Source organism: Trichosurus vulpecula, unplaced genomic scaffold, assembly GCF_011100635.1.
Source record: "Trichosurus vulpecula isolate mTriVul1 unplaced genomic scaffold, mTriVul1.pri scaffold_44_arrow_ctg1, whole genome shotgun sequence".
Lineage (NCBI taxonomy): Eukaryota > Metazoa > Chordata > Mammalia > Diprotodontia > Phalangeridae > Trichosurus > Trichosurus vulpecula.
The window spans coordinates 22197-94285 of NW_023494527.1; the positions used below are offsets into that span (position 1 = coordinate 22197).

Genomic DNA, 72089 nt, shown 5'->3' on the forward strand with positions numbered 1-72089 from the left:
ATATTTTTGAAATGTAAGGATTAAATGTGATAGAATGTTGTAGTTGATTAAAAATATGGAATAAATGACCTTGCTAAATCCACTGTATCCCTTTTAATAGAAATGGAAAATGAAGTTTAAAGAAAAAATAAACTACCAAAGGTACCATTCATGTTTAAAGCCAATGATATATACTTTAAGAAAGACAAACACTTGAAGTGATTCCTTAAAATATTATTTGAAAAAGGTAAGTCATTTAAAGTTTGGAAATATTTTAGAAATCAAAGGTTGGTGTATTTGGAGACTATGGAACTACTGTGATGTCATTTAACCATTCAAGAAGAATATTTGCCAAGGTTGTCAGTGCAATGTATTTGAAAAATGGAAAAATCTGAAATTTAGAGGTGCAAATGAAAAACTACCTTTCCATTCAAGTCTCTTGCAGCATCTTTTGCATCAGCGGGATTCTCAAAAGTAACAAAAGCAAAGCCTCTGGATTTGTTGGTCTCCCGATCTTTCATCAGCAGAACTGAAACAAAAACAGTTTTAAAAAGAAATTTTGTAGTAACATATTAAAGAAATTTAAAACATTAAGTGCAAGGTTTTTAATGAAACTTTGTCTTAACTTCATAGATTTCAGTAGTATGGCATATCACGGATTTTAACTCTACAGGACCTCAAATAATTGTCTTTGCAGAGGAAGATTATGGATAGTACATTGTGGTTCACAGTTACCTTCTACTATGCGGCCATATTTTCCAAAAACTGATTCCAGATCGTTTTCATTTGTTGCTCTAGTGAGGCCTCCTATAAATAACTTCCCTGGACGATCTGCTTCCACCATTTTTCAAGAAAATCTCTAAGGAAACTAAAAGAAATAAATAAATAGGGTTAGTTCACAGAAATACCCTCAAACCTAAAAATTTTATGTGTCACCACTTGGGATATCCGACTTTTAAAAAATCACTCAGGGTACAATAAAATATCATGTGATATCTGCTAATGCTTTTGAACACATTTTCCTCAGAACAATTTTTAAACAAACATTTCTCAAAATAAATTTGTACCTCAGCAGCTTTAGACGCAGGGCAGGAAGCTGAGTGAGGCCGGAAGCAGAGTGAGGCCGGAAGCAGAGTGAGGCCGGAAGTTGACTGAAGCGCTCCCAAGGCCGGGTGAGGATCTCGCCAGGCGTGGTGAGGCGGAAGCTGAGTGAGGTGCTCCCGAGGCGGGGTGAGGCCCTCGCGAGGCGCGAAGGTGCGCAGCTAGGGGCGAGGCCTGGGGCAGGGCTGCCGAGGGGTGAAGGGGCTGGGCGAGGAGCCAAGGGGCGGGGCAAGGCGCCAAGAGGCGGAGCCAGGCTCGAGAGGGATGGGGCGCTGAGGAGTTGCGAAGCTACCTTGCAAAGTGCGAGGTGGGGTTGGTGGTCACTAGGAGAAGCCGTGAGACCCTGGGCAAGACACTCAGGTCTGGATCACTTTCCTCATCTGTTAGGATTCGGCAAGCCATTCCAGTATCTTTGCCAAGAAAAACTGAAATGGGGTCCTGAAGAGTTGCACCAAACTGAAATGCCTGAATAACAAGAAACGGATGATAACAGATGGGTCAAACTGTTGCTGAAAATAGTATGCAATGAGACCAAGACTTTAGTGTAGGAGGTTTTGCCTTGCCAAAGAGGTGAGTCACTTTTGTCAGGTGACATGGGGATGAAAGAGGAGATAGTGAGGGAAAACATCAAAAACGTGGGAAGAAGACGAAGGAAGAGGGGGTTTTGAGCTGCTTCTGATTTTTCGATGGAACATGAGGTTCTCAGTTAAGAGAGGTGTAGGAAGCAATACAAAGCTTGAGTAGGGATGAAAGGGTGGGGAATAGTTCCTGTGCTGAGCATTTGGGATAAATTATTTAGGGACATGTGAAGGACTTCCCTTCTGCAGTGAGAACCTGGTTAAAATTATGTGACACTGATTTGTGGACCCAGTTGGTATGGTTTTTGGATAGTTCGGCTTAATAGTAGAGGAAAAGGAGTAAAAGCAACAGAGGGTCCGAGTAATCCAAGGTTAGAGCTTGTCAAGGTATGATCAGGATAAAGGAGCAAGGAATTTGGCTGTAGAGGGTAGTTCCGAGTTCAACTGGCTCATGAAGGGGTTGTCATAGAGTAGAGAGGAAAGGATTGCTAGTGCAGGGGTGAAAGCTTGCAAAAGAATTGAGCAGACATTGTCATAATAAGGGTAATAATGATTGATAACATGATGTCAGGCAGAAGAAGAAGGAATGACAAATAATTATGATCAGATTAACAAATTGTGGAGTTTACCAATAGAACATTCAGGGGTGATAGAGAGATCAAGGTTATGTAAACACCATGGTAGTTGAGATCAAGTAGAAAATTAGGTCATGAGAATTGAGTATACTGAGGAATTGGAAAACTAGGGTCCTTGAGGAAAAAACAACAACCGTACAGACATATAGTATAAGGACAGTTTTTAAAACTGTTTCAGCACTTTTACTTTAGGTTATGAGCTCAAATTTCTATCCCTCTCTCCTCTGTCCCTTTCCTGAGATGGAGAGCAATCAGATATAGGTTATATGTGTGTTATTATGTAAAACATTTCCATAAAATCATTTTTCTTTCACAGGAAGACTGGAATAAAAGAAAACAATGAAAGTGAAAAATACGTGCTTCGGGTTGTATTCAAACAATATCAGATCTTTCTCTGGAGGTGGATCTGCTTCATCATTATTACCCCTTTGGCATTGTCTTGGATGATAATATCAAGCAATATTACCGTTACTGTGTACAACATTCTCCTGGTTCTGTTCATTTCACTCTACATCAGTTCATGTAGGTTTTTCTGAAATCATCCTGGTCATTTCTTACAGAACAATAATATTCCAATGCAATTGTATACCACAGCTGGTTTACTCCTTCCCCAGATGACCCTCCCTTCATTTCCAAATTTTAACCACCACAAAAAAGCTGCTGTAAATATTTTTGTATGAATAGCACGTTTTCCCTTTTTTAGATGGAAGACAAGAATTTTAAATGAAAAGAAGGACTATGAACTGAACTGAACACAACTGCACATTCTACTACTGAAAGTCTTCATATGCCTGGTATAGACATCTGCTTAACCATGATGCCCATGTTATCCTCAACATGATCTAGCACATCTACTCAGATGATTTCACAAAGATTGGCCTCTGTGCATGGTATATAGCTCTTTAGCAAGGTACAATAGTGCTCTGTACTAACAAATACTAATAAACTATGTTACTCCATGCATTTGTAAAAAGAACATGCAAATATTAAAGTCATAGTTCATTTATTGAATTAAGAATACTACTTATTGCGAGGAAAAAAATACTCGCAATAATATCTAGAAATAAAGACAATGGAAACAAAAATATACATACCTGTGATTTTTCTAATCCAGATTGTGTTCCTTGTTTTAATGTTTTAAGTAAATGTGAAGAGAAAATATGGTCTTTTACTCAGTTGAATCACATTTCAAAAACCATGAACATATTGTCCAGTATTTCACTTTTAACATGTGTAACTCTGTCATTCATTCAGTAACACATTTTGAGTTTTGCTAACTTGCCTATATGGATAAGCAAACTGCTGGGGCAGAAATGTGTAATATTCTTAAGCAATTAGAGAATTTAGGCATACATAAATTTCAGATGGCAACTTATTTTTAAACTTCCTATGTGTGCACATACATTTTAAAGGAATAACATGAAGTGGAAGTATTTTCCTAATATTTTTTTAAATGATAGTATTTCAATGTAATTTTCTTTTGTTATTCAAAGTTACAGGATCAAAAACGTTCACCTTAAAAATTAAAAATTGCAAGGAATATGCCTATGTGAAAATATTAATAAAAACTAAAATAAATATTACTTGACTTCAAATAATTTTTATATTCACTGAAACTACCACTCAGGACAGAGAGTAAGCATAAACTTATACAACATTTAATTAATTACATATTATAATTAGTACTCAACAAGTAATATTTGGGCACAAAGGTATAATTTTTGTAATGTAAGGCACTTTTAACTAAGAATGTCTGAGAAAATATGAATACAGTAAATTATATTTTTAAAATTTATTATTAAAACAATTTCTCATAAGAATTTATCTTTTGTTTTTAAATATTTTTATTGTCAAAAAAGACAACAGTTAGACTACGAAATTATATATTTAATACAATATTCAGCAACTCATAACAAAATGTACTTTTAGAAAAATTTGTTTCTATACAGTTAAATTACAGGATAACACCCTGAAGCATCTTTTACATTTTATCTATTTAAAAGAAAACTGACTGAATTAAAAATAAATAAATAAAGGAATTACTGATAATCAGTTTCTGAAAACCAAAACAAAAACAAACTATATGGAGTAATGGAAAAATTTGAATGAGCCTTTCTAAAGGAGGATCTTGATAAGAAATGCTTTAGGGACTAATTTCTAGTTTTACTAACTCATCATTTATAACAAACTTAGCATTCAAAGTAATGGATAGATTATTAAATTTCAAAACTACCTATAATAAATGAAAATCATACTTAGAGAAAAGGAGTCATATTATTTATTTTTAAAAGGCATTATCTTCTTATCATCACACAAAGAACACATTCACAGGGCAACACAACATTGTGGACAGAAGGCAGTACTTGAAGGCAGTTAGATTGCTGGCTCTTGAATGCTTAAAATTCATGAATTTGATGGTAGTCAAGTTATTCAGTTCTTCTGAGCCCCACTCTACAGATCTGTATTATGGGAAAAATAAAATTAACGTTACGTGTTTCCCAGACTTTGTAAACTTGGAGCACAAATAAATACGAGTGACTCAATATATTAAAATAATTGATTCTTACAATAAAGTGAAAATGAATGTATAGAAAAACATTTAGGAGTGCAAGAAAAGCAATAGGGTCTTCAGACTGTTATTGTTTCCTGTAAAATTTAGAACTGGATTGTTTTTACAAGAATAATAGTATCAGAATAGCTCTGTTCTCCATAGCCTCCCAACTCCAACACCCCAACATAAATACACCAATTCTAGGACTACGGTGAGGGAAAAATATTTTCATTATATCATTACTTGGAATTGAGAATTTATTTTCTCTAAGGAACAACTGTACAAGGTATCTGTAATGTTACTGCTTATTTAGGTTTTAATGATAATAGTCTCCTTTTATTAAAAAAAAAAACAATTTTTATGGGTGCTTGACCTTGAATGATAACCAACTGCATTACATCTTACTTCTCTTGAAAACACATCATACATTTTATGAATTCCCAAAAAACCTTATTGTAAAATATTATTATTTTTCACCAATTACACTCACCAACACAATAAATGCTGGGAATAAAAAAAATTATAAAATATCTTTGTAACTAAGGCCACCAGGATTAACTTTCATACCTAGTTTCCATCAAGTTGCTGTTGAGAAGTGTCACAATAGTGTTTCAACAATCTGGCTAGCAGCTGTTGTGGGGATGTAAGATTCACCAACAGCCAGCTCCCGGAAAGCTGCCAAAGCACAGGTTCTTTTGAACTGCTTAACTAAGGAAAGCAAGGTTAAGGGGTTGGCAAGGTTACTTTAATTTAGTACATAAATATCATTCACTTAGTTCAGGGGAAAAAGCCAGCACACTGAACTTCAGAGCAAAATACAAACAAATTACAAACATCAACAGACAGACCAAATGCAGATTCATAGTTACCAACATCTAGGTTCAGCCCGAGAGCTCAGAACAAGGGCTGGCCCAGAGTCACGTGCCACCACTGCTGTAGGGAGGAACTCCAAAGAAGAGACAGCCAACCCCTGGTTTTATATCTTTTTCATGGTCTGGGGTGAGTCACACATGCAACTCACCCAGGTGACCTGGAATTGTCACAAAGAGGCAGACTTAAACCCACATGGTCTAAAGGCCTCTGCTGTCCCCGACATGTAAACTAGGCCCTCCCTGCAGTTAGCCCCACCTTGGGCCCCACCTTAGTTGCCAATCCACACCCACATAGATTTTACACCTAATAGGGATTTGGGCCTGGGGCTTAGCACTTAGTAAGACTCAATGAAACATGTTGAATTACTCAAAGCAAACAAAAGTCAAACTCTTCAAGGGCACTTGCTGAAGTAAGTGCTAAGGAGCCCATTTTCCTTACCAAATTAAATAGTCAGGCCCTTCTTTTCTTTGACTCTTGCTTTCTCTTTCTTCATCTTCTACATCCCCCTGGCAGTGCCACTATGGTTTTTACAGTATAATCTAAAACTACCAAATAAAGAAATAAAACTGAGATGTGAGCAAAAACCTAGCCCATAATGAGGTAAGCTGGCTCTCGAATCAGGACATGCTAGTGAATATATCTATCTAGAGGATCTCACTTAGAAATTCATAGAATTTCTCTGTCAATTCTTATTTTATTTTTCTTATTTTTAAGTTTAAGTTTCCATCCTACAGCTTTCAGTTTCCCCGATTTCTACCAAGTACTGAATTCTTATCCCAAAATCTTAAGTGCTTATACTTGCAAAACTCAAAGTTATTAGATTTCATGGCTGCTTTAAATTGTATGTCAATTCACTTACCTCTCTACTTTTTAAATTTTTAAAATTTATTTATTAAATTTATTTAATATATTTAGTTTTCAGCATTGATTTTCTCAAGAGCTTGAATTATGAATTTTCTCCCCATTTCTAACCTCCTCCCCACTCCAAGATGGCGTATATTCTGATTGCCCCATTCCCCAGTCAGCCCTCCTTTCTCTCACCCCACTCCCCTCCCATCCCCTTTTCCCTTCCTTTCTTGTAGGGAAAGATCAATTTCTACGCCCCATTGCCTGTGTATCTTATTTCCTAGTTGTAAACAAAAACTTTTTTTTGTTGTTTTTGAACAAATGTTTTTGTTTTGTCTCTAAAACTTTGAGTTCCGAATTCTCTCCCCTCTTCCCTCTCTGCCCACCCTCCCTAAGGAGGCAAGCAATTCAACATAGGCCACATGCATATCATTATATAAAACCCTCCCACAACATTCATGTTGTGAAAGACTACCTATATTTTGCTTCATCCTAACCTGTCACCCTTTGTTGATTTTTCTCCCTTGACCCTGTCCATTTTCGAAAATGTTTGTTTTTGATTACCTACACCCCCCATCTGCCCTCCCTTCAATCATCCCCCCCCCTTTTTATCTTCTTCCTCCTTCTTTCCTGTGGGGTAAGATACCCTACTGAGTGTATATGATATTCCCTCCTCAGGTGAGATCCGATGAGCACAAGATTCACTCATTCCCCCTCACCTACCCCCTCTTTCCTTCCCACAGAACTGCTTTTTCTTGCCACTTTTATGCAAGATAATTTACCCCATTCTCTCTCTTCCTTTCTCCCTCTCTCAACATATTCCTCACTCATCCCTTAATTTCATTTAATTTTTTTAGATATCATTCCTTCATATTCAACTCACCCTGTCACCTCTGTATATACACATATATATACATATATATAAATACATACATACACACACTTGTATCCACACATACGTGCGTGCGTGCACACACACACACTCACACACACACACGTGTACATATATATTCCCTTTAGCTACCCTAATAGTAAGATCTCATGAATCATACACATCATCATTCCATTTAGGAATGTAAACAAAACAGTTCAACTTTAGTAAGTCCCTTGCAATTTCTTTTTCTTCTTCATCTTCTCATGCTTCTCGTGATTCTTGTGTTTGAAAGTCAAATTTTCTATTCAGCTATGGTCTTTTCACTGAGAAATCTTGAAAGTCCTTTATTTTATTGAAAGTCAATATTTTGCTTTGGAGCATGATACTCAGTTTTGCTAGGTAGGTGATTCTTGGTTTTAATCCTAGCTCCATTGAGCTCTGGAATATCATATTGCAAGCCCTTGGATCCCTTAACGTACAATATGCTAGATCTTGGGAAATTCTGATTGTGTTTCCACAATACTCAAATTGTTTCTTTCTGGCTGCTTGCAGTATTTTCTCCTTGACTTGGGAGCTCTGGAATTTGGCGACAATATTCCTAGGAGTTTTCTTTTTGGGATCTTTTGAGAAGGCAATCTGTGGATTCTTTCAATTTCTATTTTGCCCTAGAATTTCTATTTTGGCTCTAGAATATCAGGGAAGTTCTCCTTGATAATTTCTTGAAAGATCGTGTCTAGGCTCTTTTTTCGATCATGGCTTTCAGGTAGTTCAATAATTTTAAAATTATCTCTCCTGGATCTATTTTCCAGGTCAGTGGTTTTTCCAATGAGATATTTCACATTGCCTTCCACTTTTTCATTCCTTTGGTTCTGTTTTATAATATCTTGATTTCTCATAATGCCACTAGCTTCCACTTGCTCCAATCTAATTTTTAAGGTAGTATTTTCTTCAGGTCTTTTTGTTGGGGTGCGCCACGCCCCCCAACACCCAGGCCTTTGTCCAACAAAGACCTGATCTCTCAGACAATTAATGAGGCAGGAGCTGAGTTGGTTAGTAACTCCAATTTATTCAGGTTAGAAGCAAACTTTTATATCTTTAGTTACGTAGGCATTAGGGCCGCCCTGGTTCCGCCTACTCTCCTCCCCTTCTCTTCCCGAGCTAACCCGAAGTTCCCTGCAGTCAGGCAGTCCAGACAAAGACCTGGAATTGCTACATAGGTAACAAAGGCGAGACCCTCCCTCCTGGCCCCATCCTGTTCCTCCCATATCGCAGAGCCCCGAGTTTACCTCAGCAGGCCCTGGACGCAGAGGTCCGAGGAGGGCAGGGGTTGGCTCTAAATCACCCGGTTACAACTCCCCCTTTTTGTTTTTGCGCCAAGAGTCAACGCATACTGAATCAATGGCTGTATACAGGGCCCCAAGTCACATCCTCAGCACTAAAGGAATGCAACAATATAGCAAAAAGGGCAAGGACTCCCCCAATGGCCACAGTCTCTAAAACATGAGTATGCCAATTGGGGGTTAAAAACATCTTAATATGACTCAGAAAGTCATCTATAACACTGTCAGGTGTTAAGTTCTCAGGTGCTGCTTGTTCTTCCTCAGTGCCCAATTGCAACAACTGGGTAATTTCTGCAGTAATGTTCTGATTATGAACTAAGGCTTAAACATAGAATTCTTTATCCTAAGGAGACAAGGTAAACAAAAACTTATTATGACCAAACAAAGAACATAAAGTACTGTATGGAAAATAGTCAAGAATACATTACGAAATGTAAATATTTTGAAAATATCAATAATTTTTTGAAACTATCAATAATCAATAATTGCTTTGCCAAAGTATCAATGATCAATAATTGTTCTGCTACTTCAATATTCCACTCAATCACTATTCCACTCAGTTCCCCACTTTTGTTTTTTGCAGACACCTCACCAATATAGGTACATCTGAATTTTTTTCTTCTTTAACTATTCCCTTGTAAGTAAACATGGGAAGGTTTGATCGACGCATTGACAAATCAAAGAGGGCAGTTCCCTTTGTGAATATAGATACATAGACTCAAAAAAGAAATGAAAATGTTATTGTCTCTTTAAGATTCAAAAAGTTCTTTTCATAGGCAGCTGTCTCGCAGAGGGCATCGTTAAGGAAATCTTCCGGTTCTTGGTATCTGTTCCAGTCATCTCCAGCACAGAGGCTTCATCTTCTTCTCTTCTTGCAGGAACCAGCTTTCTGTCCATTCTCCTACAAGGGTAATCTTAACACAATTTTAAGTTACCATTTCTAATCCTTACAACCCTGATCATTTTACAAATTGAAAATTGGAACCTTGACCAATTGTTCTGTTTAAGGAATTCACATCGTATCTCAGTTTCTTATATTCTACATTCACTCATTATTAATTTCCTCACCAGGAGGATGATATCTCACTTAAGGAATTAACAGGCTTCAGCACATACATAAAAACATTAAATTATCACAGTACATACAATGTAATAAACTTTGGTCATGCCATATATTTTGATGGTATTTACAAGATAATACACAAACCTGTCTTATTTTAACATTACTAATTGTAACAAACCTTTAGACAAGCTTGATATTAACTAAATAGAAAAATAATATTCTCACAAGCCCTTGACCTAATCATCTCCATACCATTACCAAGAAAAAATCTAACTTACGCCTATACAAAAATACTGCTCCCAGTCCGATGTTATCTAAGATGTTCCATAATTAATATAAATAGATTTTCACTGTACTTACAAAACCTTCTGATTATAGAAATTTGCCACCAAGAGAGTAGGGACTTAGAATAAGGGGACCATATTTTCCGCAGCTTCCTGTCAACTCCAGGCAGAGGCTGTGTCAAACTGCAAGCTGCATTGAGTCAGGTTTAGTCTGCCAGGTTTCAATTAAGGCATCAGGTCAAAAGGGCCCCACCTCAGCACAGTCTGAACAGTTGCCCTCTCAACTCTGCCAAGAAATCATACCTTGCAGCTCACGCTTGCCCTCCGACAGGGCTGCTGGCATCTTGGGTCAGCCTTCCTTGATACTCATACCTGGAGTTAGACTCAGAAAAACAATCAGTTGACAGTCCCATTTAGTCTTTGAATGGCAAGATTGAATGACTATAATCTCACATTGCTTCAGGAACATCCTTAAAGCTAGCTCGAAATAACTTGCATGCATTTTCCTCCCTTGTTCATAAAATCTTCCCATTAAGATCATAAGTTACTGCTCTAACACATTTGCATCAGTTTCTCTTCTATTTTTCTATTCTTCTCTAATTATGCCTGATCTGAAAGAATTGAACCATTTAACTTTATCTTTATGTTTTAGATGATGGGATGAATTCAAATCCCCATTTAACCTTTCACATCAATACAAAAATATTCTACAACTTCTCTCCTAAAGAGACTTACATAGAAATTCTTTTTCCTAAACTGAAGATGTCTCTGATTTAGTTCCAGTGATTAATTACACTATTTGTATTAATACCTAATTGCTCTTATATCACTTTAAAGCATCTACGGACTCTATCTCACATGGATACAATATAACTACAAATCCCAGCCTTAGTCTATGGGATAATGATTCAACCTTACATTTGTAAACAATATTGTCTGGTAAAACTTCTTTTCCCTTTTGCCCAAATTATTCCCACTAGTACTTTAGAAGCCATATTGTCTTTCATTTGGCTATACAAGAGTACCAATGTAACCAGTCTTTTGACTAAAACCAGATTTCACATATTTGCATTTATCCAATTTTCTATTTTTCCCCATAAAACCAACTTCTTTCACAATGCTAACAGATTCCGGCAGATAGCTTCCCTTTTGTCACTACTGGCTTATTTCTGATTACAGAGATTTGCCATAAAAAAGCACCGTATCATCTCACCCCGAGAGTGGGTTCTTTTCTATCAGATGGCAAGCTTTACTAACGAAAAGTACCAAACCAATCCCATCTCAAATCTAATCTTATCTGCTGACTTTAAGAAGACAATTTTGGGGGCTTCTGACCCGTACTATTCTTTCCTTCAGTAAAAACTCTTTCTTCTTATCTAAACTAAGGTGGGGTGGAGTAAGGAATGTACCAACTTCCTCCTTACTCAAAAATGTAACCACCCTCCCCCAAGACTTCTAGAGATAAGTATTGATTCCCCAAGTATAAGGATCTCACCCAGAACTTGGAAAACTCACAGAAAACTGCAACCAATTAGCTTAAAGGTGGAAATTGAGCAGGCCTTCTGAAAATCATACAAAAAGATTTTACAAAGCATTTTTCTAAAGTATTTTCCCTTCTTTAAAACAGTTTAAAATTTTTTCCTGATGTTAAATGGAATACTCACTAAACCTTTCTGATGAGAATTACTTAGAAGGTTTTAGAATGAAAGACATCTATCTCCTTCTCTTTCCTTAAAGCAAATCAACCCTTAAACACTGGAATTCATTAACTAAGTTAGTGGAAAATGTCCTCATTCTCAAATATTGCACAGAATTCCTAGACATTACAAAGTTCCCTGGTCAAAAGGTGTTGTAATGTAGAGGACATTTAATTTCTATAATTACATACCCAATTAAATTTACTTTTATCACAGTAACAAAGTTTAGCAGGACTTAAAAATTTTTCATAGGGATTCCTTTACACAGAAAACTTTACACAAGATTGGTAAGAATTCATGACTAGACGGTTAACAACCTCAATTTCATAATTAAGTACAATTCTTAATCTAACAATATCCAGGTTATAAGAGGAATTATTTTTCTAACAGCATAGGTAATGCGATGTTAACCAATTTGCATAATATAACAAATTTAGAAATATAAGTACACCAAAAGCAATTATCATGTATTTAAAAACTTGAAACAGAATCTAATTAATTCCCAAACTAGCGACCATAACTGAGCTGTATAAGCAAATCAAATCTGATTCATAACTGTTAGTGGTAACATTTTAATTTCTAAGGCCCAATACTTAGCATTGTAAAAGAAAAGATTACTGTTTATAAAACCACATTTTAACAGTTCACAATGTATCCTGAATTGACAGAAATTACAAGAGGACCCAACAAGGCCTTTGTATAAATAGTTGGTTTATAGCAAAAGCAATTTCAACTGAACTCCCAGACAAAACTTGGAAGTTATAATTTCTTAGGTTACAGCAATTGTCCAACTTCTTAACCTAATGCAACTCTAACAAAAATTTTATATTATGGAAATGTAATGATACCCTAAACATTATTATGTATGTAAAAATTGAACTACTCATTTCAGTCTAAGTAAATACATTTCTGAACCAAATATGACAGTTTAAAATTATCAAATTGTCATCACATCCTTTAAAAGCACCCAATTCACATATATCAAACTCAGATTAAAATCACATAATGATCTTCTCAAATTACACAATCTAAGAGGAATTTTAGAAACACAATATAATTTTAGAAATACAGAAACAATAAATTTCAAATGACATCAATTGCATTTCCAGATTATCACATATAAGAATTGTTGATCCTATTACTTCTGGTATTTCTATATTAATACATTAATATATAAATACATGCATCACATATATTGATACATTAATATCTTAAATACACTTTATTTATTTAGCTGTATACTCTTCAGCACCCACTACCTCTGGTCCAAGTATTAAGAATATTTGCCTGGACATGAATGAACTTATAAAAGTATAGAAAAACTTTATTTCATATCATTATCTGCTTTTATGAACCATGCAGGTTTGAATTAAGTACCCTGCTTTCTCCAAACTTCATCTTATGCATTGCAATCCCTGACTCTAATACTTCACTTTTTGGAATTAACAAAAGGCCTAAGGAATTTGAAAAAGGTGAGCCATTTCCTTTCAAGCAAAAGGAGCAAGCTTAAACAATTTTAGTTTCCCCTCCCTGCTGTCTACCTCAGCACGAGAGGAGGGGGATCCTTTTCACTTGCTGAGGAGGACTGACAAAGGTGAGTTAAAGAGAAGCTCAAGATTATCCATAATAAAGATCTCAGCCACAGGTAAATAACTTTGGCCGAGAAGTCCCTTTGAGAACAAAAGAGCTTGCCTATGTTAATTTGCAGGCAGGGAGTTTCCTCAACCAATAGTAAGATTTCATATTTTTAATACAGTCATACCTTACATAGACAAAGCTTAATGATTATACAAATCAACATCTTTCTTATAGTAAACACCCAGAGATTCAATAAAACCTTTCCTCACTAACTACAGGTTACAAGTTCCTTTTAGCTTCAGCTGCTAATTAACACACCCAGTCTTCTAAGGTCGAGTGGGGGGGGGTGCCCCAGGGCACATAGGCCCAGAGCCACGTGGACTCAGCTGCAGTTTTCTACCGCCCCACACACCTAAATTCCTTTATACAAGTTTCTCCCTCTCTCTTTCCCAACTTTTACTTTAACTTTTAGCCTCTACATTCCAATTTTTAATCTTTCTTTCCTAATCTTGACCCAAACTACCTCAAACATTTAAAGTAAATAATAAATTATATACTCACCCAGCTTTTCCTTTCCCCAGCTGGCTTTCTTTTCACTTTAAACCTTAAATAATAAAATAACCAACAACTTAAAACTTTTTTGGAAGTGAGAACTTTGAACTTGCCAGTCAACGGTGAGTGGGACTGTGGGAAAAAAAAAATCCAGTGGTACCATGTCCCTTTTTCCTTGTACTGGGAAACTCAGAGTGCCTCTTTTTCAGATCTAAGCATTATCACAATTTGTCTTAGTGCCAAATAGGATAAGAAATTCTGACTGTATCTTAAATATCAAAACAGGAGCAACACATTTCATTTAAATTTCAGGGAAAAGTTCCCTGCCTTCTTTCTTATCTCTTTTCACACTCCCAATTGGCCAGATTTGGAAATGAATGGAGAAAGAAAGAGCATTATATCTGACAATGTTCCAAAAGTTTTTTCAACACCTCTAATCATGTTGTAAAAAGAAAAAATCATTAAACAAGAAGACATTTTTCTCTCTCTTTCTCTCTCCCCCACCCTCCCGCTCCTCTGAAGAGACTGCATTCACGGAGTGAGAGAAGGAGAAAGTGGAGATTATAGGGTGTCAGATTACACACTCACACAGAAAGGCAGATACAGAACACAGACACAGAGACAAAAAACACAGAGAGGATTTTTTGAATCCTATACACAAAGTGCTTGGCCCTCTGATGTAACAGAGGCCAGGTGCCATGCTTTACTGGGGTCGTGGAGACCCTGCTTTTAAGATGATCTGGGCCAGATCCCCAGTTGGTCTCTTCCAGTTGTATAAGAGACATCTTTCTCTTACTAGCTTCTTCAGAACTTTCACATAATGTATTGTATGTTCCCAAATGCATGGATGGGATTTATATTGAGGAGTTGGGGGAGGGGCTGTGTAGCCAGAATGGACTTTGTTTTCTTTGAATGACTCAGCTCGCCTTGTTGAGCTTCCCTGGATGCTGGGGCTTGCTCTTCCGGGGCAGGACCAGAGCTTCCTGTGTGATGAGTCGTGGCGCTGGCTGAGGGGAGGTGTGTTAACGTGGTCTACGCTGCGGGAGGGGCCAAGTCAAGAACCAACCAGCCCTGGTCATTCTAACGGCGCTTGATGATGTCAAAAACTCTATAAGAGGGGAGAGGACAGCTTGAAGATCCTCCTTTCCTTTTCCCTTTGGAGCCAGAGACACCTACAGCCGAAGCTGAGCTGCCGGTAGCAGAGCTGACTAGAGGCTAGTGGGTAATCTTCTTACCGTAGAGGGGAAGCATGTATACGATTTTGCCTTATACCATCTCGCTTCTCTGTGGCCTCCTAGTTACTCTTGTGAGGCGGACTTATTGGGCCTGGAAGCTTTTGATGAAAATATCAAAATGGGGACGCTGGTTTGTAGGCTTGTTATTGTGGAGTGTAAATACATGCTTTAGTTTTCCTGCCTTCTGCCTCGAGAATTCCTTATATCCTGCGGTTCCGGACCTTTTAGGCACATATGAGATTCTCTTTGAAATCATAAATTCTGCCTTCTTAATATATTTGGTGACGAGGTGGATGGGATCGCTAGATATAAGATCTCTGTTCAGAAGCAGAAGAACTTCAGAGGAAGAGATGAATATCCCAGGGTGGGAGGATCCTTTTTATTCCTCCTTAGCAAAGGAATTGGCTAAAAAAGCCGGACCCTGTGGAAATTGGGAACCAAGGCTACAGAGAGGAGATCCTAAGGATTTGGAAAGGTGTTTACAAGAGGTTGGGATTCAGTCAGGGGCATCACTATCTAGGCAAAGCTGGATAGTGTTATCAGCCTACCGGCTAGTATATGAAAGATTGAGATTAAGTGAAAGAGATGGGGGCACTCCTACCCCACAGCAAGAAGGGGAATCTCAGATAGCAGGAGAACAAATTGCTGCTCAAGAACCCACTGACTCAGATGAGAACTTTTCTATTAATGTGGCTAGGAGCAACAGGAGGCCAGATAAGCCAAGAGTGCATCCCAACCCAGCCCAGACCAAGCCTGACTGCCTGCTTTGTCCTTGCCATGGTGGCAGGTGAAGCGAGTGGGGGGAAAATGAGACAATGTTAGGGGCTGAGAGAGAAAATGCTACTAGGGTTCAGGACATCCCTCTCACAGAGAATAGGAGATGGTTAAATACTCAGACAAGCGTTGGTCCCGTAGAGAGGAGGAGGACAGAAACCAGAGGTGGTAATTTAGTTACGAGGGAATTTCAGGAAGATTTCTCACCACAAGAGGTCACAGATATTTTGAGTAGATTCAGCCAAAGAGTAGGAGAACCATTAATATCTTGGATGGTAAGGCTCAGTGATCAAGGGGCCGGTGGAATATTAGTAGATAAGAGGGACTGTATGAGATTCATAGGTATCAGTCACGATCCTCTAATTCAGCAAGCTTTTAGGGAACATCATCAGCAAGGAGATGATGCTAGCAGGACTACTCTGTTGGCATTAGCTGCTGCAGGATGCAATAAGAGATATACTAATGATTCTATGTGGCCCACTGAGCACAGACCCTGGTATTCACTTAAAGATTGTATCATGAGACTAAAGGAGGAGGTAATGAAGACTGCTATTATGACAGGAACTGCAGACAAATATTACAATGATCCTATAGGAATCCCTCATAGGAATTTAATAATTAGGACAGCTCCCGCTGCTTATAAACAACTAATTTTGAATCTGTTACTTGGGGAAGTAGGGAGCCATCTTACAGAGGTGATAAATAAGATTTTACACTTACACGACTTAGAAGACTGGGGAAGGGAAAGATCTCCTCGAGACAGAAGGGTGAACAGCCAGCAAACTTGGCGCCAAAATGGAGTGACAAGAAAAGAAATGTTCACTGCTCTATTGAGAGCAGGGGTAGGTTTTGAAATGATAGATGGCCTTCCAACCAATGAATTGTACAGGATGTACCGAGATAAAGGACTCGATAACAGGAGAGATAGGGAAATCAGAATTCCTCCTGCAAATGCTACAGATGTTGAACCTTCATACCCAAGTGAATCACATGCTAGGGAATACTAGGAAACAGGCCAGGCCCCAGCCCAAATTAAGGAAATACGTAAGCTGGATTGCAGACCTCACATTAACTTGACCATATATTTGAAAAATGGGTCAAGTACAGTAACTAGGGCATTGATACACACTGGGGCCGAGGCCACCCTTATCTATGGGAATCCAGACAAATTCAGCCATGGAACTCCTATTACCATCACAGGACTAGGAGGGACTGAAATATCAGCCAGACAAGTTAAATTGATGATGAAAATTGGACAGTTGCCCAAGAAAGAATATAGTGTGGTTATTGTGCCTATTCCTGCATACATCATTGGAATAGACATTTTGAAGGGTATGACCTTAAATTTACCTGAAGTGAAATACCAATTTGCTGTGAGGAAAATAGGTATTAATGCAGTCTTAGTGGGGAAAATCAAGATGGATCCGATCACTTTGCCCGAACCTTCTGAAGTAATTACTTTGAGGCAATATCGTGTGCCAGGTGGGCAAGATGAAATTGCCAACACTATAAGAGAATGTGTTGAGGCAGGAGTGTTACTCCCTACAAGTACTCAATGGAACAACCCTGTCTGGCCAGTCCGAAAGTCAGATGGGACATGGAGGATGATAGTAGATTATAGACAGCTGAACAAAGTGACTCCTCCCTTGTATGCTGCTGTTCCAGACACGTTTACTTTAATAGAGAGAATACAAAAACATGAAGGGACTTGGTATGCAGTTATTGATTTGGCCAATGCCTTCTTTACGATCCCAATAGACCCCAAGCAATGGAACCAATTTGCTTTTACTTGGCAAGGCTGACAGTATACATTTACACGCCTGCCACAAGGATATATTCATAGCTCAACTATTTGCCACAGAATTGTAGCTGAGAATTTGGATGAATTAAAGCTACCTGGTGTACAGCTTACACATTACATAGATGACATCATGATACAGGGAAAGAATATGAAAGAAGTGGAGGAGAGTTTAGCATTATTAACTGACCATATGAAAAGGAAAGGATGGGAAATCAACCCCGCAATGGTTCAGGGGCCAGCTCAAACTGTAAAATTCTTGGGGATGCATTGGAATAGAGGACTGCGAGAAATTCTCCCACAAGCTCGACAAAAAATTCAGGATTTTCCCACCCCTACTAATAAGAAAGAGGCCCAAAAGTTCATAGGGCTATTTGGTTATTGGAGACACCACATCCCACATTTGGGACAAATTTTAAAACCCTTGTATAAAGTCACCAGAAAGAAATATGAATTCGATTGGGGCCTTGAACAAAGTAGAGCTTTTGAGGAAGCAAAGGCTGCTATACAATTAGCCCTGGACTTATGGCCTATGCAAAATGGGCCAGTGGAGTAACAAGTGACTGTACAAGATGACTATGCAAACAACAGAGCCGAAGTGTACCTTTAGGCTTTTGGTCAAGGAAACTGCCCTCATCTGGAGTGCAGTATACACCTCTTGAGAAGCAGCTGTTAGCTGCATATTAGGCTTTAGTAGAAACTGAGCAACTAACCCTGGGTCATGAAGTGATATTAAGGCCTGGAATTCCAATGATGACTTGGGTAATGAGTACCCCAGCTTCTCACAGAATTGGACATGCACAAGAGGCAAGCATAATCAAATGGAAGTGGTATATTCAGAATAGGTCCAGAGCAGGCAAAAGTGGAGTTTCTGCTTTACATGAATCGGTGGCGAACATTGGCACTGAGAGAAATGAAAAACCCCTTGAATCTAAGCAACAGATGGTGCCATCCTTAGTGAAATGGAATAATGGGTATGATGGACTAAATGTAGAACAGAAGAAACACGCTTGGTTTACTGACGGGACAGCAAAATACTTAGGACAGAAGAGACATTGGAAAGCAGTAGCCTATAACCCCTGTACTAGGGGAACTCTGGAAAGTTCTGGGATAGGGGGAAGTAGCCAATATGCTGAACTGATGGCAGTGCATCAGGCCATCAGAGCAGAGAAAGGAGGGCAGTGTCATATATTCACTGACTAGTGGGCAGTAGCTAATGGATTAGCTACGTGGATGCCTATATGGAGGAATAAGAATTGGGAGATTCATGGCAAACAAGTTTGGGGTAAAGAATTATGGGAAAATATATGGGACATGTCTTTGGTTACAGATCTGTCAGTTTTTCATGTTGACGCTCATGCGACCCTGACGACACAGGAATGTGAGTACAATGCACATGCGGATCGACTAGCAAAGATTGTTACTGAATGTATTGTGCCTACTCCGACTCCAGCTGATGACCCAGCTTTAGCAAGATGGGTCCACCAGACCGTCCGCCATTTAGGGGTCTATGCCACACATCGATAGGCACAGGATCGAGGTATCAGTATCTCCCATGCGTTGTTAAAACAAATAACAAAGGAGTGTTATATATGCCAATTAGAAAAAAGAACGAACTCTTCCTGGGATTGTAACTGGAGAAATAGCAAGCGGAAAAGGTCCAGCCCAAATTTGGCAGATAGATTATATTGGCCCACTACCCCAGGATAAAGGATGTAAATATGTATGTACGTGTGTTAACACCTATTCAGGTGTACTAGTGACTTGTCCTTATAAGGACACAACTCAGAAAAACACCTGTAAAACCCTAGATATTGTAAGTTTATACTATGGAACCCCAATGCAGATTCAAAGTGACAATGGGTCACATTTCAAGGGCAAAGAAGTGAAAAGATATTGTGTGTTGAATAATATACAATGGATATATCATATTCCATATTACCCACAAGCATCTGGGCTGATTGAAAGAATGAATGGATTGTTGAAAAAACAGCTGAGAAAATTAAGCTCTAATAATTCATATTGACATTGGAAGGATAATTTGACTATTGCCTCACATAATTTGAATAATAGCCCTTGGGGGGAGTACACCTCTAGCCAGAATGATGACCTCAAATTTGCAGATTAGAGAATAGCAAACACGTGAGATCCAAAATATTGAATTTTGCACTGTGAGGGAAGATGTCCTCCTACCATGTCCAGGAACACCTGGTTAGGCAGTATATGATTCACATTGTATAGAGAATTTTAGGTTGAATAGGAAAGAGATAAGAAAAACCCCTACTGGAGTATGTATGAGAATCCCCAAGAATCATTTTGGACAGATATTACCTAAACCAGGATTAGCAGCTCAAGGACTACATGTATTGTCTGGAGTGATAGATTTGAATTATCAAAAAGAAATTGTTGTGACACTCCAGAATTTGGGTGAAAAACCTGTACAATTTGGTAGGAATGATAGGATAGTTCAAGTGATTATTATCATCTGTGAAAAAATACTCTTTGTGAAAACTGACCCTCCTCCCCAAATAACTACTAGAGGGGCAAAGAGGGCTTGCTCCATTGATAGAATAAAGTTGGGAGCTAAGGTATGGGTAAAACGGAAGCCAGATGATATTCCAAAGGCTGCAGAAGTCATAGCCCATGGGAAGAACAACACTGTAACAGTTGTCTATCCAGGGGAAGAAAATTACCAAATTGTGCCCCTGAACCATATATTTTACCGTGCATAGGGCTATAATATTAGATTCACGGACCCCACAGGTATGGCTGATGCTGGTAATTGACACAAGCCACTCAGAGGGAAGGTGACTTTGTGTGATTAATGGATGAAAGCTTGTACATCTGGGGAAAGTCTGGGAGGACAATCCTAGTCTACCTAGTATGGGATCCTCCTGGTTTCCCTTGTACATCTGGGGAAAGGCTGGGAGGACAATCCTAGTCTATCTAGGATGGGATCCTCCTGGTTTCCCTTGTACATCTGGGGAAAGGCTGGGAGGACAATCCTGGTCTCCATCTAGGGTGGGATCTTCTTGGCTTAGTTTCCTCGTTGTGTTCCATTCAAAAAGAAACATTTCCCATCTGAGTTTCGCTCTGATATTGGATCTCTGCATAACTGAAATTTCAACTAAACTGGAGATGATTTTATTTGAAGGATGATAGCCCATACTTGCCTACTCTTTTTCTCTCTGTTTTAGTTAACCTTGTCTCTAATTCTGTCTCCTGCAGGTTTAAGCACCTGCAGTTTCCGGTGACTGCCTAAGCACGTAGCATTCTTGGAATTCCTGCCAGCTCGCTAAAGAACTGAACTCTGGAATTGGACTCTTTGGGGCAGGGACACCTCTATATCCAATTTCAGCAAGAAGAAGCTGCGGAAAATGAGACCTCCACCCCTTACCCCAAGATTTTGAGCCCCAATTGTTTGAGGGGGGCATGATGATAGTGTTCTGTGTACTTATTTTGTGTTATTCTTGCTATATTGTTTTATTGTTATGATATTATGGATCCTATGTAATGCATACGAAGATCTAGGGGTAGATATTTGAATTATTTATAATTATTTTGGGATGATTGATTGAAGAGATTATGAACTCCTAGATTAATGAACTCCTAGAAGCTATACATTGCCAGTGCAATTTTTAATTTATAAAACTGGGGTCCCTAGAACTGCAGACAACAATTTCATATGATGCAAACTGAATAAGTTTAAACGATGCTGCGTGCCAGAGATAATATTTATACTCTCATTGTTCACATGCTGATGTGGATCCCATGAATGTGTACTTACTCTCAATCCATTTTCAGGGAGTTGGTGGATTGTGGTTACTATTTTTCATTATCCTCCTTGGAAACAGGGAGATAATCAAAGCGCCTACATCTTAAAGTACCTGTATTATTGAAAAAATATACTTGTAAAGCATTATGAAAACCTCAAAGCATCATACAACTCAGAGCTATTTTTTCATGATAAATATTATTATTATTATTATTATTAATTAAATGATTATCGAAACGTGCACCACTTGCAAAGAAAAAGATGCAATGCTATTTAGATGACATGGGGGCCATGAAAGTATACTCTGTATATACAGTAATCTCCATCTGATGATTTGTGTTCTTTAAATACATATACTATCCTATATTAATATTTAATCTTTTCTGGAAAAATCGCAGGTTGAACTGAAACACACACGTGCACGCACACACACACACACATGCGTGCGCGCACACACACACACACACACACACACACAAACACACACAAACTCTGCCACCAAATGCTGCGATTTCGATCAAAGGAAACAGGTCAAATCCCATATAATGCCTCAGAAAAGAGACTCAGGTAGGAAAAGCTGCTCATTATGGCATCATGGAACACTTACGCTGTCATAATTCTAAAGTGCCAGAGTAACATATGGAGGTTGGTGTGGGGGAAAGGGAAGTAGCTGGGAGAGATCATTGCAGAAGAGTAAAGCAAGGAGGTAGGATGTGGATTTTAGTTTGAACAGTGGTAGTTTTCTCCATGTGCAATGTTATGTACTTTTCTGGGGATCATTGAATCCTGCAGCACTCTGCTGTAAATTATTGTGTCTCGTTTTGTCACGGAGATATTTAAACAAGGACTGCGAATGCGCACATGATTTTATGATTCAGAATTGGAAAGCGTGACAAACTCTTCTGGGAACAGGCAGGGGAAATAGAACATTTCTTTGGGCAGGAAAGAATCAAATCCAAGATCCGGAAAATTCTCTCAGTTATAGCAGTAATTATCATGAAAAAGCAGCAATCCCTAGTCAAGGTATTCACAAGGAGATTAAAACACAATGTTAGACCACAGATGCAAGTTGTCTCCGAAGCTTCCCCACTGACCAACCCCTAGGGACCTTCCTTAAAGAAGCACTCACAAATATTTAAATACAGGATGACCTCCTTAAAATACGTGCCTTCATCTCTCACCAGTCTCCATGGGAGGCCTATTGTACAGGTGCAAACATCAAAAATGACATTAGAAGCACCGGTAGAAATGTTGGGTTTGAAATTGTTGTCTTTCAGGTTAGTGTGTGAGGGTTTACTGACATGATGGAGGTTGTAAATGCTGCTACATTGTGATGTGTTAACGTTGTCCTCCGTAGCAAATGCATTAACATTTTGTAATAAGTTTCTCATTAGGAATCTCTTTTCCTAGATATGTATATATGTATTAAATTCTGAGAACATTCATTGACCTTTCGATCCACTGGCACAGGATCACCTTATCCTCAAGAGGATCTTCCAAAAGCCACACTTTACCAACCACAGTTTTAAATAATGCACGTGAGGGTGCCAGATCTTGAGGGAATAATTGCTGATCCTATATAGCTTCAATACATTACTAAGAACTGAACAGGTTGAAAAGATGCTGTGTGCCAGGGATGTCGTTTGTTCTTTTCTTCACATGCTGATGTGGAATATATCAATGTATATTTGGTATCAATCGGTTTGCAGGGACTTGGTGGATTGTGGAATTTATTGTTCATTTTCCTCCTTGGAAATGGGCAGAGAATCAAAGCGCCTACATATTTTTATTCAAAACTATATTTGAAAAGCAGTTTCACAATCTCAAAGCATCATCCAAATGAGCCATATACTTCTCATTCTTAGCAAGATGGGTCCACCAGACCGCCGGCCATTTAGGGGTCCAGGCGACTCACCGATGGGTACAGGATCGAGGTATCAGTATCTCTCATGTGTTGTTAAAACAAATAACAGAGGGGTGTTGTATATGCCAATTAGAAAAAGAACGAACTCTTCCTAGGATAGTAATTGGAGAAATAGCAAGGGGAAAAGTTCCAGCCCAAATTTGGCAGATAGATTATATTGGCCCACTACCCCAGGATAAAGGATGTAAATATGTATGTACGTGTGTTGACACCTATTCAGGTGTCCTAGTGGCTTGTCCTTATAAGGATGCAACTCAGAAAAACACCTGTAAAACCCTAGACTATTGTAAGTTTATACTATGGAACCCCAATGCAGATTCAAAGTGACAATGGGTCACATTTCAAGGGCAAAGAAGTGAAAAGATATTGTGTGTTGAATAATATAGAATGGATATATCATATTCCATATTACCCACAAGCATCTGGGCTGATTGAAAGAATGAATGGATTGTTGAAAGAACAGCTGAGAAAATTAAGCTCTAATAATTCATATCTACATTGGAAGGATAATTTGTCTATTGCCTTATGTAATTTGAATAATAGGCCCTTGGGGGGAGTACACCTCTAGCCAGAATGATGACCCCAAATTTGCAGATTAGAGAACAGCAAACACATGAGATCCAAAATATTGAATTTTGGACTGTGAGGGAAGATGTCCCCCTACCATGTCCAGGAACACCTGGTTAGGCAGGATATGATTTACATTGTATATAGAATTTTAGGTTGAATAGGAAAGAGATAAGAAAAACCCCTACCGGAGTATGTAGGAGAATCCCCAAGAATCATTTTGGACGGATATTACCTAAACCAGGATTAGCAGCTCAAGGACTACATGTATTGGCTGGAGTGATAGATTCGAGTTATCAAAAAGAAATCTTTGTGACACTCCAGAATTTGGGTGAAAAACCTGTACAATTTGGTAGGAATGATAGGATAGTTCAAGTGATTATTATCATCTGTGAAAAAATACTCTTTGTGAAAACTGACCCTCCTCCCCAAATAACTACTAGAGGGGCAAAAGGGGCTTGCTCCATTGATAGAATAAAGTTGGGAGCTAATGTATGGGTAAAATGGAAGCCAGATGATATTCTAAAGGCTGCAGAAGTCATAGCCCATGGGAAGAACAACACTGTAACAGTTGTCTATTCAGGGGAAGATAATTACCAAATCGTACCCCTGAATCATATATTTTACCGTGAATAGGGCTATAATATTAGATTCACGGACCCCACAGGTATGGCTGATGCTGGTAATTGACACAAGCCACTCAGAGGGAAGGTGAGTTGGTGTGATTAACGGATAAAAGTTTGTACATCTGGGGAAAGTCTGGGAGGACAATCCTAGTCTATCTAGGATGGGATCCTCCTGGTTTCCCTTGTACATCTGGGGAAAGACTGGGAGGACAATCCTGGTCTCCATCTAGGGTGGGATCTTCTTGGCTTAGTTTCCTCATTGTGTTCCGTTTAAAAAGAAACATTTCCCATCTGAGTTTGGCTCTGATATTGGATATTTGCATAACTGAAATTTCAACTAAACTGGAGATGATTTTATTTAAAGGATAATAGCCCATACTTGCCTACTCTTTTTGTTTTCTGTTTTAGTTAACCTTGTCGCTAGTTCTGTCTCCTGCAGGTTTAAGCACCCTTCAGTTTCCGGTGACTGCCTAAGTACGTAGCATTCTTGGAATTCCTGCCAGCTCGCTAAAGAACTGAACTCTGGAATGGGACTCTTTGGGGCAGGGACACCTCTACATCCAATTTCAGCAAGAAGAAGCTATGGAAAATGAGACCTTCACCCATTACCCCAAGATTTTGAGCCCCAATTGTTTGAGGGGGGGGAATGATGATAGTGTTCTGTGTACTTATTTTGTGTTATCCTTGCTATATTGTTTTATTGTTATGATATTATTGATCCTATGTAATGGATACAAAGATCTAGGGGTGGGCATTTGAATTATTAATAATTATTTTGGGATGATTGATTGAAGAGATTATCTGGCTGGGATCTAGGGGTGGATGACATTTGAATCGTAAACCAATGTTAGGGGCGCTCTGGACCTGGGCCTCCTGAAAGGGTAGTGAGACGCCAGGGAGTCTGGACCTGCTGACGCAGCAGTGCCTGTGTGGCTTCTGTCACGTCAGTACCGGGGCGGCTCCAACTGGAGGGGCTCCACCTTCGGGGAGGAAGTGGGGAGGAGCTAACCCGAAACTCCCAATATAAGGAGCACCCCAGAGAGGGTCAGTGGGATTTTTGTGTAAGATTTCTGGTACGCCATTGCAATAAAACTGCTTGTCGCATTCCGGTAGCTGCCTGGTGATTCTCCTCTCGCGTCCCCCGGGAGGAGCCGGAGACGTCCGAAGACCCGTGGGCAGGGTGAGTGTGAGGCGGTAGTCGGGGAGCACGGGGTGCTATTGTGGGGCACACCCGTCCGGCCGCCGACAGCTGGCGCCCAAACGTGGGGCTTGACCAGTGAGGCCGCTCCTGCTCCCATTAGATAAGGGGAGCGGAAGACCAGGTGTATTAGGAGGGCCGAGTTTATAATCTCAAAGAGGATCATAAACATGTCTGAAACGTTCGGAATCGCCGGATATAAGAAACTCTCAAAGTAGAAGGCAGAAGAATCAAAACATTTATTTAGGCTCCACAGTAACCAACCCATGAACCAGCAGCCCCATTTTGATATGTTGATCAAAAGCTTCCAGGCCCAATAAGTACGCCTTGCAAGAGTAACCAGGAGGCTACAGAGAAGCATGATTGCGTAAAGCAAGATCATGCTTCCCCCTCGATGGTAATAAGATTACCCACTGGCCTGAAGTCTTTGTTCAGCTTCCTCCCGTAGGTCAGCTCCGCTACTGGTAGCTCCTGCTTCAGCTGTGTCTGTGGCTGTAACTGAAACTGTAACTGTCGCTGTAACTGTCGCTGTAACTGTTGCTGTAACTGTCGCTGTAACTGTCTCTGGCTCCAACCGGAAAAGGAAAGAGAACTCTTCAAGCTGTCTTCTCCCCTCTTATAGAGTTTTTGACATCATCAAGCTCCACCTGAATGACCAGGGCCGATTGGTTCCTGAGTTGGCCCCTCCCCCTAGGGTAGAGGTTAACACCTCCCCTCAGCCAGCCCCATGACTCATCACACAGGAAGTTGTCTGCTTCCCGGCATGCTCCCCGGGCCTCCTGCCCCGGAAGAGCAAGCCACAGTGTCCAGAGGCTCAATGAGGTAAGCTGAGTCATTCAAAGAAAACAAAAGCCATTCTGGTTACACTCCACCCCTTGTTATAGGATACATAATCTAATCAGCCATGTATCCTAGAACATACATTGTGATCCAATTACAAAGGAAACTAAAACATATCATTCATTATAAAGCAAAACATATCATTTGGTGACATTCCTAAATATTGGTTTACGATTCAAATGTGATCCACCCCTAGGTCCCAGCAAGATAATCTCTTCAATTAATCATCCCCAAAATAATTATTAATAATTCAAATGTCCACCCCTAAATCCTTGTATCCATTACATAGGATCAATAATATCATAACAATAAAACAACACAGCAAGGATAACACAAAATAAGTAAACAGAACACTATCATCATTTCCACCCCCCTTGAACGATTGGGGCTCAAAATCTTGGGGTGAGGGGTGAAGGTCTCATTTTCCATAGCTTCTTCATGCTGAAATTGGATGTAGAGATGGCCCTGCCCCCAAAAAGTCCCATTCCAGAGGTCATTTCTTTAACGAGCTGGCAGGAATTCCAAGAATGCTACATGCTTAGGCAGTCACCGGAAAGTGCAGGGTGCTTAAGCCTGAAGGAAACAAAACTAGCAACAAGGTTAGCCAAAACAAAGGACAAAAAGAATAGACAAGTATGGACTATAATTCTTCAAATAAAATCATCTCAAGTTTGGTTGAGATTTCAGTTATGCAAAGATCCAACATCAGAGCCAAACTTTTCAAAAGGAACATAATGAGGAAGCCAAGAGGATCCCATCCTAGACAGAGACTAGGATTGTCCTCCCAGCCTTTCCCCAAATGTACAAGTTTTCATCCGTTAATCACACAAAGTTACCTTTCCTCTGAGTGGCTTATGGCATTTACCAGCATCAGCCATACCTGTGGAGTCTGTGAATCTATTATTATAACCTATTCACGGTAAAATATATGGTTCAGGGGTACGATTTGGTAATTATTTTCCCCTGAATAGACAACTGTTACAGTGTTGTCCTTCCCATGGGCTATAACTTCTGCAGCCTTTGGAATATCATCTGGCTTCCGTTTTACCCATACCTTAGCTCCTGACTTTATTCTATCAATGGAGCAAGACCCTTTTGCCCCTCTAGTAGTTATTTTGGGAGGAGGGTCAGTTTTCACAAAGGGTATTTTTTCACAGGGGATAATAATGACTTGAACCATCCTATCATTTCTACAAAATTGTACAGGTTTTTTACCCATATTCTGGAGTGTCACAACAATTTCTTTTTGATAATTAGAATCTATCACTCCAGCCAATACATGTATTCCTTGAGCCGCTAATCCTGGTTTAGGTAATATCCGTCCAAGATGATTCTTGGGGATTCTCATACATACTCCAGTAGGGGTTTTTCTTATTTCTTTCCTATTTAACCTAAAATTCTCTATACAATGTAAATCATATCCTGCTGAACCAGGTGTTCCTGGACTTGGTAGTGGGACATCTTCCCTCACAGTCCAAAATTCAATGTTTTGGATCTCACATGTTTGCTGTTCTCTGATCTGCAGATTTGGGGTCATCATTCTGGCTAGAGGTGTACTCCCCTCTAAGGGCCTATTATTCAAATTACGTAAGGCAATAGACAAATTATCCTTCCAATGTCGATATGAATTATTTGAGCTTAATTTTCTCAGCTGTTCTTTCAACAATCCATTCATTCTTTCAATTAGCCCAGATGCTTGTGGGTAATATGGAATATGATATATCCATTCTATATTATTCAACACACAATATCTTTTCACTTCTTTGCCCTTGAAATGTGACCCATTGTCACTTTGAATCTGCATTGGGATTCCATAATATAAACTTACAATATCTAGAGTTTTACAGGTGTTTTTCTGAGTTGCGTCTTTATAAGGACAAGCCACTAGTACACCGGAATAGGTGTCAACACACGTACATACATATTTACATCCTTTATCCTGGGGTAGTGGGCCAATATAATCTATCTGCCAAATTTGGGCTGGAACTTTTCCCCTTGCTATTTCTCCAGTAACTATCCTAGGAAGAGTTCGTTCTTTTTCTAATTGGCATATACAACACTCCTCTGTTATTTGTTTTAACAACGCATGAGAAATACTGATACCTCGATCCTGTGCCCATCGATGGGTGGCCTGGACCCCTAAATGGCCAGCAGTCTGGTGGACCCATCTTGCTAAGGCTGGGTCATCAGTTGGAGTCGGAGTAGGGACAATACATTCAGTAGCAATCTTTGCTAGTCGATCCGCATGTGCATTGTACTCACGTTCTGGTGTGGTCAGGGTTGCATGAGCATCAACATGAAAAACTGACAGATCTGTAACCAAAGACATGTCCCATATATTTTCCCATAACTCTTTACCCCAAACTTGTTTGCCATGAATCTCCCAATTCTGATTCCTCCATATAGGCATCCACGTAGCTAATCCATTAGCTACCGCCCACGAGTCAGTAAATATATGACACTGTCCTCCTTTCTCTGCTCTGATGGCCTGATGCACTGCCATCAGTTCAGCATATTGGCTACTTCCACCTATCCCAGAACTTTCCAGAGTTCTCCTTGTACAGGGGTTATAGGCTACTGCTTTCCAATGTCTCTTCTGTCCTAAATATTTTGCTGTCCCATCAGTAAACCAAGCATGTTTCTTCTGTTCTTCATTTAGTCCGTCATATCCATTATTCCATTTCACTAAGGATGGTACCATCTGTTGCTTAGATTCAAGGGGCTTTTCATTGCTCTCAGTATCAATGTTCGCCACAGATTCATGTAGAGCAGAAACTCCATTTTTGCCTGCTCTGGACCTATTCTGAATATACCACTTCCATTTGATTATGCTTGCCTCTTGTGCATGTCCAATTCTGTGAGAAGCTGGGGTACTCATTACCCAAGTACATAATTGGAATTCCAGGCCTTAATACCACTTCATGACCCAGAGTTAGTTGCTCAGTTTCTACTAAAGCCCAATATGCAGCTAACAGCTGCTTCTCAAAAGGTGTATATTGCACTCCAGATGAGGGCAGTTTCCTTGACCAAAAGCCTAAAGGTACACTTCGGCTTTGTTGTTTTTGCCACAGACTCCAATTTGCATAGTCATCTTGTACAGTCACTTGTAACTCCACTGGCCCATTTTGCATAGGCCATAAGTCTAGAGCTAATTGAATAGCAGCCTTTGCTTCCTCAAAAGCTCTACTTTGTTCAAGTCCCGAGTCAAATTCATATTTCTTTCTGGTGACTTTATACAAGGGTTTTAAAATCTGTCCCAAATGTGGGATGTGGTGTCTCCAATAACCAAACAGCCCTATGAACTTTTGGGCCTCTTTCTTATTGGTAGGGGTGGGAAAATCCTGGATTTTTTGTCGAGCTTGTGGGAGAATTTCTCGCAGTCCTCTATTCCACTGTATCCCCAAGAATTTTACAGTTTGAGCTGGCCCTTGAACCTTTGCGGGGTTGATTTCCCATCCTTTGCTTTTCATATGGTCAATTAATAATGCTAAACTCTCCTCCACCTCCTTTATATTCTTTCCCTGTATCATGATGTCATCTATGTAATGTGTAAGCTGTACACCAGGTAACTTTAATTCATCCAAATGTTCAGCTACAATCCTGTGGCAAATAGTTGGGCTATGAATATATCCTTGCGGCAGGCGTGTAAATGTATACTGTCGGCCTTGCCAAGTAAAAGCAAACAGATTCCATTGCTTGGGGTCTATTGGGATTGTAAAGAAGGCATTGGCCAAATCAATAACTGCATACCAAGTCCCTTCACGTTTTTGTATTCTCTCTATTAAAGTAACCGTGTCTGGTACAGCAGCATACAAGGGAGGAGTCACTTTGTTCAGCTGTCTATAATCTACTGTCATCCTCCATGTTCCATCTGACTTTCGGACTGGCCAGACAGGGTTGTTCCATTGAGTAGTTGTAGGGACTAACACTCCTGCCTCAACACATTCTCTTATAGTGTTGGCAATTTCATCTTGCCCACCTGGCACACGATATTGCCTCAAAGTAATTATTTTAGAAGGTTCGGGCAAAGTGATTGGATCCATCTTGATTTTCCCCACTAAGACTGCATTAATGCCCATTTTCCTCACAGCAAATTGGTATTTCCCTTCAGGGTAAATTTAAGGTCATACCCTTCAATATGTCTATTCCAATGATGTATTCGGGAATAGGCACAATAACCACACTATATTCTCTCTTGGGCAACTGTCCAATTTTCATCATTAATTTAACTTGCCTGGCTGATACTTCAGTCCCTCCTAGTCCTGTAATGGTAATAGGAGTTCCATGGCTGAACTTGTCTGGATTTCCATAAATAAGGGTGGCCTCGGCCCCAGTATCTATTAATGCCTCAGTTACCGTACTTGACCCATTTTTCCAATATATGGTCAAGTTAATGTGAGGTCTGCAATCCAGCCTGTGTATTTCCTTAATTTGGACTGGGGCTCGGCCTGTTCCCTAGTATTCCCTTTCATATGATTCACTTGGGTTTGAAGGTTCAACATCTGTAGTATTTGCAGGAGCAGTTCTTATTTCCCTATCTCTCCTGTTATCAAGGCCTTTATCTCTGTACATTCTATATAATTCATTGGTTGGAATTCCATCTATCATTTCAAAACCTACTCCTGCTCTCAATAAAGCAGTAAACATTTCTTTCCTTGTTACTCTCCTTTGGCGCCAAGTTTGCTGGTTATTCACCCTTCTCTCTCGAGGAGATCTATCCCTCCCCAGTCACCTAAGTCATGTAACTGTAAAATCTTATTTATCACTGTTGTAAGACGGCTCCCTACTTCTCCAAGTAATAAATTCAAAATTAGTTGTTTATAAGCAGGGGGAGCTGTCCTAATTATTAAATTCCTATGAGGCAGTCCATTGATCATTGTAATATTTGTCTGAGGTTCCTATCATAATGGCAGTCTTCATCACCTCCTCCTTTAGTCTCATGATACAATCTCTAAGTGAATACCAGGGTCTGTGCTCAGTGGGCCACATAGAATCAGTAGCATATCTCTTATTGCATCCCACAGCGGCTAATGCCAACAGAGTAGTCCTGCTATCACCATCTCCTTGCTGATGATGTTCCCTAAAAGCTTGTTGAACTAGAGGATCATGGCTGATACCTATGAATCTCATGCAGTCTGTCCTATCTACTGATATTCCACTGGCCCCTTGATCACTGAGTCTTACCATCCAAGATATCAATGGTTCTCCTATTCTTTGGCTGAATCTACTCAAAATATCTGTGACCTCTTGCGGTGAGAAATCTTCCTGAATTTCCCTTGTAACTGAATCTTCACCTCGGGTTTCTGTCTTCCTCCTTTGTATGGGTCGAGCCCTTGTCTGATCATGTAACCATCTCCTATTCTCTGTGTGAGGCACATCCTGAACCCCAGTAGTGTTTTGTGCCTCAGCCCCTAACATTGTCTCATTCTCTCCCCACTCACTTCCTCTGCCACCATGGCTAGGACGAAGCAGGCAGTCAGGCTCTTTCTGGGCTGGGTTGAAATGCACTCTGGGCTTTTTTGGTCTCCTGTTGCTCTTAGCCACATTAATAGAAAAGTTCTCATTTGAGTCAGTTTGGTCTCCTGCTATCTGAGATTCCTCTTCTTCCTGTGGGGTAGGAGTGCCCCCATGTCTTTCACTTAATCTCAATCTTTCGTATACTAGCCGGTAGGCTGATAACACTATCCAGCTTTGCCTAGATAGTGATGCCCCTGACTGAATCCCAACTTCTCGTAAACACTTTTCCAAATCCCTAGGATCTCCTCATCCGTAGCCTTGGTTCCCAGTTTTCACAGGGTCCAGCTTTTTTAGCCAATTCTTTTGCTAGGGAGGAATAAAATGGATCCTCCCATCCTGGGATATTCATCTCTTCCTCTGGAATTGTTCTGCTTCTAAATAGAGATCTTATACCTAGCGATCCCATCCTGGTCGCCAAATGTATTAGGAGGGCAGAGTTTATAATCTCAAAGAGGATCATAAACATGTCTGAAACGTTCGGAATCGCCGGATATAAGAAACTCTCAAAGTAGAAGGCAGAAGAATCAAAACATTTATTTAGGCTCCACAGTAACCAACCCATGAACCAGCAGCCCCATTTTGATATGTTGATCAAAAGCTTCCAGGCCCAATAAGTACGCCTTGCAAGAGTAACCAGGAGGCTACAGAGAAGCATGATTGCGTAAAGCAAGATCATGCTTCCCCCTCGATGGTAATAAGATTACCCACTGGCCTGAAGTCTTTGTTCAGCTTCCTCCCGTAGGTCAGCTCCGCTACTGGTAGCTCCTGCTTCAGCTGTGTCTGTGGCTGTAACTGAAACTGTAACTGTCGCTGTAACTGTCGCTGTAACTGTCGCTGTAACTGTCTCTGGCTCCAACCGGAAAAGGAAATAGAACTCTTCAAGCTGTCGTCTCCCCTCTTATAGAGTTTTTGACATCATCAAGCTCCACCTGAATGACCAGGGCCGATTGGTTCCTGAGTTGGCCCCTCCCCCTAGGGTAGAGGTTAACACCTCCCCTCAGCCAGCCCCATGACTCATCACACAGGAAGTTGTCTGCTTCCCGGCATGCTCCCCGGGCCTCCTGCCCCGGAAGAGCAAGCCACAGTGTCCAGAGGCTCAATGAGGTAAGCTGAGTCATTCAAAGAAAACAAAAGCCATTCTGGTTACACCAGGCAGAACCCAAGGAGACAGGTTGAGCCCTTGGGATGGGACCGAAGGTCTGTAAAGCCCGTGTTGAGCCGGAGGACAAAGGCGTACTCGCCTGCCAGATCTACAAGGTCTGTAAGGAGCAAGGCGTTAGAATTTATATAAGGACATGTAGAGAGTGGGTGGAGAAGATCCGGGTGGTCAGCCCGTGGCTGGAGCACACCGGGGTGGATCTGCCCGTCTCCGCGGCAGGCGGAGTGCTTAGGAACTGCCACGGATCAGGCCACATTCATAAGAAATATACGAGATGGCCAAGATCAGGGGTGTACAATCACTCCCCGAATTACAGATGTGGCTCCTGGAACAGAGCAAGAGGAGGAATTTGCACACTCGGTAGACTCCAAGGACAAGATACCAGAAAAAGGCAACTTAGAATATGATCCGGAGGAAAGAATGAAGTCTCCTTTAGCCCCTCCCCCAACTCCTCACATTATATGAAAGTTTTGAAGAAGTTAGTAAGAGAAAGCTGTCTCCTAAACAACTGGAAGAGACCAGCCAGCGATCTGCCTCTGATCATCTTAAAAGCAGGGTCTCCAAGACCCCAATAAAGCACGGCACCTGGCCTCCGTTACATCAGAGGGCCAAGCAATTTGTGCATAGGATTCAAAAATCCTCTCTGTGTTTTTTGTCTCTGTCTGTGTGCTGTATCTGTGTTTCTGTGTGTGGTGTTTCTGTGTATGTAATCTGACACCCTGTAATGTCCACTATCTCTTTCTCTCCCTCCCTGACTCCAGTCTCTTCAGAGGAGCGGGAGGGCGGGGGGTGGGGGGGAGAGTAGGAGAGAGGAAAATGTCTTCTTGTTTAACGGTTTATAGTTGTTGGAAATAATGCTCTTTCTTTCTCCCTTCATCCCAAATCTGGCCAATTTGGGATGTGAGGAGAGATAAGAAAGGAGGCGGGGACCTTTTCCCTGAAATTCAAATGTGTTACTCCTGATTTGATGCTTAAGATAAAGTCAGAATTTCTCATACCATTTGGCACTAAGGCAAATTCGGAAATGCAAATTCGGAAAATGCATGAATCTCTACTAAAGAGACACTTTGAGCTCCCCAGTATGAGGAGAAAGGGACATGGTACCACTGGATCTTTTCCAGAGTCCCACTCACCTTAGACTGGCAAATTCAAAGTTCTCACTTCCAAAAAGGTTTTTAAGGAGTAAACACAGAAGTAAAATTTACTCGAGAAAAAATTAGAACCATTAAGATTTTGATTTAGCAGATTCTGTTAGCCATAGATAATCTGGTGAAGTATATGAAACCTTTTTCAACATAATAATACACGTATGAATGTGAAGAAAAATCAGTTTATATGACAAAAGATATTCTGTATCCCCCTCCAATCCGTAGACTCCTTGGGGGGTTAAGAATTCCAGCTCTATGTCAGAAGTATATACAAAGATGTTTTAATTCCTGTGTGGTGAATGAGAATCACCATGAGACTAGTATAGATAAAAAGTTGGAAAATATTTAATGACATAACGGTATTAAATCTATAGAGTTAATAAGTAGTTTTCAATATACAACTACAGAGATCCTTATGTGCAATTTAGTGACCCTCATTCCTATTTGAATTTGAAACAAGTGGTTTAAAGCTTCCAAAACAGAGAAATGAAAGCCAAACGTGAAAGCCAATCTGAACATAGTGAACCCAAAGGACTGTTACTGACTGTTACTGTAGTCCTGAGAAACAAAAATACTTCTTCGGATAGGAATTATCTCCATAGATATAACCCAGTCCGCCTGGGTGAAAACATTTCTAGCTCGCTGTGATTTTCCTACGTTTGCCACTTGGAAAGTTTAAAAAGTGATTCGTAAATATACAATAGAGAGTTGGCTTCTTTTCAAAATAATTGCCCTGTGTACAAGCTGCTTTTTCTTATTTAGGCCCTTTTATTCTGATGTGCCTTTCCCCTAAAAGTCCTCAAATAAATTAAATCATAATACATAGAAACTTTAGAAATTAAAATACATGTCGCAACAAAGGCTCTATTCCCTGTTCTTGACTTTGCTACTTTGTTGCCCTCTCGTACCCCGCTGACAACAGCCCTGGACCCCTGAAGCCCACACTTCTAGGCAATAGGTAAACAGAGGAACCTCTCCTCCCTGTCCCCCAAGTCCTTGCTCCCACACCACCAGAACTTACGATTTTTGCTCCTAGCCTTCCAAACCTGACAACCCCTATAAGAAGGTAAAGATCTCTCAGGGACCCCTCAATGATTCCTTAGACCTTTAATTCAGGTGCTGGACTCTGCAGCTTCCCAGCACCTTTCCCCCTTTCAGTCCACAGCCAGGCTCTGCAACTATGAGGAGAAGAAAAGCCTCTATGCTTGGTAAGCCTAATGTATGTGATGATTTGGGAATGCAGTTAATGTCATCTGAAATTTTTCTATTGTACTTCTGAATTGTAGTAAAATTCTCCTACGTTGTAAAATTTAAGTGACTAGATATGAGATTAGACAAAGTGATCTTTAATTTGAATTTTGGTGAAACTACAAAATGAAAACAATTGTGTAAAACTGGTTAAGTTACTTTCTCAGCCTTGCTAACCCTACCTTGTTAAGATCACAGCTAAAACACTTCTGCCAGCACTTAGGAAACTTGTAAGATTGTTAACTAGGTTATTTGGGATTACTGTTTTAGTGTTAAAAACCAATTAAGTTCTGAAGAGATAAAAGAAATTATGTCACCCACCTTTTGACCTAGATTTGTGGGTGGGTTCTATTAAATTTTATACGAATGTTGATTAGGGTAAAGATGTTGCTTATTATGAGTTGTTATGATTGCTGTTCAATTAATTATCAACCCCCTCTGCCTGGAAGGGAAACCGACTATACCTTCTTAGCCATGATTCAAATTTCTTAGGACAAAAGAAGTAGTTAGAATACTGGCCCAGTACATTTTAAACCGATCTAATTATAATACGTGATTGCAAACTATTTGTAAAACTTTCCCAAGAAATATGTGAAGGGAACTTAGAAATTCATATTCGAATAATTGAGAAATTTATTAACTATATAGCCCCAAGAAAATTCTATTTACTGTAGTTTGCTGTTCAATAGGGGGATGGTGGTGGAATCCATTCCCAGGGATGTTACAAAGATCGCATAATTGTAATAAGATACATGCTATTTAAATGTAAACTGTTTTAAGTTAAAAATACTTGCTTTATGTTAATCTTATGTGGATTTTCTTCAATGTGAAGTTTTGGTAATGAGATGAATGATTCTCTGTCTTACGCAATTTGGGGTCATATCTGACTGCGGTAAAGCCACCAAAATGGAAATGAATTGGTCTTGGTTTTCAAGTTTTAATGGATGATAATTATGGTTTTTTGATATTTTGTTATACGTCTCAAATTTTCAGCTATATCATCTGTGTTGTTAGAAATGCAATTCCTTTTATAATCTAACTGTTATTCGGTTCCGAATTGTAATTTGAGAAATCTTAAATTACCAAATTTTGTCTTTAATTGTTTTGCTATCATTTGGGAAATTTGTGAGATCATTAATTAAGCTATTGATGTTGTTGCTTAGAGATAGTATTTACTATGGTGAGTTTAGTTTTCCTTTTTTTTTAATTATGTGGAGAAGGTGGAAATTAATAATATCAGGATAAATTATAAGCTGTCTGAGAAAGAGAGATTTTTTATGAAGGAAAGTTTTGTGCACTCCTTTGCATAATTTTTGGTAGGACTCGACCTTGAATAAGTTTGCTCAGGGGCACAGCAACAGATAGCACACAGAGTTCTCTATGTAACCCCTTCCTAGAGACCATGTTGCTTCTCCTTATTTTGTAACATTGCCAAGGCCCTTGGAAACTCTCTGCACTCTCTGCACGGGCAAGGTCATCAGCCCAGAAAAAGAACTTGTTTGAGTTATGTGGGTCCTAAACAATGCACTTGGCTTGCTGAGGAACTGAAAGTTTATGTACAATAGATAGAAAGGATTCTAATATTTAGCCTTTACACCGGGACAAGTTTCACGTAGAGAATGAAAGATGTTTAATTAAATCCCTTATGTATGTGAGTCCTATTGTCTTAAAACAAAAAGGGGGAGTGGCGGGGAGGCTGACCCATGCGCAGCTCGCTACAGCTACCTTTACTGCCAATTTTCGTGATGGTGGCCTTACGCCTGCGCTAAAATACTATGCTGGGGGCCGGTGTGAGAAACAGACCAGGAGGAGACACCACCAACCGCGTGCCTTCAAGGCAGCACGGTCTGGTGGAAAGATGAGAAAGGGGAGTGGCACAGGCCGGGAAGGGTTGTAGTTAGAGGGAGAGGGTATCTTTGTGTCTCCACAGATGACGCCCCCGGACAGCACGTCTGGGTGCCCCTCCGCCGAGTCCGTGAGGTCGCACCCCCAGCAGACGCGACGACACCGCCGCAGGGGACGGAGGCCACAACGAAAGAACAGAACTGTCCGCGCGAAACAGAGGGTAGCCAATGCCCTCCGCTGCCTACTCGCCATGATCCCGTTGGTGACCCCGTCTACAGCTGCTCCTGCCATCTTGCCGCCCCTGGCAGCGAAGCCCACGCACTGGGCCCTTACCCCGAATCTCCCGCTGTTCCAGTTGATGACCTGGAGCCATGAGGCGCTTCCGCTTCTGGTGTCTGGCGATGTGTCCGTCATCACTGGCGGGTCTGGGAAGCCCCTCGCTATAGTCGAGCGGCGGTATGATAAGACCTTATCCTGGCATACATGGGCCCAGCCTATTTGTGTGTTTACCAACGACACGGCACCTGGGGGCCCGGTTGCAGACTTTTGTTTTCCCCTGACGAGACAGATCAGAGAACAGGAGGTGCACCCCTGGAGCGCTACGCGCCACTGGAGCGCCTTGCGTGTTCACATGGCGGCCATCTCGAGGGGCCCAGGCCATGATGGGACTGTAGTGCAGGACCAGAACCAAACCGGCCCCTCACCCTTGCCGCCCTGCCGCTCAGTCCCGTGGGTTTATAATAGCTTACAGCCATGTTCCACGGGTCACCACGTGCCAGGTCCAACGAGGCACAATGTAACACTTAGTTTTTGGAATGGGATAACTGTACCTACTTTAGTTGCCCCTGTGCCGATTCCCCAACCAGGGAGACCCCAGACTCACATATGGAAGATCGGACTTGCCCTGCAAGTGGCTACGGTTGCCATTGGGTTGTACTCTGATGCGATAGACTTTGCCGAGCACCGGGACGAGTACAATGCCTGGAAACCAGTGTTCAGGCACCAGCTTCTTTGTCCGCTCGACACAGAACCGTCACAGCAGTATCGGTGTGTTGATCTGGCTGGAACGGTACAGACAGGGCCCAATGCTATGTTTCTCTTGTGTCTCCCTATACACACTTCCATAACTTACATGGGCACGGGGTACAACGTTTCTTGTTCGGAACCCCTTGTCACGAACACACTCAACAGTTCTCATGCTAACTTTACTATATTCCTCCTTCGCATACCCTCTTACACTATCCATCCTGTAGAGGCCGACCCGTTTGCCCTCTCCCCTTCTGATGGGATTATGCGAGACCTTCTACGCCCCAAACGGGACGTAGCTGTGGGCACTGTTCTCTCTATTGTTAATCTAGCCCTTACTATCCTAGAAGAGGTCCAAATTCTTCAATTACAAAAACAGGTCGCTTTCCTTGCCTCCTCCTTGCAAAACTTTATGGTCCAATCCGGCTTAGCCTGGAAACACCAAGAACAAATTGACCGTGTGCTGTTTTCAGAACTGCAGACCTTCAAGGAGGTCCTTGAGGTAGTCGTACAGCAACAAGCCTTACTGATTCGATATATGAGATTGCAATGCCATTATAAGTATTATCCTGTTTGTGTAACCCCTATTCCCTATAATGTCTCCCAATATGATCAGTTAGAATGGCTTCTTAAAGATGCCAGTACTGCCACTAATTTTACTACTGAACTTCATATGCTAGATGAGGTCATTGCGGCCATACAGAATGCCACTATACAATTCAATGGCGACTGGGAAGAGAACTATAACAACGCTAAGGCCTGGTGGGACACTCTCAGTGTCCACCAGTTGCTCCAATGGGCCTCCATTGGAGGACTTGTTCTCATACTAGCCTTTCTTATCTGTCTGCTCCTGCCCTGCTTGATTTCCTGTATGATTGGGGTTTTGCGCCGCTCCTTAGAAGCTGTAAAAGCCGATGTCATTAAACAAAAAGGGGGAGTTGTTAGGGGCGCTCTGGACCTGGGCCTCCTGAAAGGGTAGTGAGACGCCAGGGAGTCTGGACCTGCTGACGCAGCAGTGCCTGTGTGGCTTCTGTCACGTCAGTACCGGGGCGGCTCCAACTGGAGGGGCTCCACCTTCGGGGAGGAAGTGGGGAGGAGCTAACCCGAAACTCCCAATATAAGGAGCACCCCAGAGAGGGTCAGTGGGATTTTTGTGTAAGATTTCTGGTACGCCATTGCAATAAAACTGCTTGTCGCATTCCGGTAGCTGCCTGGTGATTCTCCTCTCGCGTCCCCCGGGAGGAGCCGGAGACATCCGAAGACCTGTGGGCAGGGTGAGTGTGAGGCGGTAGTCAGGGAGCACGGGGTGCAATTGTGGGGCACACCCGTCCGGCCGCCGACAAACCAATATTTGGGAATGCCAGTGAATGATATGTTTTGCTTTATTGTGAATGATATGTTTTAGTTTCCTGCATAATTGGATCACAATGTTCTAGAATATATAATTTAATTTGAATTATGATTGGATTGTGCATGCTAGAACATTGTGAGGGGTGGAGTGTAGCCAGAATGGACTTTGTTTTCTTTGAATGACTCAGCTTGCCTCGTTGAGCTTCCCTGGATGCTGGGGCTTGCTCTTCCGGGGCAGGACCAGAGCTTCCTGTGTGATGAGTGGTGGCGCTGGCTGAGGGGAGGTGTGTTAACGTGGTCTACGCTGGGGGAGGGGCCAAGTCAAGAACTAATCGGCCCTGGTCGTTCAGGCGGCGCTTGATGATGTCAAAAACTGTATAAGAGGGTAGAGGACAGCTTGAAGATCCTCCTTTCCTTTTCCGGTTGGAGCCAGAGACGCCTACAGCCGAAGCTGAGCTGCCGGTAGCAGAGCTGACTAGAGGCTAGTGGGTAATCTTCTTACCGTAGAGGGGAAGCATGTATATGATTTTGCCTTATACCATCTCCCTTCTCTGTGGCCTCCTAGTTACTCTTGTGAGGGGGACTTATTGGGCCTGGAATCTTTTGATGAAAATATCAAAATGGGGACGCCGGTTTGTGGGATTGTTACTGTGGAGTGTAAATACATGCTTTAGTTCTCCTGCCTTCTGCCTAGAGAATTCCTTATATCCTGCGGTTCCGGACCTTTTAGGCACATATGAGATTCTCTTTGAAATCATAAATTCTGCCTTCCTAATATACTAATGTATAAATTAATTCAATGCGAAGTTATACATGGCAGTTAAATGAGATTCTAAGCCGTTTTGGGAAGGCGAAGGGGGAGGGAGAGAAGAAATTCTGGAACTCAAAATTAGGTAGAACCGTGTGTGGTAAACTGAAAATCAATTTAAAAAAAAACTTGGAAGGAAAAAAATAGTAGGTCAAGCTATTAAAAAGCTAATTAAATTATAGACATACGGAAAAAAATACAATGTAAGGACTTTATCAAATTCAGTTAACTATTTGCCTCAGTTCCCTCAACTGTAAAATGGGGATAATAAAAGCACCCACTTCAAAACGTTCTTTTCAGGATAAAATGAGATATTTTAAAAACACTTAGCACAGTACCTGGCATATAACAGTTTATATATCAGTACTAGCTATGAGTAATGCCTTTTGTCATTTTTCATTCCTGTTTACCTTTTTATGCTTCTCTTACCACCTAGGTTGAAAGAAAAGTTTCTACATAAAAAAAAGAATATAGAATGTCAGGGCTGGCAGAGTTCTTGGAAGATAGAATGTGAGTAATGGGAGTGTTCTCAAAATATTCAGAGTAAGATCTGTGAGAGTTCTTACAACAGAGAATGTGAGTGCTGGCACTGTCCCTAGCACACAGAATGTTAGGGCTTGTGTCTTCTAAGAATACAGAATATCAGGTCTGTGAGAGAACCAAGAATAGGGATGGTCAGTGCTGGTGGTGTCCTTTTGACACAGAATGTTAGTGCTGGTTGTATTCTTAGAATACAGAATGTCAGTGCTGTGAGAATTGTAAGACCACGGAATGTGAGTGCAGTCAGATTCCTTAGAATATAAAATCTCATTACTACCGGAGTTCTCAGTACTTAGAATGTAGATGCTGAGAAAGTTCTTAGAATATAGAATGTCAGTGCTGGCAGTGTTCTTAGAAGTTGGAATGTCAGTGCTGAGACAGTACTTAGAATATAGCATATCAGGGATGGCAGAATTCTTACAACTTAGAATGTCTATGCTGGGAAAGATTGTAGAATATAGAATGTCAGTGCTGGCAGAGTTCTTAGAAATTAGAATGGAAGTGCTGAGAAAGTTCTTCCAATATAGAATTACAGTGCTGGCAAAATTCTTGGAACTTTTTATGTCAGTGCTGTGAAAGTTCTTAGAATATAGAATGTCAGTACTCGTTGAGTTCTTAGAACTTGGAATGTAAGTGCTGCGAAAATTCTTAGAATATAGAATGTAAAGGGATGGTTGAATTCTTAGAACTTAGCATGTCAATGCTGGGCAACTTCTGAGAATATGGAATGTCAGTGCCGGCAGAGTTCTTAGAACTGAAAATGTAAGTGCTGCGAAACTTCTTAGAATATAAAATGTCTGTGCTAGCAGAGTTCTTAGAATATAGAATGTCAGGGCTGGCAGAGTTCTTAGATGTTAGAATGTGAATGCTTAGAGTGTTCTCAAAATACTGATCGTCACTTGTGGGAGAGGTCTCACAACAGAGAATGTCAGTGCTGGCAGTATCCTTAGCACACAGAATGTTCGTGCTGGGTGTGTTCTTAGAATACAGAATGTCAGTGGTGTGAGAATTCGTACACCATGGAAAGTGAGTGCAGTCAGAATTCTTGCAAGGTAGAATGTCACTACTTTCAGTGTACTTAGAACTTAGAATGCCAGTGATGGTAAAGTTCTTACAATATCGGATGTCAGTGCTCGCAGAGTACTTAAAATGTAAGTGGTGAGAAAGTACATAGAATATGGAATGTTAGTGCTGGCAGAGTTCTTAGAACTTAGAATGTAAGTGCTGAGAAAGTTCTTAGAATATACAATGTCAGTGCTGGCAGAGGTTTTAGTCCTTAGAATGTAAATGCTGAGAAACCTCTTAGAATACAAACTGTCTATCCATCTATTCAGTGCCATACCAATCAAACCAACAAAAAATTATTTTACTGAGCTGGACAAAATAATTACAAAATTCTTCTGGAAAAACAAGACGTCTAGGATATCTAGGGTATTAATGAAAAGAATTGCTAGATAATGTGGCCTAGCCATACCACATATGAAACTGTACTACGGAGCAGGCATCATGAAAACTGCCTGGCGCTGGTTGAGAAACAGGGGTGTTAATTAGTGAATAGGATAGGTAAACAAGTAGGAGAAATCATCAAATTTAGCAATCTACTGTTTGAGAAACACAAAGAGGCCAGGTTCATTGTTAATAATTCACTATTTCTGCATAAATTAATTCAATGCGAAGTTATACATGACAGATATATGAGATTCCGTGCCGTCTTGGGGAGGGAGGGGGGAGGAAGGGGAGAAAATCTGGAACTCAAAACTATGTAGAACCGTGTGTGGTAAACTAAAAATAAAAAAAAAAATTATAAAAAAAAATTCAGTATTTCACAAAAATTGTTGGGAAAATTGGAAAATGGTAGGGCAGAAACTGGGCATAGACCAATAGCTTACACCATATAACAAAAGAAATTCAAAATGCGTTTATGATTTAGGAGTAAAAGCTGATACTATAAGTAATTTGGGAAAGGAAGGAATAGTTGACTTATCAGATTTATGGAAAAGTAAAGAATTCATGACCCAACAAGAGATAGAGAACATTACCAAATAAAAAATGGGTCATTTTGATTATGTCAAATTGAAATGTTTTTGTACAAAAACAGTAAATGCAACAAGAATTAGGAGTGAAGCAGAAAATTGGGGGAAAATCTTTGCAACTAGTGTCTCTGATAAAAGCCTCATTTCTAAAATGTAGAGAGACCTGAGCCAAATATATAGGAATACAAGCCATTCCCCAATTGAGAAATGGTCAAAGGATATGTACAGGCAGTTTTCAGAGGAAGAAATTAAAGTTAATTATAGGCATGTGAAAAAATAGTCTGGATCACTACTGATTAGAGAAATGCAAATCAAAACAACTCTTAGATACCACATCTCTCCAGTCAGATTGGCTAAAATAACAAAACAGGAAAATTATAAATGCTGGAAAGGACGTGGGGAAATTGGAACATTTTTACATTGCTGGGGGAGTTGTGAGCAGATTCAGCCATTTTGGAGAGCAATTTGGAACTGTGCCGAAAGGGCTATGAAAATGTTCATACGCTTTGACCCAGCAATACCACTTTATCCCAAGGAAATGACACAAGTGGGAAAAGGACCGATATGTACAAGGGTATTTATAGCGGTTCTTTTGGTGGTAGCCAAGAATTGGAAATCCAAGGGATGCCCATCAATTGGTGAATGGCTGGACAAGCTGTGGTACATGAAAGTAATGGAATACTGTTGTGCCATATGAAATGGGGATGATGCGGACTTCATAACAATCTGGAAAAACCTACACGAATTAATGCTGAGTTCGCGGAGTAGAGCCAGGAGAACACTGTACACAACCACAGATATATGGATTCCGTGAGGACCGACACGGAGAGACTTCACTCTTCTCAGCAACATAAGTCGCAAGGACAACCGCAGGGGACTCACGATGGAGAATGCTATCTCCATCCAAAGAAAGACCTGTGAAGTTTGAATACAGATTGAGGCGCACTAAATGCTCGCCTTTTTTGCTTCTCTTTGGTTTTTGTTTATAGGGTTTTTTTTTTGTGGTTCTGTTTCTTCTTTCACATGATTCATTCCATTGCTCATAAATCTTCTCCACAGCTTGAATAGTGTATATATTAATTCAATGCGATGTTATACATGTAGTTAAATGAGATTCCAAGCCGTCTTGGGAAGGTGAGGGGGCAGGGAGAGGAGAAATTCTGGAACTCAAATTTATGTAGAACCGTGTGTGGTAAACTAAAAATCAATTAAAAAAAGAAACCTTGGAAGGATAAAAAAGTACCTCAAGCTATTAAGAAAGCTAATTAAATTATAGGCATACGGAAAAAATAGAATGTAAGCACTTTATCAAATTCACTTAAAATATTTGCCACAGTTGCTTCAATTGTAAATTGTATCCCCACATTCCCTGGCTTATAACAGTTGATATATGAATGCTAGCTATCAGTAATGTCTTTTTTCATTATTCATTCCTCTTTACCTTTTTATACTTCTCTTAACACCTATGTTTAAAGAAAAGCTTCTACGTAAAAAAAATGAATATTAAATGTCAGGGCTAGGAGAGTTCTTAGAACATAGAATGTGAGTAATGGGAGTGTTCTCAAAATATTGAGCGTCAGATCTGTGACAGTTCTGACAACAGAGAATGTCAGTGCTGGCAGTGTCCTTAGCACACAGAATGTTAGTGAATGTGTGTTCTAAGAATATAGAATATCAGGTCTGAGAGAGATCCAAGAATAGGGAGGGTCAGTGCTGGTGTTGTCCTTAGGACCCAGAACGTTAGTGCTGGCTGTGTTCTTAGAATACACAATGTCAGTGCTGTGAGAATTCTAAGACCACGGAATGTGAGTGCAGTCAGAGTTCTTAGAATATAAAATGTCATTACTGCCGGAGTTATGGAATCAGATTCTTTACTGCCTAAAGGAAGGTTCTATTTCCCCTAACGATTCCTGGAAGAGTTTGTCATGCTTTCCAGTTGTGAACCATAAAATCATGTGTTGTTCTTGGTCCTTGCTTAAATCTCTCCTTGACAAAATGAGAGACACACTTTGCAGCAGAGCACTGCAGGATTCAATGATCCCCAGAAAAGCTGTGAATATCAGATCATTGTTGTGTATTCAATTCTTTGTGAATACCTTGAATAGGGATTGCTACTTTTACCACATAATTACTGCTACAAATGAGAGAATTTTTGGGTTATGGAATCTGATTTTTCCTGCCTATAGAAAGGTTCTATTCCCCCCTACCTGTTCTTGGAAGGGTTTGTCAGCTGCCTCTATCGTCATTTTTGATATTTGCACCTGTGCAAAGCTGCCATGGAGACTGGGAAGAGAGGCAGGAACATATTTTCAGGGGGTCATTCGTGAGTGAAGAAAAGAATAAATGACATCTGTGGCACACAGCATCTTTTACACCTCTGTAGCCAGAATGGACTTTGTTTTCTTTGAATGACTCAGCTTGCCTCGTTGAGCTTCCCTGGACGCTGGGGCTTGCTCTTCCTGGGCAGGACCAGAGCTTCCTGTGTGATGAGTGGTGGCGCTGGCTGAGGGGAGGTGTGTTAACGTGGTCTACGCTGGGGGAGGGGCCAAGTCAAGAACCAATAGGCCCTGGTCGTTCAGGTGGTACTTGATGATGTCAAAAACTCTATAAGAGGGGAGAGGACAGCTGGAAATCCTCCTTTCCTTTTCCGGTTGGAGGCAGAGACACCTACAGCTGAAGCTGAGCTGCCGGTAGCAGAGCTGACTAGAGGCTAGTGGGTAATCTTCTTACCGTAGAGGGGAAGCATGTATACGATTTTTCCTTATACCATCTCGCTTCTCTGTGGCCTTCTGATTACTCTTGTAAGGCGGACTTATTGGGCCTGGAAGCTTTTGATGAAAATATCAAAATGGGGACGCTGGTTTGTGGGCTTGTTATTGTGGAGTGTAAATACATGCTTTAGTTCTCCTGCCTTCTGCCTAGAGAATTCCTTATATCCTGCGGTTCCGGACCTTTTAGGCACATATGAGATTCTCTTTGAAATCATAAATTCTGCCTTCCTAATATACCTTGGCAAGGGAACTGTAACCCATTCTTTCCTTGTCATGCCTGACTGCCCATACCCACTTCTTGGGAGAGACCTTCTTCATAAGCTCAGGGCTACGATCTCTTTTTCCATGCCATCCCCCACTTTCACCTTTGCCCTGCCAGAGGAGGACGTTCCTACAGGGTCTCTAAATACCGAAATCACCCTGCCCCTCTAGGCCGAGTATCTTCTTGCTATGACTCCTGCAGCACCTCCCTGTCTTTCCCCTCCATCTTCTGTGCTCTCTCCGTTACAGCAAGAATTTCTGGTCTGAATCCAATCCCCCTGGCCTGGCTGCGGATCACCCCTCCAGTGGTAGTTCACTCCTTGCCTCAGCTTCTCCCATTGCTGTTCGGCAATACCCTATGTCCCTAGAAGCACACCGGGGCATTGCTATTCACATTCAACGTCTCTGAGACCATGGGATCTTGGTTTCCTGCTCTTCCCCTTGGAAGACGCCTCTGCTGCGTGTACGAAAACCCCGTGCCAGGGACTTCCGCCCTGTCCAGGACCTAAGGGAAGTCAAGAAGCGAGTAGAAACCTTACCCTCCGATGTCTCCAACCCATACACTTTACTTAGCCTTCTTTCTCCCACTAAGACTTGGTATACTGTCCTTGATCTGAAAGACGCCTTTTTCTCCATTCCTTTAGCCCTGCTTAGCCAGCCTCTCTTTGCATTTCCATGGTATGATCCAGACGGGGCATATGCTGGACAACTTACTTGGACCCGATTGCCCCAAGGGTTTAAGAATTCTCCTACTCTTTTTAGTGAAGCCCTTCATAATGATTTGGCAGCCTTCCGTTTAGAACATCCCTCTTGTACCCTCCTGCAATATGTAGATGATATCCTGTTAGCTTCTAGTTCTTATGATGAGTGCCTGACCTCCACTCCTGCCCTCCTGTCCCTTCTGCAACCGTTGAGATATCATGTGTCTGCAAAGAAAGCACAATTGTGCCTCCAGTCAGTTTCTTATCTAGGATACACTCTACAGGAGGGGCAGCGATCTCTCTCTCCTGAGCGAGTACGGGCAGTACTGGCTATCCCTACTCCATCTACCAAGAAGCAGGTCAGGGAATTTCTAGGTGTGGTTGGATATTGCAGGCTGTGGATTCTTGGTTTTGCAGATCTAGCCAAACCCCTCTACTCTTCTACTTCTGGGCAGGGACACCTCATCTGGGGGGAAGCCGAACAAGCTGCTTTGGATAAGCTCCGTCATGCTCTTCTCTCTGCGCCGGCCTTAGCACTCACCGATATCCACAAGCCTTTTCATCTCTTTGTCACGGAAAAATTGGGAATAGCTAAGGGTGTCCTAGCACAACCATTAGGACCCTAGAAGCGGCCTGTGGCGTATCTCTCTAAACGCCTTGATCCCTTATCCTCGGGGTGGCCGCTTTGCCTCCGTGCTATAGCAGCTACTGCTGTTTTAGTCAAAGAGGCTGATAAGTTATGTTTTGGCCAAAATCTCTCTATTTCATCCCCACACTCAGTTGAGACCCTACTCCGCTCCTCGCCGGATTGCTCGCTCTACCACTCTCGCCTCACTCACTACCAAGCACTCTTATTAGACCACCTCACTTGTCTTTTATTGATACAGGAGTCCTTAACCCGGCTACCCTGCTGCCTGACTCTGATGCGTCTGTCCCTATCCATAATTGGCATCAACTTCTTGACTAAGTCCAATCTGCTCGTCCTGATCTGACAGATGTTCCTCGCTCAAACCCAGACTTGATACTCTTTACCGATGGAAGTAGTTTTGTTAAAGACGGTGTCCGCTATGCCAGAGCCGCTGTCATTTCCCCTCCATCTCTCAACGTTCTTTGGTCTAGCTCCCTCCCTTTCGGATCCTCTGCCCAGAGGGCTGAACTCATTGCTCTCACCCAGGCCCTCCATCTTTTGGAATGCAAATCTGTTAACATCTACACTGATAGTCGCTATGCTTTTGCCACAGCCCATGTCCTTGTATCGTGAACTGGGCCTGCTCGCTTCTGCTCTTAGGGAAATCTACAATAAGTCTGAAATTCTAGACCTTCTTGATGCTCTCCAGCTCCCTTCACGGCTTGCTATTATCCATTGTCCTGGTCACCAGACCGGTGACTCCCCCGAGGCCCTGGGCAATCGAGCTGCTGATTCTGCTGCTCAGCTCTCGGCTACTTCTTCTCTCATTGCCCCCTTGGTGCCCACCCTGCTCCCTCCCAGTCCTCTCTATTCCCCCTCGGATGATTCCTTTGCTATCCAAAAGGGAGGGGTGAAGGAAGGATCATGGTGGGTCATAAAAGACAAAATTTTTATTCCAAAAGCTCTAGCAAGGGAATTGATGAGAGAAGTCCATGGCTCAACACACCTGGGATCTAAGAAAATGTACCAGCTACTTGAGATATAACAAATTTGATACAAGATACGGTAGATCGGTGCACAGTATGTGTCCAAGTAAATGCAAAACAAGGCAAAAAAGTCCCACTAGGGGTAGGAATTAGGGGCTGTCCTCCAGGGGAGGCCTGGGAAATAGACTATATGGAAATCAAGCCACCTGCAGCAGGGTATAAATACCTCTTAGTTTTTATAGACACCTTCACAGGCTGGGCATAAGCCTTCCCCACTCAGAATGAGACTGCACAGACTGTAGTGGAGAAGATACTAAATGAAATTTTACCTCGATTCGGACTGCCCCTTAAGATTGGTTCTGATAATGGCCCCTCGTTCACTGATAAAATTTCCCAAAGTTTATCTAAAGCATTGGGAATAGACTGGAAGTTACACTGTGCATATAGACCTCAGAGTTCAGGTCAGGTAGAAAGAATGAATCGTACTTTGAAAGAATGCCTTACAAAAGTTTGTCTGGAAATGGGTGAAAATTGGGTAACATTGCTTCCTCTTGCTGTCCTCCAGGTAAGATGCACCCGAAATAAACTGGGTTTATCCCCCTTTGAAATCCTTTACGGGAGGCCACCCCCTATTTTACCTGTTGTAAGAGAAGACCTGATAGCGGAAGCAACTAACTCCTCTATTGTTAAGTTCCTTCAGGGTCTCCAAGAAACCCAGAACTCGCTCCACAAGCGGGTACGAGATGCACTACCTATCCCAACCTCAGATTTTGTGCATAAGTTTCAACCAGGTGATACTGTTCTCATCAAGAAGCATACCGCTTGTATCAGGAGGGCAGAGTTTATAATCTCAAAGAGGATCATAAACATGTCTGAAAGGTTCGGAACTGCCGGATATAAGAAACTCTCAAAGTAGAAGGCAGAAGAATTAAAACATTTATTTAGGCTCCACAGTAACCAACCCATGAACCAGCAGCCCCATTTTGATATGTTGATCATAATCTTCCAGGCCGAATAAGTACGCCTTGAAAGAGTAACCAGGAGGCTACAGAGAAACATGATTGCGTAAAGCAAAATCATGTTTTCCTCCTTTTATGGTAATAAGATTACCCACTGGACTGAAGTCTTTGTTCAGCTTCCTCCCGTAGATCAGCTCTGCTACTGGCAGCTCCTGCCTCAGCTGTGTCTGTGTCTGTAACTGAAGCTGCAACTGTAACTGACGATGTAACTGTCGCTGTAACTGACGATGTAACTGTCGCTGGCTCCAACCGGAAAAGGAAAAGAAAGAACTCTTCGAGCTGTCCTCTCCCCTCTTATAGGGTCTCTGACATCATCAAGCTCCGCCCGAATGACCAGGGCCGATTGGTTCCTGAGTTGGCTCCTCCCCCTAGGGTAGACCAGGTTCTGGAGCTAACACCTCCCCTCAGCCAGCCCCACGACTCATCACACAGGAAGTTCTGGTCCTGCCCCGGAAGAGCAAGCCCCAGCGTCTAGGGAAGCTCAATGAGGTAAACTGAGTCATTCAAAGAAAACAAAGGCCATTCTGGCTACACTCCACCCCTTGTTATAGGATACATAATCTAATCAGCTATGTATCCTAGAACATACATTGTGATCCAATTACAAAGGAAACTAAAACATATCATTCATTATAAAGCAAAACATATCATTTGGTGACATTCCTAAATATTGGTTTACGATTCAAATGTGATCCACCCCTAGGTCCCAGCAAGATAATCTCTTCAATCAATCATCCCCACAACAATTATCAACAATTCAAATGTCCACCCCTAAATCCTTGTATCCATTACATAGGATCAATAATATCATAACAATAAAACAACACAGCAAGGATAACACAAAATAAGTAAACAGAACACTATCATCATTTCCACCCCCCCCCCCTTGAACGATTGGGGCTCAAAATCTTGGGGTGAGGGGTGAAGGTCTCATTTTCCATAGCTTCTTCATGCTGAAATTGGATGTAGAGATGGCCCTGCCCCCAAAAAGTCCCATTCCAGAGGTCATTTCTTTAACGAGCTGGCAGGAATTCCAAGAATGCTACATGCTTAGGCAGTCACCGGAAAGTGCAGGGTGCTTAAGCCTGAAGGAAACAAAACTAGCAACAAGGTTAGCCAAAACAAAGGACAAAAAGAATAGACAAGTATGGACTATAATTCTTCAAATAAAATCATCTCAAGTTTGGTTGAGATTTCAGTTATGCAAAGATCCAACATCAGAGCCAAACTCAGGTGGGAAATGTTTCTTTTCAAAAGGAACATAATGAGGAAGCCAAGAGGATCCCACCCTAGATAGAGACTAAGATTGTCCTCCCAGCCTTTCCCCAAATGTACAAGTTTTCATCCGTTGATCACACAAGGTCACCTTCACTCTGAGTGGCTTGTGGGCTTGCAGGAGCAGTTCTTATTTCCCTATTTCTCGTGTTATCAAGTCCTCTATACATTCTGTATAATTCATTGGTTGGAATTCCATCTATCATTTCAAAACCTACCCCTGCTCTCAATAAAGCAGTAAACATTTCTTTCCTTGTTACTCTCCTTTGGCGCCAAGTTTGCTGGTTATTCACCCTTCTCTCTCGAGGAGATCTATCCCCTCCCCAGTCACCTAAGTCATATAACTGTAAAATCTTATTTATCACTGTTGTAAGACGGCTCCCTACTTCTCCAAGTAATAAATTCAAAATTAGTTGTTTATAAGCAGGGGGAGCTGTCCTAATTATTAAATTCCTATGAGGCAGTTCCATTGAATCATTGTAATATTTGTCTGCAGTTCCTGTCATAATGGCAGTCTTCATTACCTCCTCCTTTAGTCTCATGATACAATCTCTAAGTGAATACCAGGGTCTGTGCTCAGTGGGCCACATAGAATCAGTAGCATATCTCTTATTGCATCCCACAGCGGCTAATGCCAACAGAGTAGTCCTGCTATCACCATCTCCTTGCTGATGATGTTCCCTAAAAGCTTGTTGAACTAGAGGATCATGGCTGATACCTATGAATCTCATGCAGTCTGTCCCATCTACTGATATTCCACCGGCCCCTTGATCACTGAGTCTTACCATCCAAGATATCAATGGTTCTCCTATTCTTTGGCTGAATCTACTCAAAATATCTGTGACCTCTTGCGGTGAGAAATCTTCCTGAATTTCCCTTGTAACTGAATCTTCACCTCGGGTTTCTGTCTTCCTCCTTTGTATGGGTCGAGCCCTTGTCTGATCATTTAACCATCTCCTATTCTCTGTGTGAGGCACATCCTGAACCCCAGTAGTGTTTTGTGCCTCAGCCCCTAACATTGTCTCATTCTCTCCCCACTCACTTCCTCTGCCACCATGGCTAGGACGAAGCAGGCAGTCAGGCTCTTTCTGGGCTGGGTTGAAATGCACTCTGGGCTTTTTTGGTCTCCTGTTGCTCTTAGCCACATTAATAGAAAAGTTCTCATTTGAGTCAGTTTGGTCTTCTGCTATCTGAGATTCCCCTTCTTCCTGTGGGGTAGGAGTGCCCCCATGTCTTTCACTTAATCTCAATCTTTCGTATACTAGCCGGTAGGCTGATAACACTATCCAGCTTTGCCTAGATAGTGATGCCCCTGACTGAATCCCAACTTCTCGTAAACACTTTTCCAAATCCCTAGGATCTCCTCTCCGTAGCCTTGGTTCCCAGTTTTCACAGGGTCCAGCTTTTTTAGCCAATTCTTTTGCTAGGGAGGAATAAAATGGATCCTCCCATCCTGGGATATTCATCTCTTCCTCTGGAATTGTTCTGCTTCTAAATAGAGATCTTATACCTAGCGATCCTGTTCGTGACGCCAAATGTAACAGGAGGGCAGAGTTTATAATCTCAAAGAGGATCATAAACATGTCTGAACGGTTCAGAATCGCCGGATATAAGAAACTCTCAAAGTAGAAGGCAGAAGAATCAAAACATTTATTTAGGCTCCACAGTAACCAACCCATGAACCAGAAGCCCCATTTTGATATGTTGGTCGAAATCTTCCAGGCCCAATAAGTACGCCTTGAAAGAGTAACCAGGAGGCTACAGAGAAACATGATTGCGTAAAGCAAAATCATGTTTCCCCCTTTTATGGTAATAAGATTACCCACTGGACTGAAGTCTTTGTTCAGCTTCCTCCCGTAGATCAGCTCTGCTACTGGCAGCTCCTGCCTCAGCTGTGTCTGTGTCTGTAACTGAAGCTGCAACTGTAACTGACGATGTAACTGTCGCTGTAACTGACGATGTAACTGTCGCTGGCTCCAACCGGAAAAGGAAAAGAAAGAACTCTTCGAGCTGTCCTCTCCCCTCTTATAGGGTCTCTGACATCATCAAGCTCCGCCCGAATGACCAGGGCCGATTGGTTCCTGAGTTGGCTCCTCCCCCTAGGGTAGACCAGGTTCTGGAGCTAACACCTCCCCTCAGCCAGCCCCACGACTCATCACACAGGAAGTTCTGGTCCTGCCCCGGAAGAGCAAGCCCCAGCGTCTAGGGAAGCTCAATGAGGTAAACTGAGTCATTCAAAGAAAACAAAGGCCATTCTGGCTACACCGCTACAGATCTCACCCCAAGGTGGCAAGGGCCGCATATTGTGATCCTCACCACACCCAGTGCTGTCAAGGTCGATAATGTCTCTGCCTGGATTCATCACAGCTGAGTTAAAGCAGCCCCGCCTGAGAAATGGAAAGCAGAACCCCTTGGAGACCCACTAAAGATAAGACTGTCTCGCTCCACATCCTGATTTCCCTGCTCTTCGCTTATGTTTTCTCCTGAAACCCCCACGCCCCAAAACTTAACTCTGACTGGGTGGTCACTTAACAAAAAGGACAATCTTGGACTTCTAGGGATCCCAGCCACATCCTTCTTCCCCTCAAAACTCTGTTTCCCAGACGGAAAGGTGCCCCGGCAGTTGAAGGTTTTTACTCTGCCCCGATTCAGGGTGCCTGGCCCTGTGTACTTGTTCCTGTGTCTCAACAAATCCCAGGAGATTCCTCTGTGAAAAGGCAGGGAGTAAGGGGGGTCCAGATCCACTGTTCCGTATCCAAACAAGTGAGATTGACCTCAATATCATTATTCAAAACCCCTCGAACTCTATCTGGGGAACGCAAGTTTCCCAAACCTAGGCCCTTTTCCAATTCGATTGGAATAAGGGCAGGGGTGGGAAATCTGAACTGGGAGACACCATGACTCTCACTGTGAGCTATGTAATTGGGAACCGTCCCCTTTTTATACCATTATCACCAGTAGGGCCTCTGGAATCAGTCCTCGAAGATCAACACCCATAGCCCCCAGGTACCCCTGATGTACCTAAGCCCCCAGGTGTCCCTGATGCCCCAAAGCCCCCAGAGATGCCAATAACCTCAGGAGCACTTGTCCCAGTCCTGCACTGGCAGTCCATTCCCTAGCCCACAGGAAACTTAGATCTTTTTCATCTCCTAGAATCTACCCATCGGCTTGTAAATAGAACTAATCATAAGCTGGCTCAGGATTGCTGGGTCTGTGTAGACCCCCAACCCCCTTTTTGATGGACTCTGCTTTGCAAGATGTAGTTAAGGGAACTTCTATTTCTACTCTATGCACCTGGGACCAGCCTAAGCTTACATTGGGAGACTTGCTGGGGACAGGTACCTGCCTGACCACTTCCTCCACATCTCCCTCGAATCGCCTCCATAGATTCTGCTCCAGAACCATAGAGGTGACTAATCCCGAATCTGATCCCTACTTGTTCATGGCCCCACCCAGCTCCTGGATGGCCTGCAAAGATGGCCTGACCTGATGTGCCTGTGCTTTGATACTGCTGACACAACAGGATCACCTCTGTGTCTTGGTCACAATTGTACCGAGGTTCTCCCGCATGACTGGTTTGGAAGGTAGAGAGTTCTTCTCCTCGCACTCCGAGCTAGTATGTACAGGGAGGTCTCGGTGAGCTGTGCCCATCCTTATCCCTTTGCTAGTGGGGTTGGGGTTGGCTGGCTCAACCGCGGTGGGCACTGCAGCCCTTATCTGCAGTGACAGCAGTTATCGCGAATTAAGTACGCAAGTCGACCTGGATATCACGCACATTGAGAAATCCATTGCTCAGCTAGAGCGGCAGGTCATTCCCTGGCTGAAATGGTCCTCCAGAACAGGAGGGGTCTGGACCTTCTTTTTCTGAAGCAAGGGGGCCTTTGCGCCGCCCTGGGAGAAACTTGCTGCTTCTATGCTAACAATTCGGGGGTCATTCATGAAAGTCTCGCTATGGTCAGGGAAGGACTGCGGAAGAGGCAGAAGGAGAGGGAGAGTGTAGAGAACTGGTATCAGACCCTTTTCAATGCCTCCCCTTGGCTGACCACCTTGCTCAGTGCTTTGGCTGGCCCCCTCATTTTATCGATTGTGGCCCTCACTATAGGTCCCTGTTTACTCTCTCATATCTCCAACCTTATTCGTTCTCATGTGAATTCTGTACCTATCTTAGTGGCCTAAACCTCAGGTGCTCTGGATCAACTCATTCCTTCTTCAAAGATTTGAATAGTTCCCTAAAAAAGTGCGAAAATTGTGATACCTGAGTAAGCCAGCTATTGCTAGAAAAAACCCTGCCCGTCCCTAATTACAAACCTCAGTCTGCATAAAAAACAGACTGCGTTCCTGCCACTTGGTGAGTGTCCTGGGCCCCAAGACTTTTCCAAGGAATGTAAGCAAATTTCCGGGAAAAGCCTAATGCCTAATGATCTTCCTTTGTCTAACTGAGTGGGCTCAGAGATGTCTCTATCTTATGTCAACAGACTGAGGTGGAACATCCCTTGGTCTGTCTATGGCCATTAAGGATGAAAGCTTCAGCCCTAAACATTATCTTGAATCATATGACTTTTGTCTTATCTTCAGCATACCATGTTGTGGGAAGGTATGGCAAGTTGGACAAAGAGATCCTGGGTTGGAATTTCAGTTGACACTTTGTCAGCTATCTGATATGTTGTATTTTACAATCTATTCAGGAGGTTCCTCTTACTGTTTCATGGTCATAAAAAGTGAAATAACACAGGCGTGCTGAGTCTGCAAAATCACAATTAACGACTGTACCCTGTATTCTCTATATAAACTACACTTCCACTTCTACGGGACACCATTTTGATTTGGTCAGATCTAATTGCCCCTAACGGTCTCCGGCTAATAAACTTCCCCATTTAAAACTTATATTCTGTGGTGTGTCTTACTCGCTGTCGGTACAACAGATTATCTCCCTATTTCCAAGGAGAAAAATGAACAAGAATATCGACAGTGCACCAACTCCATGAAAACCAATTGATAATAAGTAGATATTGAGGGCTTCCACATCAGTGGGTGAAGAAAAGAATAAACGACGTCTCTGGCACACAGCATCTTTTAAACCTGTTCAGTTCTCAGTAACGTATTGAAGCAATATAGGATCAGCAACTGTTCCCTCAAGATCTGAGGCCCTCACTTTCATCATTTGAAACTATGGTGGGGGGGGGGGGCAGAGCCAAGATGACCGCATGAAGGCAGCGTCTTACCGGAGCTCTCTCACAAGGTCTCTCAGATTCCCATACATAAGTGAATTTGAGCAGATTTGAGAGAGTCAGAAACCGTGAGCAGTCTGCGTGGGGCAAATTTCCGAGGTGGGAGAGTCTGAAAGGCCCAAGGCACGGAACTGTAGCATTGGAGAGCGCTCTTTGTGTGGAGCTGCGCCAGACCAAAGTGGAAGCGGCCGGTGGGGAAATCCACATGGGAGACAGGCTGGCAGAAAGCTGGGCGCCTGAAACCGGCAAAGATCCCCAGGCCTCCCAACACAGGACGGCAGTCTGTGGAGGTGAGGAGAGGTAGCGCAACGCCTTCGCCCAGGAAACACCAACTCCTGATGCTTACAGCCCAGAAACGTGGCTTCTTGAACTTGTGGGAGACATAATGGCCAGGTAAACGGCTTTAATCCTTAACCCCCTCACCCAGAGAATTCCTCAGGGGAAAAAAAAGAAAGCTGGAACAGAAGAGAAAGAAGTGGGGCTTCAGTGGACAAATAGTAGAAGTTCATTAGTCCCAGAGCGGTAGAGTCGCCAGGCGTCAACACCAGGAGCCCAGACCTAATCTTGCTCTCCCAGGGGATGAGCCAGAGATCAGTTCAAACAACAAACAGCTGAGACCATTGCTGAAAAGCAAGTGCTGGAGAGCACCCATAGGGAGTGAGATGCCAGGGAGCCAGACACTCCCCCACACCTCAGGAAACCGAAGGCTATAATTCTAGACTCACAATTGCCAGAATAAGAAATCTGGGACAGAGAGCCCTGAGACCCATAGGCAGAAATTTGTTGTTAAGCCAGGAAAAGGCAAAACAACAAACACGAAGAAGAACACACAAAAAAAAACCCGAGGACAATAGATTCTTTTTATAGAGACAGGCAGGATCAAAATACCAATATGGAAGCAGTCAGTAATGACACTATAGATGTGTCTGATACCTCAAAACATATTGTGAACTGGTCTCCAGCCCAAAAAGCATTGGTGGAAGAGTTAAAGGAGGATTTTAAAAACCAAATTAGGGAGCCAAAAGAAGACAAAATCAAGTCCCTAAAGAATAAGATTGGTGAAATGGCTACGGAGATACAGAATCTAAAGAGAGAAAATGACACCCTGAGAGGTAAAATCATCTGATCTAGTTCAAGAAGGGAATAACATACCCCGAGAAGTTTAGAAAAGTAACTTGTCCTACAGGAAGTAGGAGGGAAAGGGGGGAAAAAGGGAGGGGGTTGGTCAGAAGGGAAGGGAGAAGTAGCAAGTGGGAAATGGTAAGATAAGGGAGGGTAATAAAGAGGGAGGGCAAATTGAGGAAGGTGGCAGTCAAAAGCAAAATTTTGTTGAGGAGGAGAAGGGGAAAGGGAGAAATAAAAGCACAAACGGGGAACTAGGATGGAGAAAAGACACAGATAGAAATCACAACTCTGAACGTGAAGGGGATGTACACTCTCATAAAACAAAAGCAGATAGCGGAATGGATTACAAGCCATAATCCTACAATATGCTGTTTACAAAAAACACATTTGAAACAGGGGGATACACATAGGGTAAAGGTAAAAGGCTGGAGTAAAATATATTGTGCCTCAGCTAAAGTAAAAAAAAAAAGCAGGTGTAGCAATACTAATGTCAGACAAAGCAAAAATAAAGATAGATTTAATTAAAAGAGATAAGGAAGGGCATTATATCCTGCTAAAAGGCACCATAAACAATGTACCAATATCATTGCTTAACATATATGGACCAAGTGGTAAGGCATAAAAATTCTTAGAGGAGAGTTTAAAGGAGTTACAGGAAGAAATAGACAGGAAAATGATAATATTGGGAGACCTCAACCTCCCCCTTTCTGAATTTGATAAATCTAACCACAAAATAAATAACAAAAAAGTTAAGGAGGTAAACAGAATTTTATAAAATGGAGATATGATAGAACTCCGGGGAAAACTGAATGGGGAGAAAAAGGAATATACATTCTTCTCAGCGGTACATGGCACATACTCAAAAATTGACCATGTACTAGGGCATAAAAACCTCACAATCCAGTGCAGAAAGGCAGAAGTAGTCGAAGCATCCTTTTCAGATAATGATGTAATAAGAATCATTTTTAATAAAGAACCATGGAAAACTAATTGGAAACTAAATAATCTAATTCTAAAGAATGAGTGGGCCAAAGAACAAATCAGAGAAACAATTAATAACTTCGTTCAAGAGAATGACAATAATGAAACAACATACCAAAACTTATGGAATGCAGCAAAAGCAGTTCTTAGGGGAAGTTTTATATCTCTAAATGCTTACATTAATAAAATATGGAAAAAGGAGACCAATGATCTGGGTATTGAATTAATAAATAAAACAAAGAGCTGGTTTTATGAAAAAAACCAATAAAATTGATAAACTTTTGGCTAATCTGATTAAAAAAAAGAAAGAAGAAAATGAAATTACCAGTAACAAAAATGAAAAGGGTGAGGGAACCTCTAATGAAGAGGAAATCAAAACAATAATTGGGAATTATTTTGCCCAACTGTATGCCCATAAATTTGACAACCTTAGAGATATGGATGAATGTCTACAAAAACATAAACTGCCCAGGTTAACTGAAAAGGAAGTAAAATTTCTAAATAACTCCATCTCAGAAACAGAAATTGAGCATGCCATCAATGACCTCCCTAGGAAAAATTGTCCAGGGCCAGATGGTTTGACATGTGAATTCTAACAAACATTTAAAGAAAAACTACTTCCAATACTTTGTAGACTATTTGGGAAAATAGGTGAAAAAGGAGTCCTACCAAATTCTTTTTATGACACAGATATGATACTAATACCCAAACCAGGTAGAGTCAAAAGAGAGAAAGAAAATTAAAGACTAATTTCTCTAATGAATATTGATGCAAAAAATTTAAATAAAATCTTAGCAAAAAGATTGCAGGAACTCATCACGAGAATAATACATTATGACCAGATAGGATTTGTTCCAGGAATGCAAGGCTGGTTCAATATTAGGAAACCTATTAGCATAATTGACCATATCAACAACAAAACTAGCAGAAATCATATGATCATCTCAATACATGCAGAAAAAGCCTTTGACAAAGTACAACACCCATTCCTAATAAAAACACTAGAAAGCATAGGAATAAATGGAACCTCCCTTAAAATTATAAATAGCATCTACCTTAAACCATCAACAAGCATTACTTGTAATGGGGACAAGCTAGATACATTCCCAGTAAGATCAGGGATGAAACAAGGATGTCCATTATCACCCTTAGTATTCAATTTGGTAGTAGAAACGTTAGCTCTAGCAATAAGAGAAGAAAAAGAAATTGAAGGAATTAGAATAGGAAAGGAAGAAACTAAATTATCATTTTGCAGACGATATGATGATTTATTAGGAGAATCCTAGTGAATCAAGTAAAAAACTATGTGAAATAATAAATAACTTTAGCAAAGTCATAGGATATAAAATAAACCCACATAAATCCTCGGCATTCCTACACATTACTGAAAAAGCCTAACAGCAAGAGATAGAAAGAGAAATTCCATTCAAAGTTACTGAAGGCACTATAAAATATTTGGGACTGTATTTGGCAAGAGAAACCCAGGGCGTATATGAATATAACTATGACACTATTTTCATGCGAATAAAGGTACATGTAAATAAATGGAAAAATATCAGTTGCTCATGGTTAGGCCGAGCTAATATAATAAAAATGTCAATTTTACCTAAATTAATCTATCTATTCAGTGCCATACCAATCGAACTACCAAAAAATTATTTTACTGAGCTGGACAAAATAATAACAAAATTCATCTGGAAAAACAAGAGGTCTAGAATATCTAGGGTATTAATGAAAAGAAATGCTAGAGAAGGTAGCCTAGCCATACCAGATATTAAACTGTACTACAGATCAGCAGTCATGAAAACTACCTGTTACTGGCTAAGAAACAGGGGCATGGATCAGTGGAATAGAATAGGTACACAAGAGGGAGAAGTCAACAACTATAGCAATCTATTCTTTGAAAACCCAAAGAGGCCAGCTTCTGGGCTAAGAATTCACTATTTCAGAAAAACTGCTGGGAAAATTGGAAAATGGTAGGGCAGAAAGTGGGCATAGACCAATATCTGACACCATATACCAGAATAAAGTCATAATGGGTTCATGATCTAGGAGTAAAAGGTGATACTATAAGTAATTTGGGAGAGCAAGGAATAGTTTACTTATCAGATTTATGGAAAAGAAAAGAATTCATGACCCAAGAAGAGATAGAGAGCATTACAAAATGCAAAATGGATAATTTTGATTATGTTAAATTGAAAAGTTTTTATACAACAAAAGCCAATGCAACAAAAATTAGGAGGGAAGCAGAAAATTGGGAGAAAATCTTTACAACCAGTATTTCTGATAAAGGCATCATTTCTAAAATATCCAGTGAACTAAGCCAAATATGTAGGAATACAAGCCATTCCCCAATTGAGAAATGGTCAAAGAATATAAACAGGCAGTTTTCAGAGCAAGAAATTAAAGCTAGCCCTAGGCATATGAAAAAATGCTCTGAATCACCACTGATTAGAGAAATACAAATCAAAACAACTCTTAGATACCATATCTGTCCTGTAAGATTGGATCAAATAACAAAGCAGGAGGATGATAAATGCTGGAGAGGATGTGGGAGAACTGGAAAATTGTTACATTGCTAGTGGAGTTGTGAGATGATCCAGCCATTTTGGGGAGTAATTTGGAACTATGCCCAAAGAACCATAGGAATGTACATACCCTTTGACCCAGCAATACCACTTTTAGGGTTGTATCCCAAAGAAATCACACAAGAGGGAAAGGGACCCATATGTACAAAGATATTTATAGCAGCCGTCTTTGTGGTAGCCAAGAATTGGAAATCAAGGGGACGCCCATCAATTGGGGAATGGCTGAAAAACCTGTGGTATATGAAGGTAATGGAATACAATCGTGGGATAAGAAATTGGGATGATACGGACTTCGTAATAACCTGGAAAAACCTACACAACATAATGCTGAGTGAGTGGACCAGAGCCAGGAGAGCATCATAGGGGATTTGAGCACTTTGTTTTGATCCAAACAGCAGCATTTAGGGGCACACTTTTCTGTGCTCCGTTTGTGTTCGTGTTTGTGTGTTCTATTTCAACATGCGCAGGAGACTAGATAACAATTTCCATATCGTATGCAGTTGAGGAGCTCAGATCATCACATCGACATTAGAGTATGAATGGAGAATAGGCGCATGGCACCCTTGTCATCTGACAAGCATTGCATCCTTTTGTTTCTAATTGGAGCCAGTTGTGAAAAGAATTTATTCAATCACACTTGCCATGCTGACCATGAGAAGTGTAGGACTCATCTGGATGATTCTTTGAGGTTGTCAAAATGCTTTACAAATGTATTTGGGAATAACAGTGCTATTTCAAGTTGTAGGCGCTTTGATTATCTCTCTATTTACAAGGAGAAAAATGAACAAAAATCTCCACAGTGCACCAACTCCCTGCAAACCAACTGATACTAAGTAGACATTGAGGGCTTCCACATCAGTGCGTCAAGAAAAGAAGAAACGACATCTCTGGCACAAAGCATCTTTTAAACTTGTTCAGATCTCAGTAAGGTACTGAAAAAATATAGGATCAGCAATTGTTCCCTCGAGATCTGAGGCCCTCACTTTCATCATTCGATAATATGGTCTGTAAAGTATGCCTTTGGGATATCCTCTCCAGGATAATGTGGTCATGTGCCATTGGATCAAGAGGTCAATGAATGTTCTCAGAATTTCAAACCCATATACATGTCAAGGAAAAGATATGCCTAATGAGAAAATTACTACAGAATGTTAAAGCATTTTCTATAGAGCACACCGTTAACACATCACAACATAGCAGCTTTTAAAATAACCATCATGTTAGTAAAACCTCGGGCAGTAACCTGAACGACAACAATCGCAAACCCAACCTTTCTGCCGCGGCCTGTAATGTCTTTTTTGATATTTACACCTGTGCAATAGGCCTCCCATGGAGACTGGGAAGAGAGGCCTGCAGATATTTTAAGGAAGGCATCCTGTACTTAAAGATATTTCCCACACACTTACACCTATAGGGCATGAAGATCAGGGGCCCTCAAAAGTACTTACACAATCGGAAGGCAGGTATTTGGAAGCCAGATTTCTGAATTCGGAAGAACAGGATGAATTGGAAAATGAACACAAGGACAAGCAGAAGGAGTTTCAAGTCCACAGAACTGCAGAAGAGAGTGCTGAGGAGAGAGTGGACACCAGAATGTTGCAGACTAGAGCACTGGGTATGGAGAGGAAAGAGACAGGTAACCAGTTAGGATTGGTGAGTGCCTCTTTAAGGCAGGGCCCTAGTGGTTGGTGGGTGGGGAAGCTGAGATGACCACTGGGATCTGTGGGCTAATACTGTGTTTTAATCTCCTTGTAAATACCTTGAGTAGGGATTGCTACCTTTGCCACATAATTACTGCTAAAATGGAGAGTATTTTTGGGTTCTGGCATCTGATTCTTTACTGCCCAAAGAAATGTTCTACTTCCCCTACCTGTTCCTGGAAGAGTTTGTCATGCTTTCCAATTCTGAACCATAAAATCATGTGCGTGTTCGCATTCCTTGCTTAAATCTCTCATTGACAAAATGAGACACATAATTTACAGCAGAGCACTGAAGGATTCAATGATTGTAATACCAAATGTGAGTGATACACTCCACAGAGTATAATTTTTAAATGGAGAATTTATTAGCCAGTGGTCATTGGAGCTACAACCCAAATCAATGGCCTTGTTTTGAAGTGCAATTATAGTTTATATAGAGAATACAGGGTACAATGGTTATCTTTTGAAGTTTACATGTGTTATTTTGCAGACTCGGCAAGCCTGTGTCTTTTCACTTTTTATGACCATGATACAAGAAGAGGAACCTCCTGAATAGATTGTAAATACAACATATCAGACAGCTGACAAAGTGTCAACTGAAATTACAACCCAGGATCTCTGTGTTTAATTTGCCACTAATATTTCATAACATAGTATATGCCCATAAAACATTAAGATAAGGAAAAGTCACATAATTCAAGATAGTGTTTGGGGTCAAGATTTTCACCCTTAATGACCATGGACAGAGCAAGGAATGCTCTATGCATGTTGACATAAGATAGAGACATCTCTGAGACCACTCAGTTAGACAAAGGAAGATCGTTAGGCATTAGGCTTTTCGATTTAATTAGCTCACATTCCTTGGAAAAGTCTTGGGGGCCCAGGACACTGCCAAAGGGCAGGAACTTAGTCGTTTTTTTGTTATGCAGAGTGGGGTTTCCAGTTAGGGACTGGGGGCAGGGTTTTTCTACCAATAGCTGGCTACTCAGGTATCACATCTCCCACTTCTTTTATGGAACATTTCAAATATTTGAAAAGGAATGACTTGATGCAGAGTACCTGAGGTTTGGGCTACTAAGATAGGGACAGAATTAACATGAGAACAGATAAGGTTGGGGTTATGAGAGAGTAAACAGGAACCTATAGTTACAGACAGGATCAATAAAATGAGGGGACAGCCAAAGTGCTAGCAGGGTGGTGAGCTAAGGGGGACATTGGTCCCCTGAAAATCACTCAATATCAGCTTAGGCTGGTGCCAGGTGAAAAGTTTGCAGTAAAAATTCCCTAAACGCATCTTGTTGAGCAGGGGTTTGGGAAGTAACTGAAGGCATGCATATAGTAACAATAGAGGGGAAGGCTCAGGTAGAAATTCAGAAGCTTTTTCTATTAGAGTGGCTGTAGCAGCCAGGGAGTCTAATTGTTTCTAAAGCAGGCAACTGTCTTAGGCAACTAAGGACTGCGTTAGGACCCCCACAGCCTGTGCTCTTCCTTCATCAACATACCATGTGAAAAGTTTGTAAAGACAAGAGTTTTGTCAAGGGTCAGTTAAAGTATATACCTGCAAAATATTTAAGCAAGGTACCCCTCTCAGGATTAGATTCTCATCCCTCAATGGCTAACAGGGGAAAAAACATCCTTAAGTAAGTCTGATCTGGCCTTGTCAACAGAGGTAGGTGTATTTCCTGAGCAAAGTTTAGAGAACAAAGAAGCCCAGGTCCTCGATCTTCTTCCAGTTACTCATTAATTCGGGCTACAGAATGGTATAAAACATTCCACATTTCCCCCTTTTGGTCAAAGGCAAACTGAAGGTTTCGCCTGAAGACCAATTAAGGTATGGAAAAAAAAAACAAAAAAACTCTACCTTAAAAGTTCTAAAAATCCACATTTCCTCCTTTTGGTCAAAGGTAAGCTGAAAGCTTCACCTGAAGACCAATTAAGGTATGGAAAAACCTCTATCTTCCTCAGGGGTAAAGTTGTAAAAATCTTTACCTAGGTGGATTCAGGGTTTTTTTTTTTCTTTCTGTGTTTGGACATCCCCAGAGATGGACAGTAAATTATAAACTACTTGTAAACAAGCAGGGGGAGCAAGTTGCAAGGGGGATCAGTAGGGAGCACGATGGGGAAACTAGAGCACTTAAGTAAAATAAGCTAAAGACACCAAAGGTACAAGTAAACAGTCCTGGGAACACAAGGGACTCAGAAAGAGAGTTGTCCTTCGTACAGGTTCTGGTCCAGAGTCTCAGGAGGGGCTGCCTGCGTCTGATGCTGGCTCCTTTGAAACCGGAGGGCAAGGTGTCCTATAGGATCAGATGTCCACTTGGGATCAGGGGCAGATGTGACAGAAGGACCAAGGAGTCCATCCACAAGTTGGCAGCTGTAGAAGTAGTCAAATCTGATAGGAGCTTCCAGAATACATATGATTTGATAATTGAGAGAAAAACAACACAACATAGGTCCCAGCCATGCAGGGCTAAGTTCAAACAAATACAATACCTAGATAGTAAAAGAGAGTTCTGCTTCTCTGGTTCAGATCTAGAAATTCTCAAACAATTCTAACTTAATATAACTTAGTACAATCACTTAAATTTGGTTCTCCTTCCTTTAACTTCAGAGTATTTCAGTTCATATATCATCTACTGTTTCTGTCCTTACCTAAATTTTGTACCTGGTATAAGAATCCTTTAAAATATGAAGGTCCGACCATAAATTGAACTCATATTCCTTTAAAATCATCAGACAGATACCTTACAAAGGAGATATAATTTCACTTGTAACAATGTCTCATACAATTTCCTTGTGCAAAAATCCACATTTAAGATCTTATTACCAAAACATACTTAGCTCGAATTTCCAGAATTGATAAATTTTGGAACCAGTCATAGACATCTGTATATAATTCTTAGGGGAATTGCCTTTTTCAAAATTTCCTATCCCTTCCTTCTCTTAGACGTTGATCACATTAAATCTTTGCCTTATTTGCTTTGCCTAATCATTTCCCCCTTTTGGAGGATGTTATCCCTATATTATTTCAATGTTTTGTTTGGCCATGAACATAGGTTAAAATTGTAAGCTATTCATACCTGTATCCTATTATAATAACTCAGAGATATTTCAATATTCTTCTATTACCTAATAGATTTAGAATAGTGCTTACAAAACTTCTTGTTAATATAAATTTGCTATGAAAGAAATGAGGAACTATGTCATATATCTTAACAGAAGGAAAGAACTTCCTTAGCTCTGTTTGATTCTAGGCACCAGTCATATCTGATAGTCAATCTTATAGTCACCAGGTGCTGAAAGCAGGGCTTAAGAGTAATCAGGTGGAGACTTTCCTTTTCAGAAAGGAAATAGCAGAATTGGGAAATAGAGTCAGGAAGATCCTACCTAGGCTGTGTCCAAGGTCGTCTTCAAGACTTTTTCCCAGGCACAAACCTTTCAAGTTCTCAGCTTGCAATGCCCGCCATACTACTACTGGCTTCACATGACCTAAACCTGTAATCAGAGCTTAAAACAATATTAAATTGTAGTCCCATAAAATCTTAAATAGCAAATAAATATCCTTCACATGAGACTGCCCAAATTTCATTGAGCTAATAATTAACAAATCCAGCTACATAACATTTCCAGCTTCTAAATACTTCCTCACACTCTTTCCCAACTTGCTGAAAGTATCTGAAACTATCATGCTCAGGACAGGGGAGGCTTAGCTAACTCCTATTTGTCCCCTAACTTTCTCATCTGCCTTTTGTATCCCCTCAAGCTTTTATTTACCTTTCCAAACCTCTCAAACCTATTATTCAATTTCCCTTTTACATTTCAACCATAACACAAAACAACTCATAAGGAATTGAGTCTTATACACATTGTTAAGCTCTAACTCTCGCTTAAAATCACAAAACATTTTCCAAAATACTTCTAGAACTGTGTTACCTAAACTGAAGATGTCTCTGATTTAGTCGCAGTAATTAATTAGACTATTGGTGTCAATACCTAATTGCTCTTATATCACTTTATAACATCTAAGAACTCTATTTCACATAAATACAATATAACTTCAAAATCCCAGCCTTAGTCCACGGGGTAATGATTCAACCCTACATCATAAAACTTCTCTTCCCTTTCTAATTATTCTCATTAACACATTGGAAACCACATTTTCTTTCATTTGACTATACAAGAGTACCGATATAACCAGTCATTTGATTAAAACAACAAGATTTTACATATTTGCATTTATCCAATTTCCCATTTTTAAAAACAACTGCTTTCACAATGGTAACAGATTCTGGCAGATAACTTCCCTTTTGTCACTACCTGCTTATTTCTGATTAAAGAGATCTGCCACATCTCCCCCTGAGGGTGGGTTCTTTCCCATCAGATGGCAAGCTTCACTAAAAGAACTGTATCCCTAAGACCCACATCCTCCTCAAAACCTAATCTTATCCTAAAAACATCACCTTTGCTGACTTTAAAAAGCCAGGTTTGAGACCCCTACTGTTCTTTCCTTCAGTAAAAACTCAAATCCCAGTAATTGTTGCCCCTCCCCCTTCCTTCTTAAAGCAAAATAACCTTTAAACATTTGGATTCATTCACAAATTAGTCCATAAACCTCCAGATTAACATATATAAATATATATATTTTTAAAATGATAGACATTAACAACCATCATTACTACTTTCCCTTTAAAACTCAGGAAACAGGTCAAACAGAGATTAAAATACAGTTTTGCAATTGGAACAAGAAGTGTGAAGTTACCTAGAGAAGTTACCTAGAGCAGAAGCTAGTATCCCAGTGGTGACAATTCTGGGAGGCAGAAACTCCAAATCCATCTACCTCACCCTTCCCCCACAACTGCAGAAGTTACTGAGCCTAGGGCGGTTTGCAGCTGCTGAGTTCAGAGTGGGCAGAATGCATAGGACCTGAGTGACAATTCCAAACTTTGCCAACAAGGTTGGGCTACAAAGGTACCCAGGGGCGCAGGACTGTCAGAATACTGTCAGTCTGTGAAATTCTGTCCTTCTCCTCCTTTTGCCAGGTGGGGAAGGAGGATTTAAGTTTTCCCTACCATTCTCCTGCATTCTCTTCTCCTAATCTAATTCGGGAGGAAAGGAGTTTGTTTAGCGGCTCTAACTTTTACTGCAGCTCTGGCTTGGTCAGAGACAAGACAACAATGGTGAAAGATCTCAATGATTGTAACTCTAGTAACTTCACCTAAGTGATCAGCATTGGGAGGGTGTTGTAGCAAGAGTGAGCTCCTGGAGGGATTTTACAGTCTCAGGAGTTCTGTCCCAAAATCCAACTAACCAATTTCCAAACTTTTAATGAATAATCAATCCCAGAATATGCTAAAATGTTTCAGCTCTATTTTTTTCTTCAAGTTCGGCTGACCAGGCCAAACATTGAATAAGGAAATAGAGTCTCTGTTTCCCTAACTGCAGCCTTAGAATTCTCTGGCTGCCTGCGTTTCAGATTTTACACAGTATAGACATTTCACAGCACAGGCTCTCACACAGACAGTTAACAGACAATTAACAAAACAAATACAGAACAACTACAGACTGAGCTCAGAGTTCAAACAACAGAGAATTAGAAGCTTTCATGAGTTAGCTATTAGCACCCCTATGGTCTTTGGGGAAGCCTTGGCGTACCTGGTTTTTCTGACTCTCCATATCCTGTCGCTTAGGAAGGGGGAAAGGGGAGATGGAGGAGGACTAGGAAAGGTAAAGGAAGGCGAGGAGTAAGGATAAAATGCATTTATCCTCCCCATAATCAGAGCCTTCAAGGGAAGGAAGCAGGAATAGGGCAGAAGGCAAAAACAGAGCCCTTAAGGGAAGGGGGAAAGGGAGTGGGGAGGGAAGAGAGAGAGGAGGCAACAGTAGCAGAACAGAGTTACCTCCCTCAGGATCAGAGCCCTTCCTGGGAGGCAGAAGGGGAGGGAAAAAGCAAAGTGCAGTTTTTCTCCCCAGGACCAGAGCCTCCAAGGGAAGGAGGAGAGGGAGTGCAGGAACAGTTGGACTTCTAATTCTAGTTTTTGACTGATCCATAGTTAATTTTCTAGATCAATCAGTGTTTCCAGGGGATCTATGTGCCTTTGACCTCAGATCTGTGTTTTACCACAGATTTGATCCCTGCCCCCAGAGCTAGCTTAAAGGGAATTTCCAGACTTCAGCCAATTTTGTGGGAGTTCTTTTTGGAAGCTGGGAAGAGAGACAACTTAGCCCACCTTGTCAAGGCAAAAATTCCAGGAAAAATTAGTCCTATGGCGCCCAAAAGCGTTGGCAAGGTTGGGCTGCGTTGTCCCGTTTCCATCATTTCCATCCGAAAGTCACAGCACTATAACTGTTAAACCTGAAAATTTGGTTGAAGGAAATAACAGAGCTAGGTGATAGAAAAATCCATGTTGTTTATTATTTTCCCTTAAAGCATAGCGGAGCTAGTTTACTTGTACGTAAAAGGAGTCAGAGTATAAACTCTGGCTGCCTGAACAAAGCAATGAGAAAACTTATATACGTTATTTTAGCAGAGCTAGCAAGCCTGTATGACCTCATTTTTATGACCCCCATGTATGTTTTACTATGATACAAGAAGAGTATTTTCCTTAATGGAATAGATTGTAAATACAACAAATTAGATGGTTGTCAAAGTGTCAATTGGATTTACAACCCCAGGATCTCTGTGTTTAATTGGCCATTAACATTCCACAACATAGTATATGCCCATAAAATGTTAAGATAGGGAAAAGTCACATAATTCAAGATAGTGTCTGGGGTCAAGGTTTTCCCCCTTAATGGCCATGGACAGAGCAAGAAATGCTCCATCTGGATTTGTTGATACAAGATAGAGGTATCTCTGAGCTTACTCAGAGAACACAGAGACTGTTAGGATCAGGCTTTTCTTCTGGTTAAGTAGTTCAGGCCCTGAGTCTTATTGAAATTACAAAAATAATATAAAATAGTATAATGTTTTCCACAGGGGCTCCCTGGAGGGGCCCTCCTTGGTTCTCTTCCTGGCCATGGCAGCAGCCAAGAATTGAGAGTGTTCTCTGTCTCTAGCTCTTTCCCTGCGTTTTCTTTCCTCTACTGCAACTAGGTCTCTATTGTTATACACTCCAAAGGCCAAGCCCAGTAATTGGGCCTGAGGTGTTTGGGGCCCCGTTGCCAATTTCTGCAGTTTCCTCCTAATATCTGGGGCAGACTGATTAATGAAATACATGTTAAGTATTGCCGCCCCTTCAACAGAATCAGGATCCAAATTTGTATACTTCCTAATGGCTTCTACTAGCCGGGCTTGGAAAAGAGCAGGGTTTGCCTTTTCTCCCTGAGTAACTTCCCTGATTTTTGAAAATTTATTTGCTTTTGAAATGCAGTTCTTAGGCCTTCTAACGGGCCAAGTACCATATGGTCTCTTTTCTCTATCCTCACTCCTTTGATAATTCCATCCTGGGTCACTAGTTGGAAGGGCAGCTCTTCCTGGGGAGTATTTTATGGGGTTATTGCTAGCCAAACGATCCCCAAATTTTTGAGCGTGTTCCCATATTCTCCTCTTCTCCTCAGTGGTACAACAGCTAGAGAAAAGGATATGCAGATCACACCAAGAAAGTTCAAATTGCAGGGACAGATCCCTAAAACCCTCAGTAAACTTAGTGGGATCTTCTGAGTATCTCCCCAGTATTTCGTTAATTTGGATGAGATCTGAAATGGAGAATGGAACATGCACTGTCCTTGTCCCAGCAGGGGAAGCAGGCATTTCCCTCAAGGGAAAAAGCCTTGAAGGCACTGTGGGACCTGGAGGTCAGGGAGGGATACAAGAAGTCCAGCTTCTGGTAAGGGAGGGGCTGGGAGCTGCTGACTGAGGTAGATTAGACTGCAAGGCCTGTCATCTGGCTGGCAAGGGAGAAGATCAGCTAGTACCTGAGAAGGGGTAGGGGTCAGAGAGGGAGATACCAAAGAGACCTGAGTGGGAGCCACCTCAGAGAGAGGGCCCAGGGGAGGGCATACTGCCATGGGGGCAGGGCCTGAGGCTGGAACCTGAGTAGGGGTTGCCTCGGGGGTAGGGCCCATGGTGGTAGATACTGCAGGGACTGAAATAGGGACAGGCTGTGAGGCTAGAACCTGAGTAGGGGTCCCTTCAGGGGAAGAGGACACAGAGGGAGGCATCTCAACAATACCCTTGGCTGGGACCTGAGCATGGGTCGCCCAGGCGGGAGGGGCCATGGGAGGAGATGCAGGGTAGGAGACTCGGACCATGAAGGAGGCAGGATTAAGAGGATTGCACTACAGGAAACCAAGAGAAAGAGGGGATGGCGATGGAAGGGGGAGCACAGGAAACATAGGTGCTCCAAGGAGGTTGGGGAGCAGGAGAAGGGGCTGGGGCTGAAGCCCTGGGGACCATAAGGAAGTGGTTATCCCAAATGTCCTGTTGAGTCCCATTGCTGCTCTACTACAATCTTTTCTGAGAACGGGGTTCCGAGAGAGCTCCATGAAGGTCATTATGTAAGGAATTTCTGTCCATTTTCTTTCTCGCTGACAATATAATTCTAACTGTAAAAGAGTATTATACTGTAAAGTCCCAAAATAAGGCCACTCTTCGTGGTCTTCTAGGCGATATTGTGGCCAAGCGGTATTGCAAAGGTATATCAGCTTTTTCTTTTTAAGTTCTTTAGAGAACTTAAACTTTTTCCAGTTTTCTGAAAGACAGCCTAAGGGCGAATTTTTGGGAATCGAGAAAGTTTGACCCATTGTGGCCTGGCGGGGGCTGGGAGTCCCTTCCTCTGCAAGGAATATCTGGGGGTAAGCCTCAAAAAGGAACAAAGCAAGACGGGAAAAAATTAAACACAAAAAAGTACCTGAGATTTTCCCATTCCCTAGCGCTGAGAGAATTGGGAAAATAGGGGCGCACTTCCGGATAGGGCGTCCGTCCTTGTCCTCTATGCTTCAGAATGTGCGCCCAGGTCCATGGCCTTGAACATAAACCACTGGACCGAGAACCTGAGAGTGTCGGGCTGAGTCCAAGACAGTGGGCAGCTGCCTGACCTACTGGGGACCTGGGGAGTCAGGCCTGAAAAGCACTTCCAAAATGCTTGGAGAGCGAGAAAGGGTTTGGGTTAGGGAGAGGCTTACCTTCCAGTCCTTGCGGGAGAAGAACTTGAGATTAGCAGTTGTTCCCGGCCAACTCACCAAAAATGAAGAGGTAAAAGGTTGAGGGGTGCTGGGCAGCCCAAAATATTGACGCACCGGGTCCTGCCCAAAGAATTCGACTCAAGCCTTCTCAGCCAATGGAAAAGAGAAAGTTTATTAGGGATTCACCACAATGGGCTGTGTTAAGAAATCCCCCCCACCTTGTGACACCTGTTTCCACAAGCGGGCCATATTCAACCTACTGAATTAGATTGAATCTGAGCACCTTCATGGAGGCCAGGTGGAGATTATAGACACAAAGACTGTAGGAGGGATTGAGGGGT

At 41.5% G+C, this 72089-nt stretch overlaps 2 protein-coding genes across 2 annotated transcripts in view; both read left to right on the plus strand.

Annotated features, from left to right (window-relative positions):
* Positions 1–25700: 25700 nt before the first annotated feature.
* LOC118833348 lies at positions 25701–39962 on the plus strand. The gene is made up of 2 exons (XM_036740708.1): positions 25701–25830; positions 37691–39962. The coding sequence occupies exon 2, from the start codon at positions 37691–37693 to the stop codon at positions 39608–39610; it is 1920 nt and encodes a 639-aa protein (XP_036596603.1). The 5' UTR covers positions 25701–25830; the 3' UTR covers positions 39611–39962.
* Positions 39963–54571: 14609 nt separating this feature from the next.
* The window catches only part of LOC118833347 (RNA-binding motif protein, X chromosome-like), a 27946-nt gene continuing 10428 nt past the window's right edge, over positions 54572–72089 (plus strand). Inside the window, 2 exon segments of the mRNA XM_036740707.1 lie at positions 54572–54587; positions 54672–54811. Coding sequence (XP_036596602.1) covers positions 54572–54587; positions 54672–54811 — 156 coding nt within the window.

What these genes read in the sequence shown, in the direction of transcription:
- LOC118833348 (XM_036740708.1), top strand. Translation starts at nt 37,691, where the DNA reads ATGACGCCCCCGGACAGCACGTCTGGGTGCCCCTCCGCCGAGTCCGTG.